This window comes from Aythya marila (genome assembly GCF_965140915.1).
Source record: "Aythya marila genome assembly, chromosome: 5".
Lineage (NCBI taxonomy): Eukaryota > Metazoa > Chordata > Aves > Anseriformes > Anatidae > Aythya > Aythya marila.
In genome coordinates this window covers 46,892,993-46,965,081 of record NC_139046.1, presented here as the reverse complement: position 1 = coordinate 46,965,081, position 72,089 = coordinate 46,892,993, and the positions used below count along the sequence as shown (strand labels likewise).

Sequence of the window (72,089 nt, the reverse complement as noted above, 5' to 3'; positions counted from 1 at the left end):
ACAGGGAGGTTCCTCCACCCAGTGTGACTGTGACTTCCCTTATAGAAATACCACGCGCACTCTGAGTAAAGCATTGAATGTGGTTTTTAGTGCTGATGATTCAGCTCAGAAGTGGCACACAAGCGGCCCGGCTCACTGGTGCTTCATCCTGCATTTGAAAGCAGCAGCCAGAGACTCTGGGAGGATCCCCTACAGTCGTTAACCAAATGGAAAGATCTCCCTTCACCCATTTCAAACTGGAGCCATTAAGCAAATCATCACCTTCTCTCTCCAAGCATGTTTCTGCACTGAGGGAGATGCAATTTGCAGCTGAATGGGAGCCTTTTGGTTACAGAGAGATGAGCACAGTTCCAGCAGTGATAGGGCTGTCTTACCTACACCTGCTGCTGCTTCTGGAAGGCAGGACTTGCTCCTTCTGCAGAGCAGTGCACACTCTGGTGCTCCTCCGTCAAAGGAATAAGTGATAAGGATGAGAGTTATTCAGTGCAAAATGTATTGGTTCATCTATATGGTGTCCTACCATATTGCAGTGTTACAACAAAGCGTGCGTCTTTAAAGACAGAAGGATCATATGTGAGAGTCAAACTCTATCAGATTAATTCACCTAAAGTCACCAGTAACCCTACAGAAATTACTTGCTGAGGTTTTAGGGCAAAATAAGTAAGGAAATAAAATTAAGAGGAAAAAGGAAAAAAAAAATAACCTTACTCTAATAATGAGAGAGGCCATTTGTTGCCCGACTTGCACAGCAGTAGAAAGGAACAAGAGTTTGTATGGGAGCACAGAGGGGCTGCGCAGGGAGACCCCTCCTCTCCTGCAGCATCCAAAAGCAGCCTAAAATGATGATGATCAGAGTATTTTTGACATGGGCAACCAAAATGTCATTTTGTTCTTGCTCTGAGAATCAGCTGGGCTCTTAACTGTAGCATCCCAAAAAATCAGCGTAAGGTTGATAATCCACATGGAAACCACAAGCAACACAAAAAAAAACATGGAAAGCAACCCCAAAAAAATAAAATACTGCTCTACACTCAGGCAAAAAAAAATGCAGATGAGCTCACAATAAAACAATTGTTATTTTCTAGCTTTTCTATAAACCAGACTTTTCAAAACAGTCAAGTTAAATTTCATAACAGCATTGGAAGGGGTTGTCCATCAGACAAGCATAGTTGGGAGAGATTTTCAAAGGCATAAAGGTTACAAGATTAACCAGCTACCCATCAGATCCTGGGGAAAGAAGGGAGTCACACACACAAATTTATGAGAGCAGATTGGGAACTGTGGAAACTCCTACCTGAGCTGTCACCTGCCTGCTGGTGCCTGATTGCCACTCACTCAGCACTGGATACAAGATACGCCATCATCTGAGAACCTATTCTGCACCAACACGCACCAAAGACTTCGGCCTTGACAGGGCTGAAGAATCCAGCTCATGTGTCTTGGCCGAGGCTAGGCTGAGTCCTGAGATTACACTTTTTTTTTTTTTTTTTCCTGAGTTGAGATGCTTCCATTTGGGTTTCCTCCGATTTTTCCATATATACACTGCAAGATCATGTCCCATAAAACTCATTTGTTGTGTTTACCGTTCAGTCGTACAACAAGGGGAAGAGAAATTGCTGTACCAATGAACTCAATACATTTTATGAATTAGTTCATTTGCTGCAATACTTATCTCAAAGGCTAGAAGACAAGAAACCAGACAGAAAATTGAGAAGAGGTGGAAGCAGAAGACCTGAACTCTGATCTTCCATTTTATCCACTGGAATAAAAAATAATTAAAAAACAAACAAACAAACAAAAAAATAAAACAAAAAAAAAAAACTTCCTAAGTACAATCCTGGTCTCAGTGACCCCTTTAAAGTGCATCCTAATCAGAAATTGTGTGTTTCCTCATCACTTAAGACTGTCCTGTCCCAAAGATAGTTCTTGAGTTTTGTCACCCTTTAAAACAGCTGCTTTTTCTTAAGTTATCCAAAAGGTGAAAGGAGGAGACAGAGGGAGCGTGGAAACAGTGCTATTTAGAACTGTCTTTTGGCTTTGGCCAAACATCATCCATGAGAGTAAGAAACGAGGAGACGTGATGGGGTGAAGGTCCTTGACTGTTTACAATTAAACACCCAAACCACAAGATATTCATTATTTTGTCTTTGACATGCAAATTTTAGGAATCTAAAATAGAGCTTTCAAAGATCTCTCTCTATGCCATTGAGTTACCGCTTACAGTTTGGACCTAAACAGAAAAATTGCCTTACCCTAAACATGTTTGCACTGACAGTTCTACCTAAAATCATGCATTAAACTCTGCAGAATGTTTCAAAGACTGTTACAAGAAACACCATTTCCATTCCATTGCATATATTGATGGAGTAGTTTTTATAAAATTTACAGGTGCTCATTCTTGTTATTTCAGCAGAACTGCCCCCAAACTGTACCTGGAACTCACAGCACCTCTCCTGTTCCTCTGGCACTTGCATGAGAATTTCCTGAATTTCTACAGAGAGATATAAGGATAGGTGAGAGGGGAACTGAATTATTTCCCATGGCTGGGAGTACCATTCTTGGTATGATTTGCCTCTTCGTTTCAATAAACAGCAACTTATTTCTGCAGTCAGAATTTGAAATACCAGAGGGGACTGAAGGGCTTGACTATTTCTAGGAACATCAGGGGTTAGGTCAACGGGAAGGATTCTGCGAAGAAGCTGGTCAGCAGCTGCCTGCCGTATCCGTCAATGTGAATCCAGCTCTTCAGCTTCTAGCACTACATTCACACACACACACAAATTAAATTAAATATGTCAAAAGAATACTGTGATACCATATGATACGCACTGTAAATTTTAACAGTAATTGCTTCCTATAACCATGTTTGCCTTAACACTGTAAATACGGAAGGGTGTAACCCTTAAACAGGTCCTTATCAGTTAGCTATATAGAAATAAGAAACAGTTGGTAAGTTTTTAAAATATATTGACTCAGCAGTTTACTAAAAGAGATGACTTGGCTGCACTGAAAGAAAAGACCAAAAAAAAAAAAAAAAAAAAAAAAGGAAAGAAAAAAAAAGAAAGAAAAGAAAAATAGTTCTCTGCGGGCTCTTTTTAAGGCCATACATACCAAATTTAAATGTGTTGTGAGGAAAATTCTAATAAATCTGCTTCCCCCCTCTTTATACTGGGATTGTGAATTATTATTTACGCAGTATCTGCTTTCCAGATTTCTGGATATCAGTCCAGTTTTTGCCAAAAATAAATAAAATGCAAAACATCACTGTTTTAAACTGGCCAAAGCATAGGGCACACTGTAATAAATCACAGCTTATCATCTGGTGTGTCTGATCTCTAAAAATTCACGTGACCATTTCCACTGAATAAAACAGGATGGTTCACTTCACTGGCTGCTCATGCAAGCTTGCAAGACCGGACCTTTGAGATTTTATACACAAGACCTAGATGAATATGTAATTTTACAAAGGAATCTGAAGCAAATGGTGATTTTTTGATCATAGACAAGTGAAACATATGGTCCTGTCTACTCCAAGGAAAAAAGAATAGGAGAAAGAGTGTTTGTCCCTCTATATTTAGGAGAGTTTCACTGATTCTAATAAATTAGCATAGTAGGAAATCAAATAGAAAAACGACATTTTATTTACAGAAATTAGTATTTCAATCATCACTTTATTTTCATTGTTGTTTCTAAACTGCGGACCACAAAGAACACCCTATCCTTAGATTATTATCAATTATCATTGGATTGTAAACTGAAGTGTTGTGCATCTTGCTTTTGGGAAACACCTCTACTGTCCCAAAACAGTTCTCTCTGGTAGCATATGCTCGACTAACTCAAAATGCCTCAAATTATCTCATTCTTCAGCATTTTCCTTTCAGTACTGCAGGGTAATTTCTAGCAAATGAGTTTGTTCTGGATTTGGCTGCAACTAATTGCTCTGCTTTGCCAATATTTCTATTGTGAAACAAAAATAATACCTGCCTGAACTGTGTGCACCTCCACTGGCTTCAGAGGAGTTGCACTGAGGATGAGTTGGGCTACACACAGACCTTTCCCCTTTAATACCCAGACACAAATTCTATCAATTACATTTTGACTTTTTGACTAATTTAGTACCTATCTTTTTTTTTTTTTTCCAGATAAAACAACCTTACTACTCATCTCTTGCTAAATTAACAGTACTTACAATATAATTCACAAACGGCATAGAGAGATGGCTGATGATGATCCATTATAATTAACCCTATTTTCCCTAATAACACAGTTTTAACTGAATTTAATGGAGCCATGTAAAATCAATAGGCTCTTGTCAGAGTTTTGCTACTCTTTAAGTGTTGGATGATGTTGGCCTGGTTTACTCTGTTCCTAACCATCTCTAAAAACCACTAATTTAACCCTTGCAAACCATTAAATTGGGCTTAATCTCAAGCCCACAAACTTGGGGTTTGTGGTTCAAAGTAATGCTTTAGAGTTATCCTAGGCACTCTAGCACGCAATCACATTTGAACCCAAAATGTGAACAGCAGACTTACTTGTAGTCCGTGGTATCTTTGTAAAGAGTTTACAAACTGCAGTGCTAACAAGGTTAAAGAAAGGAAGCTATGGGAACTTTGACAGCAAATGAGTGGAAGACAGACAACAAGGAAGAAAGCGCTATTTCTATATTAAGTGTTTCTAGATAGGCAGAAGGTATGAATATACTGCAAAAATCTGGATTTATATTAAAACTGTGATCAACCATAATGATGGGAAACATCTTACAGGACTTTTGCAATGTTGAACACAATGGGTTTAAAAAAAAAAAAAACAAAACACACAACAACATCCAACCAGCATTCTGTAAAGTAAGGTATAGATAAAGTCAGCCTTATACATCACCACAACTTAATTAGAGCCTTTGAAGCCATGCACCTTTGATCTGAGCAAAGTGATAAATGTATTATATTTTAAAAGGATTATTGCATGTTCTGTTAAGCACAATGGCAGGGTTGAACTGGCACAGTCTTGGTGTAATGAGGAAATGATCTGAATGGAACAGCCAGAAAAAGCAGAGGGGTCAGCTGTGCTCCTTTCAGACAACAGGTACCTGGCTGCAAGAGGGACTGGACACATGCTATTGGCAGAGTAAATCTCTCACCTCTGAATTTCCCAGTACTAGCGCGAGGAAGTATGGCTTGTGAATGTTTGACCAGAAAGGACTCAAAGACAATCAGTCTCATAAGGGTGCCTTTCCAACAAAAGTGAGCTGAAGCCAGAGTATTTATTAAAAATCCCTGTCATCCTCAGGAAAGCAAGAATGAGGTTCCTGTTCAGGAAATGAGTCTATCATTATAAGGCCCAAATGTGGGCCCAAGTTTCAGCCACATCTATAGAGTTGTCCTGAATTTGACCACCTGTGATTATTCTGAGTACAGCAGATTTACCAGCTCTCAGAACAACAGTCAGCTGCTTCCAGCTCTCCAACTCTCAAATAGTTTTGAATCCCTTGATCTAGCATAAGCCTTATCTAGAAATGTTTCCCTGTTTAAGAAAGAACAGGTTGGATCCAAATGTATTCTAAACTGTTCTCACAATATCTCTAATTTTTTTTTTTTCTACCTCCTACTCAGAGTAATCAACAGTTTGTGTTTCTAGTCTTAAGGGAAGGAATGTTATGACTGTGAGAGTCTGAAGACAATAAAAACACAAGGCATGCAAGTATACTTAAAAATATTACAATGTTAGGTGTAACAAGATTAAGAAAAGAAAAGAAAAAACAACCTACTTTCTGCTCTGATGCTCTAGGTCAGATTTTATGACACTTACTAGAATCTCATATACCAGTAAATGACACTCCTCCTTTATCTCTTACACCTGCCGCTATAAACTATTCTAAGCTATTAAGGCTCCATGAGCGGTTTCCTACTATCAGTAAGTCTCTCTGCCATTCAGCATGCAGAATTTATCTGCCTAAAAATTGGCAAGCAGGCTGTAAAAGATTGATAATAAAAGTACATGAATATAAAATAATTGTCCACAATAACAGGCTAGTGGCATATGTGAGCTGTTAGGTTAATAATACTATACAAACAGGCACACAAACCACAAAGCTGCTAAAGAGGAAGAAGCAAACAAAAAACAGTGATTATCAATAGCCCAGTGAAAGGTATCAACTGCGGGGAACTATGGGAATGTCAACCCAGAGTGCTAATCCCAGTATTTAAAATACTTGGGCTGAACACCAGTTAGCTAGCAAAAAGGGGTTTGGGGCTAGGGGGCAATAAAAAACACAACCAGCTTTCTATCTTAATCATATTTCTCAATGATGTCACTGCTGTCACTGTTTAGAGGCTGTCCAAAATACTCCCAAAGCTGGAGAAGATTCTCCATCCAGGAACTGTTTGGAATCTCTTTTTGGCACCACGCTTCCTCTTTGATAGGGAATGCATTCACTTTTGTGGATGCATTGTTTTCTGGGATTATACATCCCTTCATGCAGAATAAAACACTTTCTGAAAGAGCCATTGGTCTAAACCACGCAATTCTTGAAGCTGCCATGGTAGAAAACAATAGCAATTTAGCCAGCTAAGTGTAAAGCTGTCATGTTCTTATTTCTAGGAATAAGTTTATTTAGCAAACTAATGTGATCCATAAAATGTTACCACCAGAACAAAGGTCAACTGAAAAAGTAGAGTATGGGATTATTAATATACTTATTTTCATATCTACAAGTCATTGCCAATACTTTTATCTTTTTAAAGTAAAATGGACTTTGTAACCAGCATATAGTTGACAGCTTCTAACTTAACCAAACACTTCAGATGTACGCTTTTTCCTTACTGTATAGTGAGAACAAAAGCTTGAAGTACCTTTTCCATTGATGTTAATTAGTACCTAATTCTGTTCTTTATTTCCTTCCTCGGCCTAATGGAATTCAACTAGTTTCTTTGTAAAGAAAATAAGTAAAGTAAAAAAGTGTAAATATCCCCTAATAATTGCATTTAACATCAGTGTTTGTATTTCTGGAAAAAAAAATAAAAAATTTAACTGGGGCCCCAACCCTGCGGTCTGGATACAACACTGGAAATGCTACAGACTGGAACAGCCTTAAGGGACAACGAGGCAAGTCCTTCCTCCTCTTGCTAGATAAGCACTGTGAAGCACAAGGGTTCAGTACTCCTTTAGGTCTCAGTGAACTATGCACATGGAATCATTCAATAGGTACAGGAGAAAAAAGAAACAGCTCATCATGATCTCAGGATGATCAACATCTCAGGGTGTGATATAGTCAGTCCTAAGCAACTCCTCTAAGCAGCTGAACACAACTAAATATAAGCATCCAAAAAGTGCAATTCAGAAGGGGCCATATATGTAGTTTGCCTTCATTCATATGCCCATCATGGAGTGCTAAGGTTTTTTTTTTTTTTTCAGGTATATACAGTCAATATATATATTGACTATCACACTAAGATGCATAACCACCTTGCTATATGGATGCCGTGTGTGCCGTCCAGTGACAGAATGTTAGGTAACAATTATTTGACCATGCACCAGCAAAGATTACGGTCATTAAAAAAAAATAAACTGCAATAGTGCAGAAACAGCTCATAAAATTAGTTCTTTTTTCCTCTTTCATACCTCATATTTGTACATTTTTACTACATGAGTTCTGAAAATCTTGCATAGTTCAGCAATGACTAGGTTTCCACTAATGGGATTTGGACAAGTATTCCAGCCCTTTCATCAGCAATAAGGAAACTGAATGTTCTCTGTTAATCAGCTCAGCGCAGTCATTATTTAACCCGCAGACAATGTATGGCAGCAAAGTTTAAATTTTCAACCTTGAGAAGGCGGCAGGCTTTGCTGGTTGACCCTGCTGAAGGCAGGCAGAAATCAGAAAGACTCTGTAGACAAGAAATGGCAGACAAACTTAATCTTCTAATAAGAAAAAAAAAAATCAGTAAATCTGACCGACTGCTAAATCTGCAAATAAGGAAAAACACTAGACTGCATCCTAGATTATGGACATAGACTGCACAGCATTACTCAGAAGAGAGGTAACAGGAAAGGTTGTAAAACGGTGTTAAACTACATCAACAGAGCAACTGTGAGTCAGATCCATCCCTTCTTCTGGATGTGCTTCACCATCAGTAGCAAGGACAGGCATTAAGAGAAGAGTAATTTAGTTAGCCCTGCCTGCACTGCCAGGATGTTCCTGTATTTTGTACGGTTCACACGGCAGACAATACCAAACATAAAAGTGAGAAAGAAAGGGATCAGCTCACACCAGGTTGCGATGGAAGCACGCTTTGAACACATGTTCCTGATCTCTGCTTCAGTGCACAACTGCTAGTGCTTAGAGATAAATAGAGGTACATCCAGAGATATTATCGTCCAGAGACACCATTCGATACAATCAATAAAATAAATTTTGCCAGGCCAGCAAGACAGACTGGTCCAAGTATCTGTAGTAAGATATTTAAATACTAATACATTTGAACACATGATCTTAATTTCAGCCTCCAGGAGGTACTTTGCTATAAAGCTGCAACAGGCCATTGCTTTGCATGGCTGCATTTTATAATTTACAACTGAAATTACTTCAGATGAGACCTCTACAGTGTCACAAGAATAAAAAGGCTTAATAATGTGCAAAGGGTCTGATTTGCTTTTATTTTAAAAGTAGAAGTTCCCTGCTACTGTGTAAACAGCAGATGGGGCATACCATTTCAAACACAAAGAAACCAACACAGGCTGGGGGAGGAAGCATTCCTAATCAGACGTCAGTTTGTGCTTCTGCTGCAGAAGAAAGTCGCGGTGATAGTTGGGTCTGGCTCTGCTCAAAAGACACAGCAGTTTAATCAGAACTAAAATAGCTAAATGGACTGGCTTTTAATTATTTATATTTTTCATTCTTTTACTGTAAACTTTGTGCAACTGTCTGGATTTAAACACGTGAGTGATTAGCGTTAACCTATTAGAAAGAAAACTTCATATTTGAGGAACTGGGAAGTTGCTGGGAAACAAAGCTTAAATGCAAAATCACCACCGATTTGTGCTTTTGATTTCTTTCTCTCTGGTCACTCACCACCAAACCTCACTTCGAGTAACTCTCCTTTGAGCAGCACAGTAACCATTACATCCTTTACAAGACATAGAAAACCACGCTCCTCTCCACAAGCTTCCAAGTGATGGGACAACCTGGAGATGGCTGCAGTAGCCTCCAAAAAAGGCCCAGAGCAGGCCGTGAGTGCGCCAGCTGTGACCCCAAGCAGCCTGTCACCTGAGAGCACAAGTCATATTTCAGTGTGTAGCAAAACCAGTTATTCAGGCTCTCCAGCAGAACAGTCTCTGTATGAACACATTTTGTGAATATATGTCATTTCTTATCTGTAAGTGAGGTTTAGGGGCAGGAATATATGGCCAGGAATTCTCCATTCAAATGCAAGCTCGGCCAATGCTTTGTCGAGTTATTTAATCTACTTTTTACTTCCTTTTAATGCAATCATTAATACCCAGATTTTTATGATCTTGCAAGATTAGACTGGTAATGTTACATTAGGTTCAAATACACACAGCTATGAAAAACAAATGTTATTGCTGGAAGTATATTTTGAAGCGATGAGAACACCAACACAGAGCTAGATAAGCAAACACATACCTTTGCAAAAGCCACGCTGATTCTGCCATATCCCAGAAGAGTTCCATACGGCATGCCATAATGGCATAAATCATGGAGACCTAGCATAACTAAAATTCAATAGCAATTCCCTGAGCATAGGAGAGATTGTGCATTGGATTATAGACAGTTTGATCAAACGCTTTTTAGGATCCATTTCACAGGTGAGAAACCAGACAAGAAAAACTGTTTGCTGAAGGTCAGGCAATATCAGAGGCTGACCTAGATATCCAGAGATCTCCCCTAAACCACTGCTAGCATTCAGAAACTTTTCTTAGTCTACATGTATAACACTGGACATGAATTCTGGCAGTTACTTCTGTCCTTTCTCCAGCACAGGCAACTCAACCTTCCTTTCACTCGGTGCTTTTCCGGGAAGGAGGCAATTAGGAACATACTTATTACCAATGATTGGAAGTAATTACCAGGTGAGATTGCTTTCTACAAAGAACCTGATTTCTTTAGTATGCTAGAATACAGAGAGCACAAAGAGCTTGTAGTTCAGTAATTCCAATTTTCTATCTGTAATGCAAATCAATACAATACAATATAACACCCAAGTTAATCCTGCACGTTTTACTTGTCTTATTTGTTCCCCTTGAAGTGCATTCTCTCACCCTAATGCTAAAGCAGTCAAAACAATAAATGATGCAAGTCAGCTTTTAAGAGAATGGGGCACCTCTCCTTACAAATAGGGTGCCATATGGATTCCCTTCATGAATATGGGATTTCCTTTTAAAGTTACAGAGTGCTTTCAGCGTTTAATGGCTAGTGCTACTGCTGCTCAGGTTCCTTTTGTGATTTGTACCCCAGGGACACAGAGCTCTATGCGTTACCAGCTTTTCCCTTATTTTTCACCCTCCATTATCAATCTGTGTAAATAAGATGCACAGCATCCGCTAGTTAATAAACAAACTCTCACTTTGATTACACTTTCAGTTTCCAAGTGCAGAGCTGACTAACTACAAAGAGTAAATGTGTTTGGGATTTCAGTGCTGGCCTTGGAAGATTGTTCACAAATACATGATTCATATCCGATCCTGAACATTAACACTTTCCTTATGACTCATACATACAGTTAAACAATAAAACAGAGTGCTTATTGAAGTTTTGTTTAACATGCATGAAGGACCTATTATTAATATTTTTAAATGTAATTGTTTAACAATGTCAATCCTATTATTAGCTGCAAGGAGGGGATGTTTCCACTTCTATCTTGAAATAAATACATGCTTTTGATTTTACTCTAGCTTATATTAAGAATCTGTCTGCAACAGCACAGAAAATAATAATAATAATAATAAGCCATTAGGCGTGGCATGGAGCAGGGTACATACTTTACCAATGTACCCACAGTACATTATTTGAATGGATAGAAAGCAATTGCTCTATATCTCTCATTCTATAGAACACTATGTGTAAAACATACTGGTCAACACACCATTTCCTCATATTGTTTTCCTCTCCAAATTGAAGGATAAAACAGAGAATACAGCCTTCCTCACACAATAGAGTCTTTAGGTCTTCTATCTGGTCCCTACATATTAGGATGTTCACTGTAATACAATTCCCGGATAAATTATAACCAGTGACTGGCAAATCTGAAACATGTAAGAGTTCAAGTTCAGCTAAAAAAAAAAAAACCCTGAGGAATTATTTTTAAAACCTTATCCTTTGCATTCTGGTTTTCTTTTAAAGTTTGTTAAATCATAATTTAAATTTTAAAGTTAATTAATCATAATTGGAGATTATTTGCTTTTTCACTAAAAAAATAATAAATAATAATAATTAAAAAAAACAAAAACAAACACAGCTCCAGCTCTACACAAGAACCACGAAAGCACAAAGCAGAGCTTGTAAGAATCATACAGGTTTTTAGATATATGTTCAGGTAAAATATGACATTTAGATCTCCAATTCAAACCTGCAGTATAGTTGCTTATCTTGGGAAATGCAGCTCCCTTGTGTCTGTATTCTGTTACCTATGAGCAGCTTTCAAAGCATTTTTTACAAATTTGGTCCTATCTTTATTCACACTATTTCTAAATAACTGCAGACAATGCTTTTCAATTTGTTGTATAAAGCTTTTCCAAAGGATAAATACTTCCAAAATACTAGAGGACAAATTCAGGAAATACAGTGATGACACAGGAACATGTTCTGCAGATGTTCATCGTGTCATTAACCCAGCAAGTAATGAGTAAGAAACTCCTGGGCTTCATCCTAACCCCACTGAAGTTACTCACAAACTATTCACCCTATAGATGCAAGGCTGGCCTTAAATTCAGACATCGGCTCTGTCATGAGAACATTTTTTGCCTAACTAACACTGTGTCATTTCTAAGTGTTTCCTGACAATTAATGTTCCTCACCGGTTGTGGAGCTGTGGTCTTGAACACGTTGCCTTCAGCAGCTGACCTTGCAGAGGTAGAAACTGATTTGCTGGTGTTGACAAAGCCTTTCTGCCGCTGCTGCTGGTCTCACATCTGTGAGCACTGTTTCAGCATGGCTGAGCAAGGACAGAAAATAAGGGGGAGTTATTCACAAGCAGACACTAGTATCAGGCATTGCGCACACTTGGCTAATAATTCAATCACTGAAAATTATGCTTTAGTTAATAAATAAATAAATAAATAACACTTTAGCTCTCTCCCGATAGCAGGCAGAAAACACAGAATATTGGCATATCAGGATGAAGTGATGTCCCTAGTTTCCCGCTCAGGTTTTAAAAGAAATGGAGGGAAAGTTGATGGTGTCAGATTCATGTGTTTGCTGTGGGACTCGATACCAGTGGTATTCAGTTCCGAGGGCCACAACCAGGCCGCACGTGTCTGCCGCCATGCTCCTCACCTCACCTCTCAATGGCGGCCCCCAGTCTCAGACCAGAGAATGGCCTCAGGAGCATGGCTGTATGGGAGCACCTCTCTCCATCAAGCCTGCAGGTTTAGCAAACTGTGTGCCCACATGCTGGGCACCCTCTGTGGCCAGGGACACCTCACAGTCCCAGGCCATAGCAGTGGAGAACACCTAACAGCCAGCCAGGTGTGCTCACCTCCAGCCCTTGTTAATTACAGTTTTTTCCTTGGACCAACATCAAAATGGCCTCACCTGAGCCATGGGGTGTGGCAACAGACACCTCAGGCAGCATGAGCAACAGGGCTGCAACACCTTGCTTGCAGACCCCAGCCTCAGAAAGCATTGTCACATTTATCCACCTTCCTGCCCGGCCTGGGGCAGCCGCCATCTTAGGCAACACCACACGCTGCTGCGTCAGACAGGGCTCCACGCCACTGTAATGGCGGGCGTCAAGGCCTGACGTGCTCCTCGGTACTCCAGATTGCCCGTGAAACACAAACTAGCAGCAGGTTTCACCACGCAGCTCTTATCTCAGCACCAGATGACTGAAAAAATTGAAAGGAAATATGAGCAGGGGAAGCGTTTCTTCATGTTTTTGTGTGACGCTTGTTGCTAGGAAAAATATTTCCTTAGTATCTGTATGGGCTCTGCAAGTCAGCATCAGTGGAGCTCTGCTGGTTGCCAGAGAATATAAAACACAGCAAATGTCAGAAAAAAATAGGAAGAAGAAGTAAGGCTTTAAGAATGTGCCCCATAAGGAACGTCTGTCCCCTCAGTGCTGCTCTTTACATGGTCAATAAACAGACATACACATCTGCATTCTTGGCTAGAACAAATCTTGAGAGCTTCTTCCCAAGGTATTTTGTCTAAGCAATATTATTTTTGTGTCTGTTTTTTTTAGAAGCCTGAAAGCAGTTGTTGTATCACAGTAGCACATGGTGGATCAGAGCCCTGAGTGCTGAGTGAACAAGCAAGCCAAGGCCTCCAGGAGCCTGCATCTCCACCAGCAAAAGAGAAAGGGTGGGAAGAGAAAGAGGGTCGCTGAGGGGCAGAACAGCTTGTCCCCAGCTTCAGCAATGGGGCCCTGGTCTCCTACCTCATAGCTCTTGTGCCACAGGTTGCGCTTCTGGTCATAACCCATACCAGATGCCCTAGGGAGGACGGTTAAAAAATCCCCTGCTCTGGACACCCACCATGAACCCTGCCTCTCATTTCAGCTGATTAGGGTGGATATTGAGGCTTTTTGCATATCCACAAAGCTGAGACTGATGATGGCATCACTATGTTTCAACCCTTCCAGATATGAAAGGGTAACTCATTTTCTAGGCCAATCATACACTGGTCTTCCTGCTAACAGCTGTGTGTCCAATGATGATGATGAAGGGTTGGGGGATGGAGAGTTTGAAGCTGGTTATTGCTGAACTTGCTGCATATGGCCACTGCACAATCCAGTTTATCTGTTTGAACTAGATATTTAAGCCCCATTAAGTGGTTTCTAGTTCCCCCTGATCATACTCCAAATTGTTTTGTGGCTGCTCCCATCACTGACCACTGAAAGTTCTCACATGGTGTTATTTGAATTTTAAGTTTTTCACAATAAAGTGGTCTTCCCAGTCTCTTTGCATTGTTTTATAAACCATTTGTTTTTAAGTAAGAGTCTTTTTCCCAGAAAGAAAGCAAGACTTTGTCTGAATACAAACCCCATGCCCAACAGAGTGCTGACATTTGTGCATAGAGATGTGCTTTCCAGTTTATTCTATTGTGCTTTTTTTTTTTTTTTTAATAGTTCAGTGGAAAGTTTGGATGGTTCCAGGCAAGTATCCTTTAACAACACAACAACAGAAATAGCCTGAAAAAACGGAAATATATCTCAACGGTGCCAGGAGAATTATGTGTTGTTGGTTTCTTACTTTTACTTTTTTTAACATACGTGATCACAAAAAAAAAAATAAAATAAAAAGTTTGTGGATGACAGAAAGAGATTAAACTCACTGCAGTTCCAGCAGCTGTACTTTTCTCCAGTTGGATATGTGAAGGCAAGTGAATGACTTCTGTTGTTTGAGTCACCTAGCTTTTTAGAGTCTAACAATCAAAGTGAGAGGCTCCTGGTGCAGCAGGTACTGGTGTCCACTGAAGGCTGTGGCCCCATTTATTGTGGCATGGCTCCAGCTAGACTTCTGAGTCCTCAAAGATGTCCAGGGTAGTCTAGGAAACCAGGAGGATTTAAGAATCTGAGTATCTTCGTTGATCCAATTTCCCACAAGCAAACTAATTGCTAAGTTGTTACCTGACCATGCCGAGTTGGCCCCAGAACATCCCTAGATAAAGGCTTGGAGCATTAATCTATGGCGCCATCTAGCACCCACATGAGGAATATTTGGAATAGCTCTTTCTCCATTGTTATGACTCAAACTTTATCTAACGTTTTGCACAGAAAGACAAAAGATGATAACGAGGAAAAATGAATGTTATCATTCCTATTTCTTGGCCTCCTCAGAGCAAAGAAAACTGGAGCACTGCACATAACCCTCACTTGCCCTCTGTCTACGGGGGCTTAAAAAAACTCAGTCCCTCCCTGTACCTCTTGGTGGATCTTTCTTTCTTACTCCAGGAATGGCAAGGGGCTTGACCCACACATGTTCAGAAAGCTGTTTTAGGGACATAAGCTCCCCTCACCCTTTCTTCCACAAGTACCCCTTACCCTCTCTCTCTGCATCCTCTCACAGCCTGCATCGCAGCTCTGGCCCACCTGGGCCACCACTCAGTGAAAGGCGGAGGCCAGCACCAGCTGTTTCAGAGGAATGAGAAGGAAGCTGACACTCTGAAAGCAAAGACAAAAATCATTGCAACAGAGCTCTGATTTCTACTACTTATGTGGAACATATATAATCTACTTTTTTTTCTACAGATAACTACTATGGTTAAGTGAAACATTTTCCAGTGAAAACATTAAAAATGATCGGCAGACTTGAGATGTATAAGAATTCACGTTCATTTCACATAAGTAAGCAAAATATGGAAGCTGCCTATTTCTGCTGTTTGAGCCTTTGAAAATCCTTTACTCACCAAGCTCTCAGCATTTTGGGGGTTGTTAAATAGGAAGACCTCCATGTTTTATATCAAAAATGTTAAGACACTGGGATTCCAAAGCAGAGAGAATGCAGGCTGAAATCGCACAAGTCATGAAATGCTTGAAAGCAGCCAGACAACAACTGCATAATCACAGGTAATATGCAAGTGAAAGATCAAATTTAAAACTCCAACTCAAGCCTGCAGGACATTTGCCAAGCTGCAAGTTAGGCTCCAGTGATGTATGGAATATATTTGCTCTGAGTCTATGCTCTGCTGTATGCCAGAGGCTTTTAAACCATCTTTACAAATATGTTCCCATCTTCTGCCAAGTGAATATACAGCCTTTTTCCCTCACGTTGGTATCTACAGTTCTTCTTACTAACTTCATAATTTCTGAGTCTGTAACTACTCTTAAATATCTTCAAATATTTGTGTGATATATGCACCAAACTTAACTAATTTCTCATTGAAACAAAAGAAGCATTGTTTGTGTATTTACTTCGCATGTCTCCTCAACAAAGTTGCTTAAAAAGTTGCTTAAAAAGTTACTTCAGTGATCAGTGGTATGTTAGCTCCGTAGATTGGCAGCCTATTTTGCTCTACTGCATTTCTCTGCAATTACTTGTTTCTCTGCCCTCTTCTGCCCCCGCTCCGTGTCTGATGTGTCCCTTCTCCTCCCACGTATCTGCCACGTTTTGTTTCTTCAACAGTAGTGACTTCCATGAGCCTGGCCTAGCCTCTCTGCTGTAACCCTTTCAATATTATACAACATTTGTTTACATTTTCCCAGGTCTTGCAAGACATCTTTTCCTCTGCAACCACTCCCATGCAGACATGGCCTTTTCTAGCTGTGGCCATTCAGCTCTGTATCTGAAGCGCAGATGTGCACACACACTAGCCAGACATTCTCAATCCGCACCACTCCAGGCTATTCCCAGACCACAAGGCAAGTGTGTGCTGCAGTACAGCCCATTGTCCAAGGGGAAAATACAGCAGGAGGCACCAATAACCTAACGATATGGCCATGCAACCAGCTTGAATCTGTAAGAACCTCTTTACAGAGAGTAACTCTGCCAGCAGTAAGTGACCCTGATATTCTTTTGGTCTTCTTCCATGCCCTCACCTCATTGTTCCTCATCCTTTATTTTAAAAATGACTGAGTAGGGTGAAATCCAGGCCCACAGTGTCTTTAAGTATTGACATCTGATAACACAGGTCAGTCCACGTCATAGCAGAAGGAAATTTGTTTGTATGGGCTATCCTAGCTCAACTCCAGGATGCTGACTGCATGCAACATCGCAGCTCCAAGAAAAATGGACAGGTGGGTCCCTGCAACTACTTCTGCCTATCACACTTAGTGCAATCAAGTACTGAACTGGCATTTGTTAACATTTAGACTCTAGCGCTTGTCAAAAATAAGTAGAGAGGATTCCTCCTTCTCCAGGAGCCATAGTTGTACACAAGGTAAAAAGTAAAATTAAAAACAATGGCTTTTGCTAAGGAATGCAGGAAATATGTTGTATTTTCATTGCAACTGCTTGAAAGCAGATTTGCTGTAGAAATAAAACAGTTCCAAATAGACTGAACTTGCTGACTCAGTTGGTCCAGATGAAAAATTACAAGTCAGCAATTTCAAGTAACAGCAGTACCAAGCGCACTGTATCTGCAATACTGATGTAATGCGCGTTGCAACATCATATTTCCCTGAATACAGCACTTGTGAGTTTGATGAGCCACAGCTTTTAGATGAAGCTTTGGATTTGCTGCAAATTACATAAGAGAGTTTTCCTTTATGGCTTAGACTGTTAGATGTTGGACCCACCCAACTCCTTAAGGAACCGGACATTAAAAGCAAACAATTTACTCCAACTTTCTTCTGACCCTCATCCAAGGCACACATCAAATTTAAGATAAGCATAGATCTTGCCAGTTCTCCTCATGTATCCAGAATTATCACCATTACAGCATTTTCTATTCAGAACAGCTTATGCAAATCATTTCATAACGCCATATGCAAATGACTGAATCAATTTTTGCTCTTCGATAATTTTCCAAACCATTTCCTAATTTTTATGAGTAACTTACAGATAAAACATTAAGACAAAAGTGGACACAACTTCAAACCACTTCAGATTTTCATTTAATTTTCTACCTAAAAAACTCCCATAGGAAATTATTAGCTGTGGTTAAAAGTCTATTACGCAGCAGGATATATTTTAATTGGGAAAACCACTTAGAAATTATGATTTTAAGCAATTTGTTGGAGTTTGTACTCTACAGCTATGTTAGGTGGGAGAACAGCAACAAAGCAGGAGGAAGAGGCTATGAATCAGCCTGGAGATTGGTTAGGGATTCTTTGTTGCAGCTGCTATAATTCTGGATAACACAGGAAACACCTAAGTTTGTCATTTTTAAGTGGTGGAAGTTGAGAACAGAAAGTGAATTTAGGCATCATAGTTAATGTAGAATTATCTCATGAGGAGCCATCAGGCTGATGATCAATTAAATTATATTCCAAGGGACAAGGAAGAGGCCTAGACAGTAAGTGAACAAATACACACTGAGTATAAACAGAAGACAAAAAGCAAAAGCATCTCCTTTTATCTGGTTTATATGCCTCTCTTTTCCTTCTTAGCTGTTTCTAGTCATTTTATCTGTTTATTTATTTCATGGAAAGATTGTATGATAGCTGAACGTGCTCTGTTAATACTCTACAAGAATAAGACCAAAAGTAGCAATGTACTTTGAAAAAGCAGAGAGCACAGAATAATACCACCAGTGAAAGAATGCTACAAGATATCTGAGTCCACCTTTTAGAAAAGCTCTGCTAATATGAGAATAGTACCTCTTGCCTTTGTTTTCCAGGAAAATTGCCATGAACACATAACCAGCTTGATTACACTCATTGAAAGTGAACTTTAATAATTGTGCCTATTCTCCCTGTAGAATATTTCTGGATACTAGACATTAATATTTTGCTTTTCTTTGAAGATTTTAGAAACTTGCCAGGAGAGCCATGATTCGAACCAGCAGAAGTGCATACTGAGTTGTTGCAATATATCACTCACAAACAGCTGACAGACCAAGTATTATGTGCAGAGGCAGGATGTCTGTGGTCTCTGCAAAGGGAATGGAATGTTCATCAGAAGAAAAAAATAAAAAAAGATGAAAATTAGCAGCAGAATTACTCGTGGTCAAGGAGTTCTCCAGCCATGGCTGTGATTTACACACTATTCTTTATGTAGCTTGGCTAGTCACTCCCCCTCACTTTCACTGAAGAATACATCACTAAGCAAGTGGTTTTATGTGCCATTTTCTGATATAGTTATTTTGCTTTGTAAGTTCGGGAATCTCTGTGTTCCTCTTGAAATACCGAAAGCAAACTTGAAATGTCCCACAGTTCTAATTCTTTGCGTAACTGTGACCTTGTCTTCAAGCCCTGAAATACAAGGTAATTTAAGCTAGCAGTGGCTCCAAGAGAAAAATAAAGAATGAAACAAGAATACATTAATTCAAGTGACATTTAGGTCAGTACAATCTTTGCTTCACTCAGAAGAAACCAATTTGAAGTCCAAGAAAGCAATAAACTTGAATGGCAAAAGGCAGCTCCAAGCTAGCACTGTGAAAGGAAAGAGAGAAATCATTGCACTAGAGTTTTTGTTTCTTCTAATTTCAAGTAACAGATGGAGGACAGAAAAGCTTGTAAAATTATTTATTTATTTATTTTTCACACAATAGGTACCTTAATCTGGTGTTGCAGCATGGACCGTTAGCACGTTTTTTTGTCCTTAAGTGGCCCAAGTGGAATTATCTTCTGATACTGAGGGGTTACATTTAATTTACATAGATCGCAACCTCACATCTGAAGCTCATTTTCATAGGCAAAATCAGAACCTGTTAACTTGCATTCTCTTTTGTTTCTCAACAGGTTAATTTGCTTAGCTGAAGACAGCTCGCCCATCCTGATACGGTACCTGCATGAATAGAGAGAAAGCAATGAAAGAATTCCTGTGGTTTGGGTCAGTAAATAAAACAAAGACTTTCTGGTGATTGTGGTTTCTGCACTTAACAATGTGCTGTCTATCCTTGCTATTGCAGATCTTATTTATGTCTTATATAAACTAAACCCTATTTCTCATAGGTATATATACATACTTTCACTTAGCTAAATGTCTGTGAAGATGGTGGAATTCACAGAACATTTTGGCATGCAACCAAAACACGTGGTATTATGTCCATAGCAGATCTGGCCAGGTACTGTAACTAGATCGTGGATTTCAAGCTGTCACACACAATTATTTCTGGCAGCACGTTTGTACAATATGTACACCTGTAACTTTCTCCACTCTGAAAAGGGTGGAGGTATTCAGAAACGCCTTTCAGTGGAAATTGCTTCTGAGAGATCTCCTGGTGTGAGAACAGCAGAACACGGGAATGACCACGAAACTGTGTTACAAGTATTTGCATTTTGGGTTCCTGGAACTGAACCTGTGTCACTGTGAGTTCAAACCACTGCAAAGCTCACTAGTATTATTTTTACTGATTGCTTCCTAAGAAGGACTGGCAAATTTGATTTTCACTCCAGTTAATTACTCCCAGATGTTTTAGATTTTTATTCAAAATGGCAGGTAAACATGCAAACAGGTACCCCTGTTTTTTTTTCCTGCAGTATCAGTCAGTAGTCACCACACAAGATATTGCAAGCCTAATCATAAAGGGTATGTGAAATTTAAGCTTTGAACAGATTCTCTTACTATAATGAAGAAAATAGCCTCCTCACTTTTCTTTGTGCTAGAATTATAGCACAAGGAAGATAAAGCCATCATATTGAATAAAATGTCTACACATGTTAATTTTGCAAAAGTAGACATGAGGTATTTGAAGAAAGTGAGAACAAGAAAGCAAATGGATTCTTAGGAAAATTTTAAATGCGACAGCTAAAGTTATGCAAGTGCAATGGAATTTGTTTGAGAATGGATATTTGTAGCCATATGCTCCTTCATAAACGTAGAGACAAGTGGAAAACATGCAACTACGTAAAGGTATTCTGTGTTCCAATATTCATACTCTTTGTTGCATAATAGAAGCTGATAACTCCCAGAGCCTCATTTTATCAGGGACAATGAAATTAAAGTTTGGCTCAAACCAATTAAAATCCAACTTTTTTAGTCTTTGTCTTTAGATTTAGCATCCATAATACATCTTAAAGCACTTTAAAAGCAATAGACTGTTTGAAATCACTGAGCCCCTACATCTCCTAATGACCTAGGCAGGATTTGGATGCACTAAACATTTAAAAAGTGAATTTGATGAGGGTGCTCTGATGTTGATCTAATTTTGAAAGGTTACAAAATTTCTATCTGTTGATCTTTAGGTAACAGAACCAACTTAAAAAGAGGAAGTCCAGATTCCACTAAGACAAGGTTTGCATTTCAGTATTGTAGTCACCAAGTATTCTTCCAATGAATTAATAGTTAACATGCTACAGATTGTCATCCACTGGAAACTTTGCAAAGACAAATATTTCATTCTTTGGAAAAGTGATGAAAAGTGAAACTACCTTTCCTAGTACAGAAAAGAAAAAAATAATCTACATCAAAAATGTTGAAAGCAAATCAAACAAAGAATGCACTGTGCTAAGGGACATGAATCAATGTACATTCTGCAAAAAAATGCTTAGATAATAGAAGACACCCTTGGATCCCTACAATTGAGCCTTTGTTTCCAAAGCAAGAAAAATCAACTTGGATTTATATTTTTGAGTGGATTTGTTTGATCTGAGTGCAGAGGCAATGACAGTCATTGAGAATACATGAGATCTTTAATTTTAGCTGACAGATTTTAGTCCTGGGTAAGAATTCTAACTCAAAGTACAGCACCAAATCTTAAAATAGAAGTGCAAAATAATTAGAGTAATCTGCAAAATACCTATGTATATGCTTAACTCAAAGGATATGTGTAGTTTTGCTTAAATACTCGGCTAGAATACATCTTATTTCAAATGTAAATAAGTTCAATGTTAATGACACTTCTCATAAGGAGGATTAGAAAACAGAGAAGATACAGTCTTACTCAAATACAATGTTTCACAATTCATCTTCTCAGTGAAGCCTTCATGGCAATGTAGGAAGTTCTTTATTGCATTGGTCCCCAGGTGCTGCCATGTGTACTAGCACTAGCTATGCGAAGTTTTATGGCTGTAGTTCTACATTCTCCTTACTTTTTCCAAAGATGAATCTTTACGTGTCACTCCCACCTCTCTGCTACAAATAGAGCACAAACACCACAAGAAGCAGTTGCTTGTTTAAATTCTGGAAACCTGGAACAGGTTAAAATGTACACAGCAGAACTGGAGGCAACCAGATACTCCAAAATCTGAGGCCCAGATTCAGGAAAGCATTTAAACTAAGCATGGCTCTAAACATGCTAATATTAAGCATATTCAGAAGTACTGCTTTCATGAACAGCAATACAATTAGACAAGTGCTTTTCTAACTGAGGCTGAGATCTGCTAAGTGTTGACAATAGTGATGAATGTTTGCCTCTTGCTGATTTACTACACAACCCTTTTTCAGCTACTATTGTCAGAAGGAGCTCCAAAACTGGAGGAGGAAGAAAAAATAAATAAAAAAAGGGAAAGATGATTCTTTCCACAGTTATGCAAAAAAAATGTAGCTTAATCCTGTAATATCTGAATCTGCTGGTTTTAACTTTCAGTGACTTAAGCAACATCTAACTTCACTGATTTCCATGTGATCTTAAAGATGTATATTATGAAACAAGGATTATGTTATGGATCAGCAAACCTCAAAAGTTTCAAAATTACAGAATAGATTTGGGTAGGAATTCAAACTGTGTGACAACAAAGAATTTCAAACCTCTGGTTTATAAACCATGATTTTCTTTCTGTTAGCAACTCACAAGATGTACAGAGCTATCTCTCCAGCTCACATGAATCTAAAGTGGTGGAAGAAATCAGAGAGTAGATTTCCATCTCTTCTTGTGAGAGACCATATTGTTAACAAACAAGATTTTGCACTATACATGGTTTTGGGGTTTTGCTCTTTCAGTTTTTTGAGTGATAAGCAGCTGTGAGAAGAAATCTGTTGCCTATTAACGCAAGTGTGGCTGCATGCAGAATACAGAAATGAGCCACGTGCCTCCACACTCACATTTATGTGAAAAAGCAACAGCTTCTCATGGGAGAATATAGGTAACTTATGAACCAAAGCACCAACTTCCCTGCTTGTTGTGTTTGAGCTCATGCTCGCAGATGTTCTGCATCTGCCCTCCAGAGCATTCAGACCCTCAGCACAGTTAGGCAGCAGTCCTAGCCCTGCCCAGTTTCTGCTGTGTGTCTCAAAGAGCAACCACACCTATGTTAACACTATATGACTTTGTTAGGCCTAGAGTGGAAGAGTGGAAAGTTTGAACTTTTTAACTCAGAGATGGTCTCCACAGAACAAAAATGAAACACACTCAGTTGGCAAGCTGGGAAACCTTGCAGGCTAGTGCTGCTGAACTGGGCTGACCAGTTTGGGTTCCACAGGAATGATCTGGTCACGTTCAGGAACTTTGCAGAAAAAGAAGATGGCTCTAAGTCACAGTCTGCATTTAAATTTTTTGCCAGCATAGCCGCTTCAGTGAGAGGATGTGATTTTGGCAGGCATGAATAACAACAACAATAAAATTGCCATGTACCTCAGGCACTGGAATCCAATTGCTGTTCTATGACATTATCTGGTCCAAGCACTTTTCTTTGTAGGATGGTTTTGTTTCTCAGTCTTACTGGTCTGTAGTAATGCTGGCAAACTTCAGAGAGTCAACCTATTCTGAGGCAAAACAAAAAAATACAGATATAAATATATTTTGAGGTAAGTGTTCTTACATGGACTGATAAATTTTGGTCTTTCCTGGGCTGAAGAAAATAAAATTATTTACTTGTTCTACAGCTAAATTTTTCCTCTTCCCTTAGTCCCAGCCTTTTTTCTGGAAGTTCTGCAACTCACCAAAAGAAGCTGCAGAGGCGACAAGCTAACATTTGTTTACTGTGGATCTCCCTTTGAAGAGTGATTACAACAACATCATTCTGCATATCCGGAGGGTGGATTTCTTATCTCCCCGAAGGAGAAGGAGAACAATCACGTATTTGATAAGTTCAAACAAAAGCGCACACAATTATAGGAAGTGAAATGTTTGCTAAAAGAGGGCAGTTTATACAAAACACATTTTTATAACCTCGTATATATATTTGTTTCACGACAGCTTTCAAGAACAACGTTCCATAACTCTGCGGTATCTCTATTACGTGGTGGCACATGAAATATTTTCCATTTGAAAATTGACACTTAAGAGAAAACATTCTGCAGAAAAGAGTCATCACAATAACCGTGCTCAGTGGCTACTTTCACCCCACCTATCTTGCATTCCAGGGGAACGAGGTGTAGATGAATCCATATAGGCTGCATTTCCACCTGCAGGAACAGCTGTGAGAAGTGTGCAGGCAGGAGAGGCACTCACTTCCGTGACAGCTCCCACTGAGCCCTGCTGTTCTGCAGGGAGGCAGTGTCCCTCCCAGGCCCCCTGATCTGCCTTCTGCAGATCCAGAGCAGCAAAAGTGCCAAGGAGTAAAAGCTGTGGAAGCTGAATTTTCCTGACAAAAAGGGCTAGGGTTGCGTGTCTGCAGGTATGTAGAGGCACTGCTGACAAATGCACTCATGTATTTAGGACATCATATTCCAAAAGCAGAGTCCTTTACCAAAGTCATCCACCTCTAAAAAGATGTTCACAGAAGTGGTTCTGTTCAATGCATAGGTGACACTCGCAGAATCGGTTCCCACGAGCTGTATCATACTAAATAAAAACATACAGCAGCAAAATGCCAGGAGTGCACGGGGCCAGTGATATGAGTGTGTTTGGATTACAAGGGAAGAGAGGAATTTCCTCCTGATGCAAGAAGAAAGAAGCAGCCTTTTTATCCATGTCAATTTTATAGCGTGTGTATGTGTTATTTTTTTTAAATTATTTTTTATTGAATCAACTTTGGAACATCTTACTAGAAATATCACTCTGTTTCTAAAGAAATCTGTAAAAAATATCACTAGCTTGATCAAATTCTATAAGAATTTTCTCTGGGAGGTCATCATTGGTAAAATTAACAATTTCCAGGAATATATGAAACGAGCAGTGAAAGCAGGTGTAGAGCACCAGCAATGAAGAATGGGAACATTTTGCTTGAAAGCCAAACAAAGTGCTGAACAGCAATAAAGGAGACTGAGCAGATGCTCAGCACCCAAACTGTCAAATACTGGAGAAAATAAAATAAAATAAAAAAATCTCAGGCTATCTCACTATATATAAAATCTCACTATATTTCCAGAAAAGATTGCTATTTACCATCTCTAACCAGTTCAGAGAAGAAAAGAAGCTTCTACAGTTGACAATGCTAAATAATCATTCAATACATGAGTATAGATCTCATACAGTTTCCACATGCTTCTTTTGGAAAATTTGACAGAACATATGATATACTAAAAAACTTAAGTATTATAATGAGAGAAATGTTAAGTCTACCATCTAAGTGTAAGACAAATCCATGAAGTGTTCTGAATTTATTTTTAAAGGCAATTTTCCAGCCTGAAAAATCCAGATTCCAGGGGGAGTGAGAAACATTTTCAGGACCAGATTGTAATGTTTATATACAAAAGAATGCTAATAAAGTTAAACAGATATGCATAATACACAGCATCTCAGCAGAGTGTATTTATACCACTGTTATAGTGCTATAAAGACACTTTAAGCATGTAGAGATAAATCTAGTCAAAATGGCGAGTAAGTTACACAGGGCTTACTTAGACCTGTACAACTTTAGATCTGCATTAAAGGCTTGCTTGTGTTTAGAATTCAGAATAGAAAAAAAGGTTGATAACATCATTTGTTCAGTCAACACAAAAAGAATGTATACCACAAACTTTGTTCAGCCTCCACTACCGCTGCTCTTTCATTACTTTAGAGGACCTGGGCCCTTTCAGAACGAACAATAACCGCACGTCCTGCCCATACCTGATCACTAAGACCTGATACGCAGGAGATGGTGAAGTTAACCTGAGGATCCTGGCAAGATTCTCTACTGGGAAATAGCTCTATAATACCACCACCTGAAGTGTTCCCCACATCTTCTGTCATGCTATTGCTGTCCATGAAAAACTGAATTACTGTTTCATGTAAAGCTGGTCTTATGTACACAAGACTTTGGGGTCATTTATAATGAAAGATTTGTAAAGTTAGCTAAGACCCAATACACATATCATTAGTAATATTATACTGCTTTAGGAGTATAGCTCAGAGAAAGGTTTTGTAGATAAGAGCGCCCATTAAGACAACAGCCAAAGTAGTACATATTTAAAATAAGGCTTCCAATCCTGCAAAAGCCACTCTCAAAACTGTAACTACATGTAGGTTTACCATGGTGAATATGTGCTTAGAACAAAGCATGTGCAGAAGGGTTTGAAAGCATGCCGATTATGTTTCTGTAAATAGAAATAGGAATTGCCTCCTTCCTGCTTGGAATATATAAAGCATTCATTGCAATCAGTGTACACCATTCACACTATTGACAGGATTATTACCTTAGTATTACACCACATGAAAAAAAGATTTTAACGGCTTTTGTCCCTGACCCTAAAGATTTGTGTGCCCATGAAAACCATCCTTACACGTTCACTGAACCAGGGCCAAAAAAAGACTAGTTTAGAAACAAATATTTCTTTTGCTGAAAAATTTTCACTTCTTTTTGATGTAATGCACAAGTGATTTCTACGGAAATGTTAATGTTGGGGTTCAATCCTGATCCTACAGAGATGAAAGGCAAAAAAAAGTCTTTGACTTCCAGACATGTAAATCAAGGTTCTGAGCTCATTAGAAGATTCATGAAGTATGTTGCATTTTAAGGCAAGTATACTTATTTTCTTCAAAGCCATGCACAACTATCTGAAACAGAGGCACCTTTCTTTACTAATTTATGCAGTGTAACTCATAAATAGTACACAGAAATATATCTTCTTCTTATATACTTAAATTAGTTTTTGTCCCACAGTTCCAACAGTATTTTCACTTCAAGTGTTCAAAGTTAATTGTTTATGTTTGGTTTCCTGCAAATAAGATGCTGCCGCTTTTCCCAGAAAGGATAAAGAATTCTCTTTAGCTGCCTTTTGTTATGCAAGATTCTGCAATCCCCCTCTGCAGGAAAATGTAACGTTGACTTCTACAAGATATAGTTGTATGGAGTTTTGAAGAGAACACAAGCCAGTAAACTCACCCGGAAATTACATATGCTCATTTTTTCCTTTCTTAGACAAGGTTTCCAACAACAGGAGCTTTGGCATTCAGGAGACTGTTAGAATAAATTAAGGGACAGAAAGTGTCATCTGGTTAACACTCTTAAGTAAAAGCAAAAGCAGAGCCACAGACATGAAAGAGATCACAGATATCCTACTATTTATGATGTGATTGTAAAGTGTAAATTGTACTGGGATCCTAAGGCAATACATGTTAATTACCCTCAGCAGATCTCTGATGTTCTAAAAGTAATTGCTATGAACTTCTCTGTATTGCTGATAACTATACCTATTGCAGCTTGGTTTGTTTGTTTTAAATTGCAACAGGAACTCTCAACAATGTAATTCTGTAGAAATATATTTTTTGAAAAGTTTAAAACATTGGAGCATATCCAATAGACCTTTAGCTCTGTTGTCAAAAGAAGACAGCAGACTTGCTGGGGCAAAAGTCCACAGATGTATGCATTAGGTTTGACCCCATGCTACCAGCATTGCAGAAAAGTTTTTTGTCTAAGTTGCCAGAAGAGCAAGAACAGGCCAATCGTCCATCGTCAAGAGCACTTAAGCCTAGAAAATATGGATAAACAAAAATTCACATCTTGTTTTTGTGCTTAAAAGCAAGCTCTCAGCTGTGGAGTTAAGGTATATATAGTTGGCTGCATACCTATAAAAGTGGGAATAACTGCTTAAGAGAGCCTAAACCCAAGACAGGCAGAAATTTACATCGCGTGCCAACTGTGCTTATTTACGAGACTCACAGAATGAGTAAGTTACCCCAAAGCATATCCTATTCCCCATGTCCTTAGGAGTAGGTCAAAAATCCTTCCACCCCTGCAGAAGATCTAGTTTGGCAGTGGTTAGAGTCAGTTTGGCTCAGGTACAAAAGACTTACCGATTTTTTGCTAACATAATGAACACCTGAACATATGCAAAAAATGTATAAATAAACTAATCTTATCACACTTTTTCAGAAAGCACTAGAAAGACAGGGTTGATAAGCTTCACTATTATGCAAATAAAGAATGGCTCAAAGGAATGAAAACGGAGGCTTTGGAAAACAGGAGTGATTAGTTTTAAGGTAAAACTTCACCATTAACTGTTATCTACTATCTAGCAAGTCATCCTGTGACTGGTACCCACCACCTACTGAGTAGTTCTACAGCTAAGATGAAATGCCTTTCTACTACTGCTAGGTTTAGACAGAGATATTTTGTGAATTCTCCGGATACTATGTGGAAGACATCTTTTTTTTAATAACCAATAGTTACGACCTCATCCATCCTAAGTACATGGTTCAGAAGGACAGAAGTAGTAACAGAAATGGACTTCAGATACCTAAAAATAAATAAGTAAATAAATAAAAAAGACAAATAAAAGACATACCCTAGTTAGACCAAAAAAAAAAAAAAAGGCACAGGAAAACTTAGAATGTATTAAAAATTTCTCATTGAAGAACAAGAGGAACATATCAAGTTTAATTATATTACAGGCAGGAGTGCCACTGACATATTCTGGATTTAACCTGTACAGCAAGATTGTTCAAAGCACAGAACTATTTGTTGCAAAAGGAGCAGATATTAAAAGATCTTTGTCATATGCAGAGCTACATAAATTCAAATCAAACATAGAACAAATCTCCGCAATATTGCATGAAACAAGATGAGCTTGTGGCAGCTCAGACAATTCTGAGAATATTTAGGTGACCCAGTTCCAAACAAAACAATTTGTTGGAATAAAGCAAATAGATATATCCAATACCATCAGACTGATAGCCACATTTAAGATGAAGGATTCCCCAAACTTTTCTGCCCAGTCCTGCCACCCAAGCAGTTTGGCTAACCAGAAAAGGACATCACATTCTTCTTTGCAAATGCAATTAAGTTGTATGAATCTAAGGAGAGTATTGCTTTTAAACAATGAAGTCAGCCAATAAATCTTAGCTGTCTAATTCTTCTAGGACTGTAGCCTCAAGTCCATGCCTCTAAATAAATGAGGGTGTTGACCATGAACTCCTGGGAGCTTTAGAGCCAATAACAGTCCTTCTACAGAGTAATTCTGCTGATTTCCCTCACGTTGCTTTTAGCTTACCCCAGCATGAGAGGAATACCCACCCCACAGGCTATATATAACCACCGGTGTGAACAGCAATCTGCTTATGGACTTTCAAATACTTGCTGGCCCCAAGCCACAACCACAAGACACAAGAGTTTCAGAAGTAATCATAGCTCCTCCTCTCCTGTCACTGCAATTAGGAAAGAAATTGCTTCTAATGCATATAACAATTAAACAAGCTTAGCTGTATTCATTAGTTGCCCTATAATATTCAATCCTTTACTGCTTGTTACTCCTTTTTTCTCGTTACTTTTTTCTTGTTACTTCTTTACAGCTAATCATGTTCTAACTTTATGTTTTTAAATGAATGAACCCATACGAACATTTGGTCCTGTACTTTTTCTAACTGTTTGTTAATAGCTAAGCCTTTCACTATGGGACTGCAGCACCCTCAGGATTCCTAAGAAAAATATGAGTCATCCCATCATCACTCACAGGAGAGCTGTATGGCTGGGTTATTACTGCCACCTAGTTTTCAGTTTTCATTATTATTATCTAGACTTATGCACTTTCTGTGATAAAAAGATATATACCTGTAACCAGAAAACTTTCATTCTAGTCATATGTTACTTACCCAGTAATGTGTTTAAACAGTACAAAATTATGCAATAAGCACTTAATGAATGAATCTACAGGCAACTATACACAATAATTCTGTCTAGATGTAATGCCTCACTTGTAATACATATTAAAGGTTCATAATTACTGGTCCCAAACCTAAACACATTGTGAAAACCCAGCTCAGAAGTTTGCTCTGCAGGGTCAAAAACAAAAGCCCAGCTTGCAGCACCAAGTTTGCAAAATTGTAGATCTATAGCTGATCTCTTCCAGCTATATGGTGTATCTAATAGATTTTATTTTATATGGACATTTTCCATTGCGATTGACAAATAAAGCTTTCCCACTTCATACAGGTGCTTCACTAAATCTTGCAAAAAAGCACTGCAATATAAGGGGCCTCAATGAGATACCATGTATTTTTCATTTTGCAAAGTACACAGAGAACCTCTACATAGGGATAGTCTTTTTAGACCTAGGTATGAACTAGAAGCTTACCAATAAAAGGTAGCGAAATGTGGAGAACAATTAATGCAATTTTTGGCATCTAACATAAAAATCCATTCTGAGGCCTGAGAACAGACCTGATAAGATTCTCCATCCTAGCATCCTGTTTATGCTAGTTCTGTGGTTTCGGACTCTGACTATGATCATCTGTGGTAACCAGTGGAAGTTGCAGGTTAAAATCAGAACCCAGCTGAGCAACTTTCTGCAATGCGTGAAATCAAAAATATTTTTGCTACAGGCAAATTCCAGTCTCAGAAATAAAAAATAAATAGATAAAATACCCCTAACTGAAATTTCTTATAACTGTTAGTTCTGAGGCTCTGTTACACCAAGGGGGAGCAGTGTGTTCTGTAATTTATCCAGCATGGTTCTATTGAACTAGATGAGGAAAAAGTCTGTTTTTTTTTCACTTCAAATGAATTTTATTCATTCTGTTAACAAATAGCATGGCAAAAAATAGGCCATTTCATTGTGTTTGTGCGTAATAATCTTGCCCAAAAGCTGTTCAATAGATCTTATAAAAGAGCCCGAGTTCTCCTTCACGGAAGCTAAAGGTTTGTGATTTTTCATGGCAGTAGAAGCAAGTACTGATGTTGTTAGTCTTTATTTTTACCAAAAGAGCTGTAATGATTGAAAGTAAAACAAGATGTTTGTGAATTTCAAGCATGATGCAATATGAGGAATTTCACATGCTGGATGGGTTGACAAGGCACGATTCTGAAGCAGGCTTTTTAAGACAAAACTGAGACATCTATATTAACACAGGTTGAGAGGCCACAGATGTCTCCAAACACTCTCCCTTTTTTAAATTGTTATTGAAAGACGAAATTCTATTTGAACTCAGATCCCAGGCCCCTGGGCTTGAAAAACATATTGTGCACCCCCCACAGTGCTCAGGTTAAGTCCATTCAAGCTATTTCATGCAGCTACAGTATGGATCACACTCAGTTTTTCTTTTTTCCCCTAACAGGTTTGTTTCTGGTCATAAATTCTCAATCAGTGGGCAAGCCACATTGTACAATTTAGTAAATAGTGTAGTTAAAACATGTTTAAAGTCAAAGGAAAAAGGATCTGACAATGGAGCATTGTTCCCATCTGCAGAACTGAAGTGTACCTTCTTTGATTCAGTAACCTTGCTGCACTTTGGTATGAAATTGCCCCTTTTTCCATCAAACTTGCATTTAAAGTGCCTCATTAGCATGTCTCACTGGATCTGTAACGATTCTGCTAACCCAACACTCGTTTCAGTCAAGCCACCATGGTTTTTCTATCTGTTTAACATCTAAAACTCCTTGACAAAGTTCCTTTTAAAATTTACTCCTTTTGTTTCTCCGTGGTTTTTCTGCAAAGATCTTTAAACTTCGATGTACTCCAAGATGACTCCTGAACAAAAATCATGTCTGGCCCAGCTAGTAAATCTAGCCTCCATTCAATAGGATTAAATAAGTGCTTCACGGCTATTGTAGAAGCCTCTAAAAAGGATCTTGCATCTTTAAGAGTTTCCTACAATAAATTAAACACATCTCACCCATTGTAAAAGAAAAAAAAATAGAGACTTGATCCAGCACAGGGGAGCCGCTATAGACCCACAGTGATGCCATACTTCAAGTACCAAAACACCCACAGATTACAAAGCCTAAATTTACAGCAACAGGAATGGAAGCAGAATTTTAATAATTTTATATCTTCAGGAGTTTAGCCTTGGGCTTCATGTCTGTAAAAACATGGCCAACAAAATAAAAATGTACATAATAGATTAAAAATAATGGTATGGGTTATTAAAAAGGAGCATGGTAGGATTTTAGCTTGGATTTGCATTACCTCAGCCAGCTAATTCCTATTTCTTTCTTAATATGGAGGATCTCAGGCCCAGCATTCAGATTCATTACAGCATCTGAGCACTGCTTAAATACAGGCACATGATCCTACAGTAATCCTACAGACATCAGTGAGACTAGCATCCTGCTTAAAGTGTGTTTAAACTCAAATCCAACATACTCATCCAAACCTCTCAATCTCTCTGCACACTTCTGAACCAGAAAGGAGCAACCTTAAGCACTTTCAAGCATTGGGTTGATTGAAAATCAATTGGTGCAAAAAATTCTGTGCAGGAAGTTATGCTAAACTTTGTGAATTTACCTTAAGGTCCTGGAGACTGGTAAAATGCTACGAACATCTGCTTCATCTGTGTGAATCTAACTTAAATGAACAACCTTCCCATTCAATGGCCTCCGTGTGATGTACCTGAAAATCGTTCTCACTTGATGGCTGGTGAATGGTTTACCTGAAGAGAAGAGCTATTTCAAAGACACGATCAGAACACACACACACAAAATGCCAGCACAACTGGTCACCAGTTTAACAGGCATTGATGTAGTGAAGAATGTGTTCAATACATTTGGAAATATCTTTTAATTCTTATATGAAAACAAAGAGCTTCATTGTATTTATTCCAGTAATTTGTATTGCCTTTATCCTTGTTGCTGATGTTTGATATTTTCTATAGCAGTTGTGTTTAACCTCTTGGGTACCTGTACTTTACATCATCACTATGCTTCCCTTAGAAGAAAAAGCAAAAACAGCTAACCAGACTTCAAATATATTAGCTGTGTATTACCTAAGTGCCTGGCTTCTCATAACTATTATGTTACCAAATTCAAAGTTCAGATCTAAAAACAAATGCTCAGAACCCAGTGCAATTGAGGAGTGCCTGTGCTATTGCTGATGGAGGGCGGGGGGGGGGGGGGGGGAAGAAAAGGGTTAAAAAAGAAAAAGTTCTTGTTTCTTTCTTATCTTTTAACATTTGGTCTCCATTATCAAAATGGACACTTGCAATAAGAACCTTGTTTGCCCCAGTTTACGTCACATATCAAGTGATAACAACAGGCACTCAAAAGGAATCTTCACGAATCTTATCGATTGGCAGCTGCATGTCAAGAAAGGCAGCCTAGGTAGCAATTTCATTATTTTTACATCCAGTAGAAAAACTTCCTAAAACTTAGTACTCAGGTACTATTTTTTTTGTTGTTGTTGTTAGTAAAAACGCCTGGTAGAAGCCTCAATTCATTTGAAAATTTCAAACACTATCAACTCATAGAAAGCAGCACACTGTTATATTAAAAGTACATCATTTTCTGGATTGATATTGATTTAATTATTTAGTTCTCAATATTATTATGGACATGTTAATACTAAGACTGCTTGTACTACTGGTGTTATTTTTAGATATAGTAAAGGGTAGGAAATAGCAAAATAGTCATGTGTCTGCTCTCCACAATAGCACAAAACCAGCAAGCCAATCTGGCAGCTACTGCAGCAGAAGATGAGCACATGTGAGACAACAGCAGCTGGTGGAAGGCTCCTTCATCTCAACAGCATTGGTCACAATCCCTCTTTTTCCCTTACCCCACTAACAACATGTGAGATAATGCTGACTTCAGTTTTATCTGTGCTGCTGAGAAGTCATGAAAGCCCTATATACAAAAACAGCAAGCACAGCCTATTCTAGGGATGCTTGGCATATAAAAATTACATTATCCTTCCAGACAGTGCAGTGCAGAAAATTGCACCATTCATTGTAGGCATCTGAGTGTATCCCAGAAGCTGATCTAGGGATCCAGAGTTTGCTACTGCTCATATTCTGAGACTAAAAAGAGCAGCTGTATCACTGCACTTTTTCGTTCAGCCAGTCACTCCCCAGGTCAGACCTACTTATAGAAGAAAGAAATGTAACCCAACAGGTTCAAATTTTAACTTGACACCACAGGGCTAATTAAACATAGAATATATTAGCTGTATACTCTGTATCCTGAGCTTATGTGCAGCGTAAGCAATGGAAGAATACAGAGCAATTTCCTTGTTAGCAGCGATTAAAGACGACCGAAACAAAGAGAATTAATTGAGTTCAGTAGCCAAGAAAATGGAAAAGCACAGAAGGAAGTTCTGCTTGTATAAACCAGACAGAAGAGAAGATTGTTATCTTCTCTCCCCAGTCCCTTTTGCTTTAACCTACCATAGTTTACTAATATTATTATCCAGGCATTAAGGTAAACTCTTTTTGCTTTATGCTTTCCTGGTGTATGTGGCGTGATCCTGTTGTCCCTGAGGTCTGTCAATGTTCCAGCTAAGCTGAAAGCAGAAAGAGACATATTTGATTCCTTTCCCTGCCCCTCAAGCTGGACAGAGTTTGCAGAGCTGGCATTTATGGCACGAGTTTGTGACCCTGTGCTGTGCAGTCGCTCTTGTGACTCTAGTTGCCCAAGTTTTCCCCTTGTGGGGATTCTACTTCTGTACTGGCCAGGCTGCCTCCATCTGTTGTCTCTCATATTTAGGCTGGAAGGGCAGGAACCATCTTTTTGCTCTGTTTGTAAGGCAGTGAGCAGAAAGCAATCCTGTACTTGCCTAAGATGTGAAGTCCTGCTATGCTACACCGAAAATTGTAACGACAGAGCAAGGTATTGCCTTGTGCAATTAACAAAGCATTTTCTTCATGGCTAAATATCAGTTTGCCATGTTTTGCAGAGTAGGAAAAAGGGGGGAGATGAAATGTGCCTGACCAAGCTTTAACCACGTATTAGCCCAAAAGACCTACCATCTAGACTGTCTGTATAGGCAATCAGGGGAGGTAAGTGTTTCTAAGGAATGATTCCCATTATCCAACAATACACGTCTAACGTATCCATATGTTGTTATATTTTAGGTAATACTGATCCTTTGGAAATGATTCTGTCACCTTCTTACCATTCACAGTGATACAACGTTAGAATACTAGTCCAGACCTTTAAATCATGAATCTCTATCTTGTGAATCAGCTATGCAAGCTACAGAGCCTCTTTCCAACACAGTGGCCTGCTCTTCATCCTGCCGCTCTGTCTCTGTTACTGTTCTCACCCCTGTTCAACACAGACCTTGAATACTCTTCTGCAGTTAACCCTGCTCACAGGGTTAGCTGTCAAAAGTAATAATGGCTCTACCTCATTTAGCAGAAAATAAAAATTGTGCTTTCTTTAGTATGGTCAGACACCACAGTTTACCATCCTGACCTGAAGACAGAGACTGCTCCTTCTGGCAATCTCCTACAGCAATTACCAACAGAACAAAGTAATGGGAAATGGCTCACCTTTTTTTTTTTTTTTTTTTGTTTTTTGATTATATATTCCACCGGGTATGTCAAGGACAAGATTTCCTGCTCTTGCCTTTTTATAGCTTATAACTTATTAACTTATGTGGCCACAAATTCTGCAAAAGAGAAGGAAATGCAAACCTGTTTGCCAAAAGAAAACCTGCATGACTAAAAAAAAAAAAAAGAGAGAGAGAGAAAAAATAGAAAGGTACTCGATGCCTTGTAACAACAGAAGGCTAAAGACACTGGGAAATTTGCAAACCTTCCACTGCCCATTTTCTTTTGGTGCTATTAACGGTCAAATTCTGTGTGTTGCAGTAAATCTGTCAGTCCAGAGCCCAACTGCACAAATTACAGCTAGAACAAGGGAGAAAAATACTAAAACATGGGCAATTGTTTTTGGTTCCAAAAGCAAAAAAGCTGAATCAAATCATGGTTTTTCATATTCATTTCTAAGCTTGATTTCTTCCAATCTCAGCCAGAAAAGATTTCAAAGGACTTGGTATGAAATTACAGAAGCCACTCAGCAAAACTCATCTTCAGTACAGGCCTAACTTGCTCAAAGTCCCAGAATGTGAAATGTTCATTTAGTCATACACCTAAAAGGGGCTACCTTTTCTTTCTATTCCTTTCTATTGTTCCATTATCTTTTTCTTACTTCAATCACTAGCCATCCCCATCATATTCATAAGAGTCATTTATTAGCAATAATTATTGCTACAAGAAAATCTTTCTTTTGCAGCTGTGTGTGCATCTGATCTGATCAGTCAAAGAAAATAATTGCTGCAGAATGCTTCCTCTGCATGTGTTCCATACTATTTTCTGATTCCACTTGCTAAACTACTCTTAAAAATGATTGAGAAGTCCTTTGGGCAGGGAAACAGACTTTGTATCATTTCCACATAGCACTTGTAATCATGTGGGTGCTGTAGGAAAAATGCCAATTGTATTTCCCTTGTTTTAAGACAGCTTTGGAAATTATACACCAGAAAGAACAGGAAATCCCACTCCTGAAATGCAGCTGTCACTGTGGTAGACTACAGCTTCTGTAAACACAGGACACAACATTTTAGGACAGAAGTAAAAATAAATAAATAAACAAATCAGAACTGAGTTTAAAAATGCAGAAGGATTGATAGGTAAGAAGAATTCATTAATAAAACTGAAATTCACTACTGACGTACCAACTCCTGAGGAAAGAAATGAGCAATACAGGGACTAAATGCAACGTCTGAACCATAGGCAGGAAAACAGATCAGTTTTTAATAGGATACCCAAATGTGAAAACATATATAAAATATGTTTCTCTCACACTTTGAGTTTGTCACTTAATTTTAAATTCAGATAATAAACCAGAAGGTGGGACCTCTCTGTATATTCATTTTGGTCCTTATTGTGCTTGGGACACCCCCTAACTCCACACCAGATCTATACACTCAGTAAAAAAACTAAGTTAATTGGAGAAGAGAATTTTGTAGAAAGAGCATTATAAGTATAGCCAAGCATACATAAAGCTATTCAAGTGCTATTTTATGACCTGATAAAGAAAGTTATGTTTTAGCCTAAACTTAATTATATTTTAGCCCTGAACAAACAGGCTGATCAGGCAACCACATCTTTCAGTTTTGGGTCATGGATTTGACATGGCCAAACCAGATTGCTAGTGAGCAAACGTTGCTCCCAACTGACAGTTCTTCACTGAGCTACTTTAAAAAAGTTGGAAGCTTCAGTTTTCTTCCCAACAGACAGGTGTTCCCCATGACACAAAAAACCAACCCATCATTACATTTGGTTGCTAACTGGAATCCTTATGGATAGTCTAAAAGGAAGACAATGGGTGGAAATGACATGGAAACTTAATGACTCTTATGCCCACAGATGGTCGCTCTAGCTTGTAACTCCAGGAAATTGTCTAAAACTTTGTTATTCAATTAGAACCAAAAACCTAGAAAATCTCAATATGGTAGTGAAAAGTAAATTAGACACAAGTTTGCCATGTGATGAAGTGCAGAAAAAAGGACAAAGACTTTTCGATACTTACCCAGGCGGGAAGAAGCAGGAAGCAGGCATTTTATCACACGCAGTGCAGGGATTTAACAGTCTCCCACCACAGGACTGTAATGCAGTAACATTTGGAATTTTGTATTCGCTTTTCATATATTTCATCACCAATAAAATCTTGGCATGCTGGAAATTATTCAGAGAAGTGCAATAAAAAGCATAAAGAAGCTGGCTTGATATGAGAGGTTGCAGTAACTAAATTTTGACCCAGTAAATTCCTAATTATTTACAAGTTTACATTATTTTCCTACCTTTTGAAACATCCACAGTTATGACAGCATCTTCTCATATTCAGAGTAAAATCATCAAGGATAGATATGCTGAACACAGATTAATAGCATTCATGTGTCAAATGCTAACATGACAATGAGATATTTGAAATAGTAATGGTATCTCCCTCAGGAACAAGATACACCAACAATCAAGACAAACTTTTCTAAACCATGTTCATGATTAAAACAGTCCAATCTCAGTTTCAAGAAAGACTGAAGAGCCCAGAATCATGTTTAAAAGATTTTGCAGTACTGGATACTTAGCTCTCATCAGTTTAAGTGGGTTAAAAACTAGCAGTTATTTGCGTATTTGGACATCTGACATTATCAAGATATTCCTAACTCTCATTATATTCAATAAGATCTAAGCACCTAACTTCTACAAATGCTGGTAAATGCCAAATAAGCATTTAGGAAATATTTCATAATATTGTTACAGACTTGTATTGACAAGAAATAGACCTACCATTCTGAGACCACTCCTAACATTTTTTATTTGGTCAGACCAAGATACATATAAAGAGGCAGTTGATTTTACTGCTGTCATGTTAACCTCTTAAAAACAGAAAGTAGACACTTGGTGAACTAGAAAGAAACAAAAAACTTCTTAATCAGACACAGCAGAATTATTGCTATATAAAAGGGGAGAGATTAAGTTTTTGTTCATCCATTTTTCAGAAGAAAGGATCCTGCTTTTCTTCGTGAATTTGAAAGATATTCCTGCTCATTAGGCTTCAGACATATTCCTCTGAGGTGTTTCCATCTTTGTTGTTAAAGTCTGCTTCCTGAGAGAGACAGATTTAAATTTAAACTCAATATGCTGGACAACCTTTTTTATTTTCCATGGTGTCATTGTTTTTGTTCTGCACTTTAAGCTGTCTGACCTGAAATTAGCAATTTATCATACTGCCCAGTTAAGAGAAAAAAAAAAAAAAAAGTGACTGTACAATGGAAAATGTTGCTGAGGGTCACTTCTGTTGCCAAGCTGTATCTAAAATCATTTCTTGATGAAGGTCCAACCCATTTTATTTTTATCTCTTTCATAACAAAAGAGAAACAACTTGGCAGAAGTCTGCTAACAATTGGTGAAAAGACAGAATAGCTAGCTACCAGGTACCAGAATACCTGGCAAAACATATGAGTGTTCCCAGAAATAACTAACATTAGCATGTAAATAAAACCACAACTTATATGCGGCACTGTCATACGCCGAGTGCTTTTAATATCAATCTCTGATGTTGTGTCTGGTTGTGCCAGGCTCAGATGTGGACAAATGTAAATCAAAGAGTGCTATTGTTCTTCGCTGACAGTAGAGAATTTGCAATTACCTCAATTTGCAGGTCACAGTAAGGATCACAGTCAGGAGGAGAAGGAAGTTCTGAGACATGGCAACAAAGTAAACAGCAAAATTGGTTGTCTTCTCTAAAGAAGTGATACCTGAAAAGCAGCATTAAGAACATTTCCCTCGGCATTCATTAGGCCCAGACCTCTGCAGAGACTAGCATGCAAAATGGCAAATGGGTATATACGCCCAGAACTGATACATTAGATATGACTTACGCCATCATGGGATGAATGTTACCAGACACCAGTCCAGAAATGGACCAGAATTTTGCCTGCCCCAAACCAGGTTGGCTGCCCAGAGCCTTGGTTGACTTTCTGTAATGCTGCTAGCCTCATCATAACTATCAGAAGTATCCCAATCCCTGGCAACACTCTGCATCCATTTGCTCCTTATGGATATGAATCAATATAGACAAAATAGCTTCCCAAGAGAACAGGGAGAAAAAAAAAAAAAAAAAAAGGAAGAAGAAAAAGAAGAGGGAGGGTGACAATACTGTTCAGCTAAGAACTCTGAAGTTAGTGTTGCACTTGACAGCAAAGCTTGTTTCTAGTAGGTTCAAGAGGCCACAGACCAATTTATTTTATTCAGTAATTTTTCTTCCAGAGCCTAAGAAAGCAAAGTTCTTTTGATACAACAACAGCTTAAGGTGTATATTGTATGTTTTCTTATCATCACTTTGCACATTCCCTATCTATCCATATCTCCCCTCCTCAATGCTTCCTCTCAAGAAGAATTACTCTGCTTTGACTTCCCCCACATTCTCAGATTTTATACATTAGTTTCTATTTTTTCTTACTGTTACTAAGAGAAGTAGGTATTTGACTCAGTCAGTAGTAACTGTGTATTTAAGTGCCTTCACTTTCAAGAGTCAAAATATTTATCAAAGTATTCACATCAACACACAACGTACCCACAATTACTTTCACACAATACATATGCTTTCTACATGCACGACGGTGAAATTCACACATAGGATTGCATGATCTTTGTCAATATGACTTCATTAGAGTGTTTTACCATCTTTTCTGTATGAAGTGAGTTAATACATACTAATCCAGGCTTAATTGAACATTTCACTTGCTAGGCCCACATATCTTGAAGAACCACAGTTTCTAAATTCACAGCTGAAAGAGATTAAATTCCTTTCCTCCTCTGACAAATCTCTATCCACTGCCTTCCACATCATTGTAAAGAGGGGTATATCAAAAAAAAAAAAAAAAAAAAAAAAAAAGATATGCATTTCAAGACCAGTAATAGCTTGTAATAGTAAAAGATAGTAAAAGACCAACTAGCTTGGCAGGTAGAGTGACAGAAGAATAAAAGTTCTTTTTATTCTATTTCTTTATTTTAAAAGTCTTAAAGTTCTTGGAACAAGCGGTTCTCAAAGAGCTGTTCTCAAAATATGCCCTGTAATAAAACAGAACACAGTAACAAGCTGGAGAATTGAACTGGAACGTTTGGAGCATCGTGAATAGCGTATCACATATATAAGACCTTAATTTCATCCTAGCAAACTTTGTATATCACACAAAGGTATCCAGAATTTTACACATGCATACATACATGCACACACACAAATACAAAGTGAGAGGCATATAGAAGAATTTTTATGATCTGAAAATGTATTTCCAGGAAATATATGTACAAAGAACCAGGACCCAAGCAAGGGACAGCAAAGAAACAGATAAGGAAGAACAGTATGATGTGGAAAAAAAACAAGACCAGTTCAGACAAAACCCTAGGCAAGTGCACACAGTGGAGCAGAAGGAAGAATGTAGATGATGCCTAGCTCACCGCAGAGTTCAGTGCAACCATCTGGAGGAGCTCTAAGTGAGTCAGTAGTTCACAAGTAGCCCCCTTTGGTAAATTTGCTCAGGCACAGCGCCCTACTGATGCAACAGCTACCTTTGTGAGTGGTTTCTGTAGAGTATTTCTACCACATTCCAGAGAGAAAACTGATAGGCATGTGTTTGAGGTGTCTTGAAGTGAAAGCAAGAGGTTCAGTATAACACGTGGGGAAGAGTTCAAAGTCACATTTAATCCTTGTTTGTTCAGCATATTTGGTGAAATACATGATTTATGCTTTATCATTATTTTGATCATGTGCCATATTGAACAAATGCTATGATAAACAGACTGTGCCTGCTCCTATTTGCAAATCAAATTTGCATTTAACTCTACCAGTTGCCAACATGACCTCTATGTCAGTATATCTAAAGTATAGCCTAAAAACTAATGCTTTCAATGAAAACAAAACAAGAAGTTACCTGCATTTAACAGTTAATGCCCAGACATAGAAAATTGATTATAAGTTATAAGTAGCCCAGATAGGTAGATACAATTGTTTTTTTATTTAACACAAATAGATCGCGGCCAGAGATGGAAGTATTTCATTTTCACTCAATCTATTATATAAAGTACACAATAATATTTTAAGTCCTAGTCAATTAATCTATTTTTGGCCTAGACATTAGTAACTAACTTGTTTGTGACCAACTGCAATAGGAAATTTATGAAGGGCAAAGGCCAGCTTGGAAACGCAAGGTCTAATGTAGGTACCCAAGACTCTACTAGAGGTATTTTTCATCCTGAAAAACATAATTCATTATTATTCCCCTTTCCAAACTAAAAAGGAACGGAAAGAATTCAGGACCCTAAAATTATATTTAACTTTTTTAGTCCTCAAACTGCCTTCAGATTATTCTTACCCTCACTCTTCCTCTGTCACAACCATCATTTGCGTGATCACTTCACAGTCAGAGACCCACAAATCATAGGCGCACTGTGTCAGCTTCAAAATAGGGAGAAACCAAGAAGCAATTTTTCCTCTCAGTTCTCATAAAGGTCTTAATGTTATCCTGATTCAAGGAAACACTTTATTTTAAACCTGACATCCCATACATGATTAGGTGCTGTGTATACCATGTGGAAACAAAGGTTCAAGAACAATTTAATTCACAGTAACAAAATGAAGGCTGTTCAGTTACCTGTGCAAGATCAGTCTTTCCATGACACAAGTTCACACTGGTAACTTTACAGTGCATATTAACCAAATAGTTTCCCCAGACATGAATTTCAGAGCTTTCAAAGGATTGTGGGCGTGGAAAAAATATGTTCCATTTGGGAGTGTATCCTGTCTGTGCCACAGTGCATGGAATAGCAGATGCTTTTTATACGTCTACATCTAGACCAAAGCATTCACATCCAGCAAGTGTGACCATTGGCATCAATAGGGTTGTTCTAAGCTGCTCCAAAAGAAGAGGTGTCTGAATATTTTTCACAGGTATTTGAACAAACTATGATCTCATACAAAAATAGCATTAAGAAAAAGCTAAGCCACAACCATACATGTAGCTCAGAAGAAAAACCTCCCTTCAACCAAGGCAACTTGTCTAGTTTTTGGAGTTACCTGCAAGGTCAGCTTCAGTAAGCTACAAAGTACATGTACAATAGCAAGAATTTTGCAAGCCTTTTCTGGTAAGTACAGTAGTGCACTTGGAAGATTCATGTGTCAGACATTCCCTGTTTGCACTGTCTGTGCTCTCGATAGCTTTGATTCATATATTACAGGATTTGTACAGAATCCAACTGTTGGAAGCAGAGTGAAATTTATACATTAAACCTCTTCTGTATGCTAAAACTCTTCTCCAAAAAAGTTATGGCAGCCCAAAAAAATAGACTGGCAAGAATTTGCCAAGTGTATATATGACTAAACTTCAGGGCTTTGTATAAGCATGTGATGTGTCATAAGGCTCACCAATGTCAACACATCTGCAGTCAGGATAATATTCCCCTGAGCACTCTGTCCTTGTTAGATATAGTTGTAATGGCCTGATACTAAGCAAACTCCAGATTTACCAAATGTATTAAGTCTTTATCCAGAATGCTTGGCAGGGATCAGAGCATGATACATGTTAACAATTATTATTATGAGTTATCCAAGTGTTCTAGGCAAATAACAAGATTTGAGATAAAATCCTGATTCTTTTAAAGACTGGAATTGTTTCCACTGGGTTTGACAGAGATGAGATTTCACTCCTGATCTCTGTCTTAAAAAATCATCTAAATAAGCAGTAGACAGCACAATGCTGGGAGCATAAGAGATGATAGCAAAGCCAGAGACAGGACTACATGGTTATGCAAACTTAATATGAAACATCACTATGCTTTTTCAAAGCAAAGAAAATAATGACCAAATACAGAAAAAGTGAAATAAAGTGTGACTGAATTATCCTTTTTCATAAAAGGGAAAACCAAGATTCAGAAAGGTTACATCAGTGTCTTAGCTTTTATGAAAACTGGATTACTTAGCAGCTGAAAAAGGAATTTAAGAAGGAAATTTAAGAGCTGGACTTCTGAGAATGAACTGAACAAAAATTAAGAGGATAACATAAGATTTCACTCTGGACAGTGAATTTTGAAAGTGTTAACTTAAAAATTTTTGCCCAAAGTCAGTTATAGCAGAATTTTGAACTGTCAAGTTCTGACTCCCACAGTCTTAATAGCAGATTTGAAAATACTAGATACTGTCTAGATGCTATGAGTGCCATCTACCTGCCTTGTTTGTGTCCTTGCATAAGAAGGCAGAATTGAAGTTCTGCATATCACTGGTTTATTTATTTATTTTCCTAACGCAGACAAAGAGAGGAAAGAATGCAAAAAGGCTTGGTAACTATTACCAAACTCCAACACAGGTCTGAGATTGCCCATTGTGGATACACTAAGATTTATTAAAGCACAGCATGTGTTCACTTATTTCTATCCAAAATGAACTGAAAGACACTTTGCATCTGCCCTCCAAAAAAAAAAAAATTGCTTACTTGGCAAACTTTGTTTAAAAAATCTGTTTCTTGCAAGGTTTATCTCTTTGTTTTGTGTATCTTTTTGTTTGTTTGATTAGGGCTTGGGGGGCTTTTTTTGGTTTTGTATATGGGTGTGTAGCTTTCTTCCCCTCCTGTACCCCTCTTCCTCCATCCCATCTGTTGATCTCACTTTAGCACATAGTTTCCCACTTACTTTGCCAAAAATGTATAAAACTTGGGTCGTCTGCTCTGATTTCTTTGTGACTTGTAACTGTATCATTAAACCAACATTTGCTCTGTCATAAAGAAGTCCCTGTAACTTTAATTAGGCTCTTCTGCTCCATTTGCTCTTGTGCAGTTGCAAGTGTGAAGTCATGCTTCCAAATGGAAATGATAGGGAATGGTCCTTATAACAAACTGTGAGAAAGGCCAGAAATGTCAGTACTAAGTTTCTCACAGTACCTGGTATTATACTTTCTGCATACATGATGTTTTCCTAGGCAAAATATTTTCCTTATCTTGCATTTCCAGAGCACCGTTCTCTCCCCTCCATCACGCCCTATTTTTTTTTTATTATTATTATTGTTTGGACAAACATACTCCAAATACTCAAATCCTCTCAGAAACCCAGAAAAACAGGCCATTCCTCTGAAGTTCAGCTTACAAGCTATGGATATGAGCCACACAGCAGCTTATTAGTTCCCTCATTTTCAGTTAGGTTCAAGGTTTCTAATACTACTCTACTGCATATTGGGAGTTGAAAAAATAACCTGAAAAAGCAAGTTCCCATCAACTGTGTTCTCCTGCATTAGAATCCCTAATATAGGGAGGCAAATATGACATTTACTTACAAAGTAACACTACATGATTAGTATGGGAACAAATTTCCATAAAGTCCAAAAAGAAAATGGTGCTGAAATACGGAAATGTCCAGTCAACATCAATTCAAAATCATTTTTCCTTATGAAAGTGATTCTTTACCAAATATAATATGTACAGGTAGACCCAGTGGATACAACATTTTCTAACCCTCAAAGTGATTGTGATGAAACATATCCAGTAAAAAAAAAAAAAAAAAAAAAAAGAAATTGAAATGGAAAGGCCCTGGAGAGATTAGGAGACTGGTTAAAAGAGTTGAGGTGAAGAATACTTGAGTACTCCTGCTCCAGGCTTCCCTGGAGGAATTCACAGGCATCTGGAAGGACAGAACCACATCGAAGCAGCCAATTTCCTCATAGAACAAAACCTGGGATATTCTCCCATGGGCAGCAACTCCCTGTTTCTCCAGCAGTTGCACACTAGAGATCAGGCAATAATTCAGAGAATGTTCTTTGAAATCCAACCTAGTTATTTTTGTTGAATTATGTTGTCTCAGTAAACAGGTCTTCTTTGAAAAGAAGACCAGGTCTTCCTTTGAAAAGGAATGTTTACATACTAAGCAGTTTAGCATAAAAACATAACATCACTTTACCTTTTAAATGGAATGAGGACAGTGGTATTTCCTCTTCTACACTGTGATCCCTTCTCATTTCATCATCATTTCTAAATCACTTTTTATGTTTATATGTATTCAACAGGTGTCAACACCATCCTGCAATGAAGCTATAATCATTAAAAGGCATTCCCTTCCATTGGCATATATTTAAAGGATATTTTTACCTGAATGAGTTGCTTAAAGTCACAGCTGATTTGAAGAATAGAAGCCAAATCTCCAAATACTAACATTTTGTTTTGACCGTTATCTTCCAGTGTTGGCAGGTGGATTTTCCCAGTATTCCCCATAATTTCTTATATGTAGTATGAACTCAGAGCTATGATTCTTCCTCTGAGGAGCTTATACCCTGAAAGAACAAAAGACAGCATAACCAAAAGATCCATATACAAATATGCTGGCCAGGCAATGAGTGACCACTCAGCAATCCTGAGCAAGTGTGTTTCATTATAAAACCCACAGGTTTATAAGGAGACAGAACGTAACTGTGACAAAAACAGGAAACCTATAAAATCTTGCTTCTAAATCCATTGTTTCTTGAACAGAAATATCTTTTGCCTTGATTTCTTTGAGGAAAACATACCTCAAGAGTGAAGCATCTAGAGATGATTCTGGAGTAGCTACTGTTGTAAATTGCAGCCCCATTAACACAGAGGTCCAAGATATGTCAAAAGCAGACAAAGCACAATCACATGTTTTCACTCAAGCCTAGCACTGAATACATCTATGCTAGGTCTCATGGAAAGGTAAGTATGAGCTGCAGATTTACTCCTCCACTGTGTTCACAGCATTTATACATCATACAAAGGGTAAACTCTGAAGAGACTTCCTGCCTCAGAGTTACCTGGCCCTGAGGAAAGCGGGGCTCCTAAAGGCTGCACTAACTTAGACCAGTGGACAACCAGGTGGACTTGGAAGTAATCCCCAGCCGTGATCCCTCTCCCAGCTCTGGGCATGCTGAAGGCAACCCTGCTGGTGCCCATTTTAACAGCCAGGGTGTAAACCACTATGCACAAAGAAAATAAAGACAACACTGTCAAAATCTAACCATGCCAGCAGATTTCTTCTGCACCCTGAAAAGGCTCTAGTAGACATCTTTGCTACTGTAAAATTCACAGAATATAAAACAACCATGACACCTCAAAATACTGAGCAAACAGCAAGGAAATTATTTCACTTTGATCCACTATTTAGTCAAGGTCTGAGTGACCAGGTATCTCTAGCTTTCTCCCTAGAAACAGAAACTGATAGATGTTGCTTTTCCAATGACATACAGAAACTTTTTTTTTAACCAATGAAAATGTGGTATCTTGAAAACAATATGAAAAATATATATTATCAAACCACATTAGCTTCCCTCTAAAGTCCTCACACACAAACACAAAAAAGAGAAAAACACAATAGGCTAATTTCTCAACAAAAGGCTGTGCATTTTCCCATTTTAAACTGTTTATAAAAACTGAAATCCAGTCAAACTATATTGAGAAACAAGGACTTTCAATTCATCCATGCCTCTTCCTTCAAGCATGCCTTTCACCATCTAAGAAAATCCCAAACAATAACAACATACTAAAAAGCCCCAAATTTTGGCTAAGTTTCCAGCTGCTAATTTTGTCTGTCATGAGCTGCCATTGTCAGTCTGAGGGAGGGATTGTTCCCAACTTTAAAAAAAAAAAAAAAAAAAAAAAAAAAAAAAAAGGAAAGAAAAAAAAGTAAAAGATGCAAAATATACTTAAAGTAACATCTGTGTTTTCTGATTTTATTAAAGCATTTTGTCTTTGTTATACAGAAATAACAAAACACTGAGCCCTTCCCATCAGTATTCATGACGTCTGCCTTTTCATACAAAACCCTCTGAAAGAAAATTCCCCCTGGAAAAAAAAAATACTTTCCTTATAAAAAAAACAGATTGTGAGACAGATGATTGTATTGTTTAATCAAATTTCCATCTGAAAACTCTTTTCCTAGTTTTAGATTTAGCTCACCCAGCAAGGCACAGGCACTTGGAAAGACATGGAAGTATAAAGTAGCAGCTCCTCCATTTTATTATCTCCCTTGAGCTTTGCAATTGGCAAATGAAAAAGAAAGTGGGGAACAAAAGTACTGGACATAAATTAAGCCCTGCTTTTTAATGTTCAAACTGAATTTTCTTTATTTTTTCTACAGCTGTCAGATAAGCAGGGTAAAACCACTAATGCATGTTTAATATATAAAAACTCATAATGTTCAGTAGCACGACCTCCATTGGAGACATTAGTTCAGGCCAGTGAACTTGGAGCAAGCCAAGTGTGGAAATGTGGAATTGGGCCAGTGACCCCCACCAGTGCCTGTCATATCTGCTGAAAGCAAACTTGTCAAATATAGAAGGGGCAGAAGGAGGACAAGAGTATCCTTAAACCAGGGAGCAGCAACAAAGCAAAGATGCCCATCATCTATTCACAGCTGTCTGTTGTTCAGTAATGGCTCTGGCCGTCTCAGGAACAAAAAGTCTGGTTGTAGCCTCAACCTTTCAACCTTGTCCAGTCTGGGGGCCTTTCATTTCACAGACTCCCCAAAGCTGATGAGTGATCATAAAGCTATGATACGTTGCTTGCTGTTATTATCTCTTCAAATGTACTCTGTACCAAGCAGAAACAGAATAGAGTATTCCCAGGCCTGTTAGCCTGCCACGATGAAAGAGCCACTGTTCTAAAAAACCAAACACTTCATGCTCCTCATTCTCCAGGCCTTCCTGCAGACCCTCAGCAGGACTAAAATTTCTTAGTGGCTGCCACTGTTTTACTTACTCTGCTGAGGAGAAAAACAAACAAACAAAACAAAAACCAACCAAACAAACAAACGAGCAAAAAAAACCACCCACATGTTGCAAGCAGTGGTGATTGCATACCAGCTCTGTTTTTTTAGCTGATTCTGTTGTCAGCAAGGTACCAATGGTTGCTCTGCACATCTCTGGGGTCTGTTTTCATCTATGACTCCTGATAGTTACCTGCCTCACCTATCTATTCACACATCAGCAATTGTATCAGATGTGAATGACCCTTACTGGAGAACACCATAGTTGTTCTTTACTAACACAAGTGAGAATGCTGGTGCTTATCATTTCCAGATCAAAAATATCAGATTATGTTTCATGTTTTGGGAGATCTATTCACAAGAAAGGAAGTTTGATTGCAAAAAAGAAGATACAATTTTATCTTCTTCAATGTTAATTCTTGCAGATCAGACAAGAAACCTGATGTTTCTTGCTATATAAAGGCCTCTGTGAATCTGTCCCAAGTGTCTTACACCATACTGTGTAGACAGCTTAGATGTTTGTTTCTGATCACATTTTCTTATTGTAACATAAAGTTATATTGTGGTGATTTTCAGGTCTCTTGTGCCATGTTCCTAAAAAGAAGCTTCTTAGAAGTGTCATTTTCAGGATGGGTATTCTTAAGAAAAAATAAATAAATAAATTAAAGTTCTCATTTTGTTTAATGTATAAGAATTTCAGGTAAGCCTTACTGTTTTGAATGAATTGCACGCTACCAAAACACATATGTACAGAATTTGCACATGCAGACTTGAATAGGACACATATTGTCATCTGTGTAAATTCTGGTTTTAGTCCTGGAGAGGTAGGGGAGGCTAAAATTCAGGCTAATGTACCTAAGAATAGATTATCAGTGAAGATTTGTAAGTAAATGACCTGCATCCTAGTGCTTCCTCTTGAGTTAACTTTGCACACTTGAGAGTAGCCTCAGTTCAGCATCCATGCTGAACTCTCCTGCTGAGAATTCTGAGGTTAGTCTCAATTCTGCAGGAAACTGAGTTACTCTACACATGAGCAATGAAAGAACACATTTGTTTCTTCCAAACATCTAGGAAGAACTCTGGAAAAATTAAAGAATTAATACTATTTATATGACAGCCAGACTTTAAAGTTAATAGTTTGTATTAACAGTCAATAAGGTTTGTTTGTTTTTTTCCAATCTTGCTTTTACTGTGTGTCAAACACATCAGATAAAATTTAGCAACACATCATTTAAGGGGCATTACCTTTTCAATAAACTCTACAGCCAGCGAAACTATATATAACTATACACCAATTCTTATCACACCAGGACTTTACACTAAAAAAAAAAAGAGAGAGAAATAATTTCATAGGTACATAAGTGATATAATCCCTGTGTACTAGGTATTTCCCTACAATAATCAAGTCCACTGAATCACAAAGAGGAAATCAGAAATGAGTCCATTTAATGAATGCAATTTGTATTTTCAGAGAAGTTCTGGAAATGTAATTAACAAATTCTTCTTGTAAATGTAATCCCTTAAAGTAAACAGGGTGGACCATGGTCATCCTTCTGCCTTATTAATGTTTCCTACTTTAAAAAGAAGAGGTAATTACTGAATCCTGTCAAAATACTCGCAGCTTTACAAGCTGTGGGAATGACTTCAGAGCATTTGGACTGGTGAGACAAGCCTCTGCTGCCACTCTCTGAGATCTCTGATTTTGCTCTGGACACCAAAAAAATATGAAAAGATTTGTTTCCAAACATACACCTTTATTACTGTCTTACCTATTGTTTATTATGAAGCTTGTTTATTATTTACTATGCAGATTGCAGATAGCACTGAGAATGTTTAGAGGATCCTGAGATAGAAGACAATTAATGGGAGAAGGGGATTATCATTGGCAAATTGAGCTGGAGAATAGATCAAGCCAGACGAGGCCCTCAGCTGAAAGCCAGTACCTGCAACTAACTGTTAACATGCACAGTCATAAGCTGAGAGCGTAAGTATGCTGAGACTGAGCTATTTTACGGTCACATAGGGCTGAGGCTAAGATGATTCAACCAAAACACATATCTAGCTTGATTAGCAGGTATTGAGAACTGACAGGACTGGAACAGGTAAGAGAATATGGGCCAAAAGAGAAGAGAAGATGGACAACTGGAAACCAGCCCGAGATGACTATAATGTAGTTTCCACCAGAAATAAGCTTTTTGTCCTATAGCTCACTGCTGCTGACAAATATCTGTCAACCTGTTCCAACCAGGAGGGGGGTCACGTGTTACAATTTGCTGTTATGACCATAATCTCTGCAGCTCGACTAGTCTGTGCACTGCATTTGAAAGTTAAAGCCATGCTGGTGAACCTCTGGTTATCTCAGGATGCAATAGATGGGAGCTTTAATTATACATTTTGATTCCTTAAAAGTAGGAGATTACAAACTAATTTATGGAAACCTCTAAAGTCAGAGCATTAACAAGATAGCAAAATCAAGTTCTTAAAGTTCAGAAAACATGAAAAGTCAGAATTAAGCTTGGCCAAACAACCTTAATTGAACTCTCCATATGAATGGATCTGTATGAAAAACAAATCCTCTCTCTCACTGGTGAGCATGTTGTCCTGTGGCAAGCACAGTATCCCCTGATTCCAACTGCAAGTCTGAATGCCCAGTGCCTCTGCAAATAAAAGCCAAAACTCTAAGGCTGGGCACTCAGAAGGTGAGGCACTTTCCATCGGAAAAGATGTACAGAATTACTTAGGAACTCTGTGGGACAGACAGAGGACAAAACACTTCTCAGCAATCTATATGGAAAGGAACAGACAGCCCTATTTTTGCAGTGGCATTTCCTCTCATTTATTATTCACCTTCCAGCTGTTCAGGCTGCAATACTGAGTCTTCAGTGCTCAGTCCAAACTCACTCCTGAGCAGGTCTGTCATGTCAAGCGAACTAAGCAGAGGCCCTGTGTGTGATCATGCCATTAAAGACTGTATCCTACTGCATCCGCACAAGTGGAGCCAATTCACATTTAACAGGCAACCTCAAGCCTAGCATTTCTTAAAACCTGAAAGCTTGTTTTTTGCATTTTAAAGTTCTGTTAATATTGTTTTGTGCATATAGTAGCATAAATGTGTATTCCACGGCTTTGTCAGACTGTAAAATGCATCAATTTGGAGTGAGAGGGTTATTTGACCACACAAGCCCCTGTCACTCAGCTGGGGTAGTATGGAGTATTTGGCTCAATTTCACAAACCGTATGTGCATGTGCCCTCATTTCCTTTTGTATTTTTGGCTCTGCCATCCACAGGGTCAGAGTGCGTTACTGAACCTAATGAAAACCTCCCCACATCTGGGCAGTAATCTCTTCCCTTTTACTAGTTGTAAAACAGATAAGAAAAGAAGCATTCTCCATTTAAAGGTCAGAATGGGAGTAGCACACCCAGAGATGGGACTCCCTTTCCCTGATCTAAGAATTACTGATAGTGCAGTTTGAGAAGCTTTGCAACATTCTTTTAGCAGATCACATTCACACCCTTCCTTACATGCCTCCCTCCTCTCCCTGTCCATTTAGATTTGTTTTCACTTTCCTTGTCTCCTTGTTATTTTTATTTTGGGGGAAATGAGGTGGGAAGTGCTTGTTTGTTTGTGGACCATTTGGCTAGGTTGGTTGCATACCTGAGTCATTTCCCATTACACTGATATTGGACATTCCTATAAACCATAATGCCTTTTTCTATTATGCTCTTAGCTTACTGACTGCAGATTTTAGCCAGAAGCTACTTCCTTTCCATGCTACCTGATTATCCTAAGACTTACATTAGTCTTATCCTAAAACTAATAAACATTTAAAATATAGGACAAAGTTTGGTATTCTCAGGGTTTCAACAAAATCAGTGAAATCTGAAAGGTTTCTCGCTGGTGTTTTATGAGGGTTCATATTTCAAAAGGTCTGCAATAGTTGATTTAGTTTTGCCAATAGCAAGTTACATAATCCTTTTTTTTTTTTTTTTTTTTTCCTACAAAGTTACCTTTCTTCATTATTTTTAAGGTATGGTTCTTTATCTTATGCAATTGCAGTAATTCATATAGACTTTTTTAATACTTAAAATGTATTTGTAGGTCCATTTCATTGCAAATTACATTATTATTTATATGTATCAACAACAAAAAGTCAAAATAGATTAATAATAATACTAACATTTATCCGCAGTGCAAATGGCTTTATGTGGTCAGCGTTCCTCTACATACTGTGACCAAGTCTTTGTTCTGTCTCGTAATACATCAGCCTGCTTGTAAAAGAATGGTCCTCTATGGTGTTTGGTTACAAAACAACAAAAACACAACAAAACAAAACAAAACAACAACAACAAAAAAAAAAAACACACTACCCTTTAAGTGGAATTTTATAAATTAACTGACAATTTTGGATGTACAATTACTGTTTGGATGAAAACTACCTACCATAGCCTGTTAAGTGTGTCTGAAAACGCTTCAGATTTCTTATATGTCACCAGTTCCAAATCTGTCTAAAGACACATTTTTTCCTGAGTGCCATCTCTTCAGTTTGTCTCTCTGCTTCTCCCCTGTACCACAAACATGTATCTCATTAGACTACATAACATCCATGTTTAATTATCCTTAGCAGACTAAAAATTGCCAAATTCCGTATGGCTGATCTGTTCAACCTGCCAAGTTTGTCATGATTTATTCAGGAAAAAAATGGCAATTTACAAAAACAAATTCTTTGTTTCCCCACAGAAAGACCAGTTCCTATTCTCTGAGCCAACAAAACTAGAACTAAACAATATGTACAACAGAAGCAGATGTAGCTATTATGGTGTGGCCTGGTGCTTTGAGAAAAGGGACAGCATGAGTAAAATTAATGAATTAATACATTTATTTCAATGTGTTTAACCTTTTCTACTTAACATCACTCATGTTGTTATTTCAAGTGTAAAAAAATTTCAACTTCTTCACCCCAGTTTGCTGGTCTGCAATCCCACCACCAGAACACTGCATTGTTATGCATATAAGAAGAAAAAGCCTGAGAACACACACTTCTAAGTATAGTCAGTGGGAGCCTTCAGCTCATAAGCAACAATCTCTGTTGTTGTAAAATTCAGCATTAAACCAATGGATCTATTTTGTATCAATACACTTTAATTGGTTTTCTGGATGACATCTCCACAGAATAATGTCAGGATCAGTAGTGAGTACCAGGGCTGTATTAGCAGAGTAAACATTAAGTTATTATGTCCTTTTCAGGGAAAACAAAAGTTACTCTAGCTTGAAGCCATATGGCCTAGTAGCATGTTGACATATCTCAGCAATAAGGGGTTATGTTACAGAAGGGACCGTGCTGAAGAGATCAGAAGGGCTGGATTGGCTACTTGACCAGTGTCACATCACTGAACTCAGTGCAAAGAGCTTGAACAAAATGACATGAACTCATCTGCGACCACTGTCTAGGAGCGGGGACCTTTAACAATGGCAGCACCTGCCAGATCGCCATCCTCCTCCCCAATAAAGTCACCAACAGCCCCCTCACTGTTCTGTCATGTGCCTGGCACAAGGCCCCTATTGTTATGAGCCACTCTCACTCCAATAATTTCTCCTCTAAATGACACTGCACCACCACAGGTCATTTCAAGGGGGCTGAAAAGAAAGATTTTGCATCTGTTTTGAGTTGTAGGCACCAAGGGGGAGGGGGTTCAAAACCCCTTGATAGCTGGCAAATGGTAATAGCAAAATGTCCCTATTGTTTGTGCCTGAACAAACAACCATACTACATGAGAGTTTTTATTGTCCTCAAGGCAATCTGCCACGAATGCTCTCCTTTGCCCATACTCTACAAAGAGAGGGAAAAAAAAAATCGCCACAATAGTCACAGTTAGGAAACCTTAGTGAGAGTTTAATGACCAGCTACCAACTAATGGACGGTGAGTAACATATGGCAGAGCTTGGCCTCTTCACATATTGATTAAAAATAATTTAAAATTTAAAGCCAAGTTTGTTTGACAAGATTCCAGCTTCTCAGCAGCCACTTAACAATCTGAATAAACCTGAAGAGGAAAAGCTTAAATTCTAACCTAAGGCAAAGCAGAACAAACTCATTGTCACATTACATAATTGAATCTCTTACATTCACCCAAGATTAACAGCCAACACTTCACGATTTTTCCCTCTACCTAGAATATTTCCTGATGTAAACAGCCAAGAAACTCTTTGTAATATTTGGTAACTTTTTTAGAGTGCCTTTATTAGACCTTTATTACACACACACGACCATTAATGGCCATAATCAAGGCCTGTTAGCCATATTTTAACCACATAATATTATTCAACACAACAGAATGATTCTATTCTTATGTCCTCAAACCACCACTTGAGTTAAATGGTCATATTTTTATAAACGTCTTTGTGTCCTTTTCTAGCGTGATGAATGTTAGAAGCTGGAGCACTTGAGATAATTGTTCCTACTGAATGGATTTAAAGTCTAAATGGATTACTTTTTATTCGCTTTCAAAACCAGCTACACGTACTCTAGAAAATAGATCAGATAACAGCATACAAATTGCAGTACCTGTGTCTACAAAGAATCAGATGTGCAGCCAAGAAGATTCCAAGTCAATGAAAGGACCATAAATAAGCACTGGTACTGATTTTTAAATGTTGATTATTTGGAAAAGAAAAGGGGAAACATTCCTCACAACCCAGCTACAAACGCAGTAAGGGTCTGGATAAAGACCCTGGATATTTGTCAACTCACATAAATTGGTGGCTAAAGCATTAAGTTGCTATCAGGCAAGCTGTAATCTGCGCCTGATTTCTGCACTGAGCTGCTCCATAACCTTGGCTGAGTCACTTCATCTCTGGCTTCTCTCTTACTCTTTTGGCAGTGGCTGCTGCAAAGTGTACCAACCTTTGATGAGGCTCTACCTATTAATTCAACAACAACAAAAAAAAACTTTCCTAAAAGGGGAGTAACTGAGCTGAGGCTTTCACTAGTTTTCAGCCCCATTATAAACATTTGCCTTACATGACAAAAGCAAATGGCAGGCTTTTAGAAGTTAAAAATTTGTCCTTTTATAACGTAACACTCCAAGTAACCTAGAGAATACCACCACCAACCTAAAGTAGCACTGAGCCATTGAATCTGCATCATTTCCACAGGCTACTACGGGTCAGTTGGGCTGGCACAAATTGCAGTGTGCAGGGAAGACAAATACTAACATGAGCACAGCCCACCTAGCTCATGCAAATTGTTGTCAAAAGAAACAGCAACACCCTGAGCAACACACTGAGGAGACACTGCAGGTAATGGAGGGGAGGTGTTAAAAGGCATGGCACTGATGATATGATAGCATGTATAAAAGGATAATTGCAAAAATGATGGGGAAAGAAATCTCGTGTCCCTTCCTGAGTAGTAGTAGTAGCATGGAAGGAGTAGACAGCACAAGGATGGGGTTGCAGTTTGGATGGGCTCTTAAGTAACAGATCAGTTGATTACATGTTTTAGGAAATACAGGGTCCTGCTTCAAAATGTTTCTTGGGGACTCACAATGTTTACGTGTGAAATTACAGAGCCAGTCCTGTGTTCGGCTGAAACACCCTAAAGAAGAGGTAGAGGACATGCCCTTGCTTTGCTCTTAAAAGATCTTTATTTATATTGCAAAGCAATTCACAGAAACAGATAGAGTTGATCTTGTGAGTACAAAGTTTAGTGTGATGGGTCTTCAAGTGTTATTCCAATAATACAAAAAATAACCAAAGTAACATTCAAAGTGACTTCGTATTTTAACAGATTTCACTTGATTACATCTGCCCGCTTCTCTTACTGGAAGTACTAAAATACTCACAAAGGACAATCATTTCTAGAGTTCTTCTATTACTCCAGCACATTAGTACATGACAGAACTTCAAAAGGGGTTAAGGCATGCACTGATGGAGACAGAAACAGAGCTCCCAAACTGCCACAGGAGTTAAGCGCCTTACGAGTTTAATTGCTTAAAACAAACAAACAAACAAAAAACACAAACACACAAAAACACCACAAACAGAGTAAAAAAACACTGGATATCAAACGCCATCTTTAATCACCTATGCATGTGTCAAAATCTGTCTAGTGACCATGCCTTATTAACTGCAGAGTGCTGTTCAGACACAACAAAGAATGATTGTTGCGTTGTACTGATTGGAAACTGGAATGCAGCAAGAGATTTTTCTGAGGTCACACAGGAAAATCTGTGTCAACACCAGGATTAGAACTGAGATCATCTGGCTTCCATCTCCACAAAATCATCCTTCCTCTCCAAAAAAAATAATTTTCTATTAATAAAAGCCACTACAGGAAGGGGTGGCCTTCTGTTTTTAACTCCAGAAATATAAGAATGATCAGCTCTGGTCCTCCCTGCATTTGGGCATCCTAGATACTTCTTGAGCACAGCCAATGCACACCGAATTCAGGAAAGAAATTAACAGCTTCATTCTCATTTCATCCATTCCCCTTCATACCCCTATCAACAAGCAACATAAATTAGGATTTGATTCAAACTAATCCATTTGGCACACCTACTTTTTTGTTTTAGGTACCTGTGGAATCTGACCACATCCCAGTCTTTAGTGTATTTTATAATCTACAGGGCAGGAAGTGCTGCTTTCTGGGGAACAAAAGTATAGGTTAATAACTTGCTCAAAATCAGACATGAAGGTAGAGTTTTGAAAATTGTCTCCTAAATCAAGGCAGTGCCTTCCTCTTGGATCAGCCTTCCTCTCAAAAGATTGAAGGAGATAACTGCGACTCCATAGGGATGCTGGGATCATATACATTAACTCATAACAGTCAAGCTTAAAACACCAGATGTATAAACTTGAATTAAAATTAAATGGGAATTTGAATAGTTCAATTGAAGGGGACCTTCAAAGATCATCTAGTCCAACTATCTGACCTTCAGTGCTCACCCAAAGTTAAAGCATATTACTGGGGGCATCATCTGATTGCCTCTTGAACACTGACAGGCTTATATTTGATACAAAATGTATTAAAGATTCTTTCTTTGATTTTAATGTTTATGATAACATAAGTGTGCCACATTGGCACGAACGCAGGAACAACTTCAACAGAACAGCAGCTGCCAGGTGAACTTTCCAGCAGATCATGAATATGGACTAAACAGACAGTGAAATTGTTTTCTTGACACTGTTATAAGAAACGGTTTATAAGTCTGGGATTTTTAAAGCAGAATAGAACTGAGATGCATGAAGAATGTACATAAATTCCTTCCACAGAAGAACATCAAGTGTGCCACCATTTCCTTCCATCCCATTGAATATTGCCCATAAACATCACTAGAGTTTATATATGTATGCAAATTCTCTCTTAACTATTTGTCATTACAGCAAATTAAAATCTCCTGTCTGCAAAGAAAAATAGTACAACCTGGGAGTGCACTTGGAAGCCATTATGGACTATCCTCATGCTCCGGTAGGGCACATTACAGCTGAAATAGCTATGCGTTAGGGCAAGTGCAGAGAAACACAACGCTGAAGAAGGGCAAGGGAAGGCAAGGGAGAAGGGCTGCAGCCTTTGCACCTCCTGAGGACCTCGGGTCTTTCTACCCAAGATCAGGGCACTGGAAATATTTCACCATGCCAAATATTCTCCATAACGAAAGAGAAGGTAGATTAAGAAATCCCTAATGAACTTGTCCAATCCTGCAGCTTATTGATCACTGTGAATATCTGCCTGAAAAGGAAAGGAGGACACCCAGCACTTCCCAGGGGAAGTCAAGGAAACACAGGCAGTTGTATAACATTTACAAAAACTGCTTCTGCCACAGATATTTTAGGGCCATGGAGGACTTCCTCCACCCTTCCTTGCCCCCCCCCTTTTCCCAGCAGGTCAAGTAGAAGTCTGCTGCCCTGAGCCCTGCTATCTTTCTTAGCAATCTGATTAACATATGGACACACTCTGGCTTGCTAAAAACAGGAAATCAATTTGAAAGGCAAGACAAATATTATTTGCTTTCTTCCCATCTGCTGTGATACGTGAACACGCCTGCTTTCAGCAGTGATACAGGATTATTGATTTAGGATATTTATAGTGTATATGCTGTTATCAGGCCTGCTATCAAAGGGCTGTAGGAAAGGCTGTTTGACCCTACAGGCTATTTGAATATGTAGTCACTTAAAAAAAAAAAAAAAAAAAAAAGGAAAAAAAAAGAGTCAGACTTTCTTATTCAAGTTGACAGCAATACTATTTCATGTCATGCCTAAAGATACCATTTCCTGCTTTGCCATCTACTTCTGTTTGATTGCAAGTCAAATTAAATGTAATTGTTAAAGGTCTCTCCTGTCTGTATGGTGACCCCAATGCATTTCCAGGCTACTGATTTGACCTTCCAGGCCTGCAAAAAGCTGGTTTTCACAGCACCGTTGCCTGTTTAGCCATAATCAGTCTGAGTCACTTTGCTAGAGGGGACACAAAAAGCCAGAGGACCCTTTACCATAAGCACAGGCTGTCTTTTAAAATAAATGAGTTTTAAAAAGACCACATATAAATAATCAAACCCAATAATTCTGAAGTGGCCAAAGATAACCATCTAAAAAGAGCACAGCGTGCTCCCAACAGAAGCCTGGACTGCAATGTGAAATAGTGGATTGGAGTGCTGCTGAGAGTATGTAAGCACTATCTTTCATAGCAATAATGCATTCAATCTATACACTGTTCTCCGTATTACTCAAGCCTTACTGAGAGGAGAAGAAAAAAAATAAACAACAAAAAAACACCACACTTGTCAGGACGGCTTATTTTGTCACATCACCCAAGTTAATGAGCGGGAGATGGTCCATGCACACAGATCACAGCGGGAGCATCTTGGCAACTGATGTGCAGTCTCCCACAGCCATAAGCTACAACGTGCACCAACCTGCACAGAGCTTGCATCCACCCAAATAAGAAGCAAAGATAGAACACGCAGGATATGCCCCATAAAGACAGATCGGCTTTGGGACATGCCATACTACTTCTATTACAAGATGATCTACTTAGTAGATGAAGGACTAGTAGGCTGAGTCCAGCTGCATGACATTCAGCAAGGGCAAGTGCCAGGTTCTGGCAAAGTTATGGGGTCACAACAACCCCATGCAGTGGTATAGGCTCAGGGAAGAGTGGCTGGAAAATTGCCTGGCAGAAAAGAACCTGGGTGTGTTGGTCGACAGCTGGCTGAATGTGAGCCAGCAGCATGCCCAGGTGGCCAGGAAGGCCAAGAGCTGCTCCAGAGTGTGCAGAGAAGAGCAATAAAGCTGGTGAAGGGACTAGGAAGCAGGACTTAAGAAGTGAGGGAATTGGGGTTGTTTAGTGTCCAGAAGAGGAGGTTGAGAGGAGACCTCATTGCTCTCTACAACAACCTGAAGGGAGGTCGCAGCAAGGAGGGTGTTGGTCTCTTTTCTCAGGTGACAAGTGACACAATGAGGAAACAGTCTTGAGTTGTGGCAGGGAGGTTTAGATTTGATATTAGGAAAAATGTCCTCAAGCACTGAACAGGCTGCCCAGGGAAGTGGTGGAGTCCCTGCTCCTAGAAGTATTTAAGAGACATGTGATGTGGCACTAAGGGACATGGTTCAGTGACAGGAAACTGAGATTTAGGAAGCACAGCTGTGCCTAGAAAGAGTCTGAAGAAGCTACAAGGTAAAGACAAAGACTTGATTTACTTTCAGTTCATGCATAACATCACTTCAGTAAACTCCTGGTGCAAATAACTGGCTAGCAAACACCTGGCTACAGTTTTGGAGAAGCTGAAGAGGATGGAAATAAACCAGAAGCAAGGTATGAAATCATCTGAGGTTACACGGTGTTATAACATCACTCAAGTGCAAACAGGGACTGTAGAAATTCACTTACTGAGCAGCACCCTGACAGGACAATCACAACTCTGAGCTCTGTGCTCTCCTAGATGGACAAGTTGTGTGCTGGGAGTTAATCATTGCTGAGACTTGTCACTGGCCTTCTGCCCACAAATGAAGTTTGACTTCTTCCAACTTTCTGTGTCAGTTTCTTACGTCTCTCACCTACCAAGGCATTTTGCGATCCCACTCATACAGAGGAGGATGTGAAGATTGTAGTCTTTTCTAATAAACTTTAGCTGCACCAAAAGTTGCAGAATTAATTTTCAGGGTCAGGCAATCCTCAAGTCTCAAAGGCTCTAACACAGTGTCATGGGAACCCACTTCTCACCAGAATAGCATATAGTAGGAAATGCTGACATCTGGAAGCACACATCTGGTAACCATGTTTCTAAACTAGCTAAGAGTCCTTATCAGCCTCTCACACCAAACGATTACCAACTTACTTGTGGCATGTTCTTTCTTTACAAGGTGTGTCTGTATCTCTCATGCTTATGCCATTCAGCAGCATCAACTATACAGGAATCACTTACTTATCTGTAGTACAGTGAATTTTTAAGATATTCTTGGTGCTGGTGAAAAGTCAAGCAGTTTGCAGTGAGTTGCTTCTCAGTTGTTTAGAAATATATGGCTGTGGAGAGTATTCAGTCCAAACTAATAAGAGAATAGGAAGAAACATAAAATCTTCTGAATCAGGCCTTAAGCCAATCTCTTTCTACAGGGAGTAGGAAGAAGCCATCATGTATATTCAAATCTACCTGATTCAAGATTTCTTGCATGTTTCTCTAGAGCACTCTGGATTTGCTGCTGTCAAACATATAGGAATTCCTTTATGGGCATGTCTTGTTACTTTTAAGCATGACAAAACTGTCCTTCACATGTGGCAGAATAAATTCACGATTAAATTATTAAATAATAATTAAGGATGTGTCTAAACTGTTATGGCATCTATCAAAACAATGTGGCATTCAAAAAAATGCATTTCTGCAGCCTTTTTACCAAAATAAATTCATTTGGTCTTCAAAGACACCTGATTTTATTTTATTTTCTTAATTTGCTGTAACTTGTTCTCTGTTCAACTCTTTTTTCATGACCTTTGCCTCTTAGCAAACCTCTCCTAGACCCACAGTTCTCTATCACTGTAACTCAGACTAACACCACAAAAGGGCTTGGATGTCATTCTTCGGGCTCTTGACTGCTTTCCAAAGCTGTCTTTCTATTCATTGCTGCTTTATCTTGACAACACTTTGCAACTGGAACTATACCTTTGTACTTTCTGATAAACATGTAGCATAATGTTTGTTGGCAAATAGCTGACACAGAAATTAGGTCTCCACCATCTTGTGGGCAGCAACAAAGCATACTGTTATTGCTTCAAATGCTGTATATCAGAATGGGCCAAATCCTAATGATTTTTTCCAAGATTATTCAGGGCTCTGATTTAATCAAGCTTTCTCTTAAGCCAAGAACAAAGTAGAACCCAAGATGTCCCCACATTTGGCTCAAGAAAAAAAATATTTTTTCTAGATGGACAAGAATTTAGCAGATAGGAAAGGAGTCATGTTTGCAGTATCCTGTGCATCTGTGTAAAGCTCACCTACAATTATGACAACTGTGATGCCGACTGGTGATTTACAGAGCCCTGAACTGACTAAATGTTTGGCTTTCACTCTGCAATCTCAGGTAATTCTCCTCACACATTACCTTCAAGTATCCGTGCCTTGACATTTCAAGAAATACCAAAGATACTTTCCCTAACTCAATGTGTGTTCCCTGTACAGACAGAGGGCATTTCACAGGAGTCAGTGGAACAGAAACATAAACAAACCCCGGTGCCCTGGTTAGGCCTCTGAGCAGGAATGCCAAACACCTCCCCCTGCTCTCTGTCACTGATACCTCCATCCCCATGGGTCACTGCTGGTGGCCACAGCTTTTAATCACATGCTGGGCCTCCAATGATTTATCACCTCTTAATAGTTTTTGTGTTGAAGATTCCCAGTTGGCAGCTCAGCTCCCCTTCCCCCCACCACATAGCACCGCCCAAGAGCATCAGAACCAGAGCAGGAAAACATACTGTCCGTGTGGAACCTGGATTAATGCTGTTTAAGAAAATTACCTGTTACTGACAGGCATTTTTAGCAAATAATTAGCGACACCATAAAAGACTAAGAATTATACAAAGGTTAAATACTTAAAAGTTAAATACTTAAAATCTAGTATAATGTTTCAAACAGACTGCATGGTTATCTCTTGTTTCCTGCATAGTGTTTTTAAAAATACAGACAGTCTTGCTTTTGATAAATTCTTGCTATGAGATTCAGTTTAGATTCAGCCCCAAAATGCTTCAGTGCAACTTCCTAACAACTGTAGCGAACAGAAGCACTGTGTACAGGAAAATTCCAGCACTTATAAAGTGCCAGCATGCAATGTGACATTTCTGATCTCGGTACATAACCAAAATTTGCCACATAGGGAAACACCAATGCAGCATTTTTCATCCACAGGTCTCAAAAGTATCCAGCATTTACCTCCATTTTAAAGCTGATCTGAATTTCCAGTTCGCGGAGTGGAACCCTGCCAGGGTTAAAGCCAAGCTTCCTCAAATCCTGGCAAAAAGGCTCTGTGACAGGCCAAGACATCTCGCAGGAGAGAGCACCTTTTCCACTTGGTCAAAAGCATCATAAAGTAACAGTTACAATTCCACTTTGAACAAAGAATAAACAACTTCAGTCCATACCAAGCCCTTGCTCCTGTGTCCCAGATTCTGGCAGGAAGGGATTCTTCCCATTCAGGAGGCAATAATCTCTGCAGGTGGCAGTGCTGGCAGTGTTGAAGATAGAGTTGGTCCATCTCTTTCTCTGTTGGAGTTTGTCTGACGGATGCAAACAATTCATCCATCTCATTTTTTCTGGGAAACAACAAAGTAGACACATCTCAGTTGTGGGTTCTGAACACAGTTAACCTACACATCGTGCACTGGAGCCACGTTATTTCACCCTCTAGTTAGGAGGCTTAACTATTTATTATGATTGAAAAAAAAAAAGGCTCTTTATACAAGTGGATCATATTTTGCTCCTGCTTCTTCCCCACACATCTCTAATGCTATACCATGGTCAAGATGCTATAATCTGGTCAAGATAATGCTATATCTGGTCAAGATACACTGCTAGCATTAGAAGAGTTAGGTTGAAAAGCTAAAGAAAGTAACAAACTTCTGTGACAAGCTTACACTCAGAAAGGCCACCCAAAAAAACTGCAAATAAAGCCCAAAGGACAAAGAATTCAAACTTTCTACTCAAGTATCTTGGAGGGAAGTTACCTGACCGTGCAGTTTGGTGTTCAATAGCTTCATCATCTGAGATGAAGAACACTAAAAATAAACAACTGTTTGGTGTTATTAGACAGCCACATATTTTTCTGTACACATCGCCTCTTCTCCTTCTCTCTTCTGTTTTCCTGATCTTCCTTTCTGCAATTAACGTATAAAATAGTTAAAATTTTCTTGATACTTTTCTGTGATGTTTTCTTCATGAACTGAAAATCGTCTGGGAAATAAAGGAAGCCTGGACTCCAGTTTCTGTGGGCAATCTTAGAAAGCTGACAGTTGTCAACAAAAGTAAACGTAATATCTCAGGCTCCACAACTCCTCCATACTTTTAGAGAAGTAACTACAGCTTGTGGGTTAACCTTTGCCAGCAGCCAGATGCCAACCCAGCTGCTTGCTCATGCTTCCCCCTCCTCAGTACAGCAGGGGGGAGAAAGATGAAAAACCTCATGGGTCGAGATACAGACAGGAGATTGCTTACCATCATGGGCAAAACACACTCAATTTGGGAAAAATAATTTAATTGACAACCAAAATAGATTTGGACACCGAGAAACAAAATATAAATTAAAGCAACAGCTTCCCCACCTTTCCCAGGCCCAGCTTTCCCTCTTCATTCTCAATGCCTCTACCTTCCTGGTCCTGAGAAACACAGGGAGACTGGGGGACAGGCTACATACAGCATGGTTGTTCCTCTGTGCCACCCCTTACTCCTCACAATTTTCCCCTGCTCCAGAGCAGGCTTCCCATGGGCTATGGCTCCTTCAGGAAACATCCACCTGCTCCAGCGTGGTGCCCTCCATGGGCTGCAAGATGGATATGTGCTCTGGTGCAGTCCCCCCACTGCCTGTAAGTGAGAGTAAGTAAAATTTTTATCTGTAAAGCAATAACTCAGCATATACGTAAAGATGTTTAAATGCAAACACCATTTAATTCATGAAACTACCTGCAACGCTGCAGTACAAAGGACTGTGCATATACACAACCCATGACTTCGTAAGGAAAAAAGGCAACCCAGAGGACTACAAGCCAGACTGTCTTCTTGCATCCAGTAGTGCAGAACACAGGTGGATCAATTTACAAAGGCAGAAAAAATAATAACCAAATCCAATTGATCAACCTAATTGTTACCACATGGTACATAAATAGCATTTCTGCATTATGTCATACAACTATTGTTGCCCTATGTGGTAACAGGTCCTTAACAAATAGGTGTATGAGAGAACGAGGGTAGGCCAGAACCCTCATAAAGCAAACTGCTTCTTTCTTACAGCTTTACCACTCGCCATAGACTGTGATGGAAGTGCTAAAAGCTAAGGCTAACACACAGGAGGTTTGTTTATTGCATTGTATGGACTAAAGAAGAATTTCCTGCATATGACACTGAAGGCAGAGTGCACAAAAATTCCTCTAAAGTCTGCAGAGAGCATTAAACAGACCCTCTTCTGTATTAGCCTTTTTCTTGCATATCTGTGTTTTGAATTTTAACACAGCTGTGAAAGGGGGAAAAGAAAGCAACACCAATAATCTTGCCAATTGGGCATTCAAATGTCAGACACAAAGAAAAGTTGGGTAAAGCTATGATTTTGCTGTGGGCAATTATTGTGTCCAACGGTCAATGACATCACTGCCAGTGCTGTCTCCATCACGATTTTCCAGAACAGGATTACCGTGATGACAGATTCCATTCCAAAACTCCCAGGCAGCTCTTTACATAGATGTTAGCAGAACAAAAGCATTACATGAGATTTCCTCTCTTCATCAAGCAGCATTTGATGTTCTTTAATCCTTACCTTGGGAAAAGTATTCGAGAACCATACGGGCTTGCTGAAATCACACCGGATGTCTTGTCTCATGGCTAAAACTGTGTTAAGGAACCTGTATTGGGTGGAAAGGGCAGAGAAAGTAGGTTGTATCTTTTGTTTCCAAGAAGAGGGCAAGAATACCCCTCCATCCCCGCAAAGTTATGCAGTTATCACAGTCATGTGCAACTGCTACACTCTCCATAGAATACTATTTTGTTGACTTAACAGGTCATAATATGAAAAAGAAAAAAAAAAAAGAAAAAGAAAAAAAGAACACAGAAAAAGCATTAACTATGCTGTAATAGAAAATCATTCAGTAGCCAGAAAGAAGTGATGAAATACTAAAAATGTAAAAATGTCTTCTACTTTTGTCTTGAAAAACTCAGTCCTTATCTTGTACAAAATTTTGACCGTTGTTGTTTGACTACAGAGGTGTTGGAATTCACAGCACTGGACACCTGGAAGATTTCATTAAGAATTAATAACCAGTGTTTTCATACGTTTTAAACACATTTGACCAAATAGTCAAGAATTCACATGTTCAAATAATTTAGTCCTCTTTTCTGAGGGGGACGTCATCTATTGACTTTTAACTTTGGCTATAAGTTATTCAATTAATATTACTACTTTGTATGAAAACTTAGTCTTATTTGTATCTATTGCCAATCACATAATCCTAAACATCAGTAGCCTTAATTGTCTGCATTTTGTGTTTCACCCTCCATCTTAGTAGAAATATTTTCTTCTCCTTCGTGGGATGATATTCAATGAGCAAGGATCCATCAAAGAAGCAGTTTAAATCACATTTTCAAAATCCGATGCATTCATCCCATTTTCATGCTCTGTATATTAGAGGAATGATCAGAAACTAGAAGTAAATAAAATAATAGCATAAATTCTTTTAGCATTACTATTTTTTTCAAAATTACCTTTAAAATGCTATAGCTCTAACTTTTTCTCAGCCTTTCATATTCATACACTCTCCGTTGGTATGTACTTAATGGATAAATCAAAGCATGTTTAACAGGTGGTATTGTAAAGAACCTTCTGCACTTGAGACAACTGCTCCATTATCTAAATACATCTTTAGGTTTGGGGCCACGATCGAAAGTTTACATTTCTTACATTACCCAGTGCCTCATTTCTTGCACCAGCCTCTGTTTTATTAACAACAGTGAAGACAAGCTGTATGTTTCAGATATGAACTCACACAAAAGCATCTCCTAATTCAGAGCTAGCAATTGATTCAGGCCCATCTCTGCTATCAGATACAGAATTCTTCGTTTGTCCCCTGTTGTATTCTGATACTTCTGCAGTGTGATGAAACAAATTTAGATTAAGCTACTGGGACGCTGCCCACCCCAAGTGACTCAGGCAACTTCTGCATTGTTACAATGACATTCCAAGTCCCCAGGTTTTATCTGAGCAACACAATCATAATTCTTTGAAAACTGCAAGAAATGAGTGGTGATTCAAAAAGGGGTGTGTTTTTTTTGGTTGTTTGTTTTAACTTTTAAATGCAAGCAAAGTGTTGCAATAATAATAATTTTTTTTAAAGTATTTCATTGCCCAGCATTAACAAGCATGTCACTGCAAGTAAAAATGGTTTCCCATCTTGGATAGCTTGAGAAACAGATGAATACCATGGCTGTCTTTTTCTTCTTGATGTCCCTGTATAATTGATCTCAAGCTAGGAACTTTGCATTCCAGCAAAAGCCTGGATTAAAAACTTAGACCAACAACAGTCAGCCATTAATCTTGAGGCCATCTATCCTATCTACAACTATTTGCATCAGTGATTAGCTATGTAGTAACTCTTAAGTCTCAGGCAAAGAGATCACCTTTCAAAGAGAATAAACACTCAGAGGATATCCCCATTCATTCCTCCTATTCTATTGCTAATTCCAGTGTATTACTCCCTCAGTATGTACAGTGAAATGCCATGCTTATTGCTTTGGTCATATTTATATACCACATTACCAAACAGCAGAAAAGAACTCACTGTTTCCTTTTTCTGGATGCGATTTCCTACAAAGATTTAAATGTGGATTTTCCAAAAAATATTTCAGTACAGAATGCTATGGCTAAAAACACCTGCAGTATACATCAATAATTACTTGATTTTCATTTATACCAATTTTCCTAATACCATTCCTGAAGTGCAGCATGGCAGCACTGGTAGGAGGCTCTGCTCTTTGTGCTGCCCATTTCTTTCAGCCTGTTAGGCTGCACTCAGGCACAGACCAAGCGGCTGGAGAAGGACTGCCCCATTAAAGCAGCCCTGTCAGCAGAGCTGCTGGCTGTGATTGCCTGAGCTAGGATTGCAAACTCTGCCTGGATTTCTGTTCCCCTGGTTGTCCTAGTGGAAGAAAGAATACTGCACTTTCCTGTGCTGAAACAGCCTCCTTCGAGCCAACCTGTCACGAGCACATCATCCAGCACAAATAAATAATGTTTATATTTAGAATATCAACAAGGAGCATACGTGGCTTGCCGTACTTCCTAAACAGTTAAATTACTCAAGATAATCTTCTTAAGTGCTTAGGTAAAATTTTTCAATTGTTCGCACTCCTCTGGGGTTTTCTCACCACAATTTTTATTCCTAAGGAGCAACAATAGACTAAAGGAACTGCTATTACTTTGGGACTGACCATTAACACTGTCAGTTTATTTGTTTGCTTTATTTTTCAGATAAGTTACAGGATCTAGAATATTATTTCTTTTTTCACGTGCATTACACCGAAGATCCTCATGACCACAGTTTTCAAGGGGTTGTACAACATTGGTCTTAATTAGCTTGTTATTTTTCATTTAGGACACCCTGTTGGAATACTCAAGTGTTAAACTGATGAAGTCAATAATAAAGTTATATTATGCCTTATTTCTAAGAGTCAATTCACTTTTAGGGTGCATTTTTCTAAACTACCTGGGAGAGTCAGAACTATTGAGGTCAACGAGACCTACACTTCTATGTCATTTTGAAAAATAGCTTTTCTATTCACCAAATTTCACTGCCCTGACTCCTCTTACTGTAGCATTTGAAGCTATCAGTATAGTTATTCATAAATACATGTCCTGTAACAGCACATGACAATTATTCTTTACATATGAGGACAGAGATACAGGAAGAGTTTGAGTCAGATCCATGGAAAACAGAGCCCCTTTTTATCTCATTTTGAAGGAAATGCCCAAATACTCCCACGGATCTAAGCCTAGACTATTCCTCTAAAAGCACCCAGGAAGACACCAGCCATGCAGGAAGCAGGACCTGGCTCCCAAACACCACCTTGACCTTTCAGATGCTTATTTCTTCCCTCAGAATAGAAACGACACCAAACCGCAGCCCTGCTGTGTGACACACCACCACTATCTTCACCCTGCAACCCAGCAAACTGAGGCATAGACCAGTAATAAAATAAATGCCTGAAGTTTGTCGCTACACATTCAGACCTGTGTTGGTTGTTTCTAAGGCATTACGTTCAAAACACTTTCCACTGAAGCTAACAAATTAATTCACGAGTTGCTTTGTAACTTCTTGTAAATTGAAATCAATTTGATGAAGCCCATAAGAAATACAGTTTTCAAAGTCAAGGAAGATAATCTGGTGTCTAAGCATGAGTCCGAGTCAAATCTTACAGACTCCTCTTTAAACTCCTAGTCTATGCAATCATATTCCTAGCCAAAAATAGCAATATTGGAGTAAAAAGGTATGTTATCTGATTTTTCTTTCCTAATATATTTTAAATATATAATTATTTTAAAAGCATACATATTCTGGCTAACTTTACTTTAAAAGTGTTTTGTATGCACAATTAAGATATTAAGCACTGGTCTATCTGTGTTGTTAGGAATTTAAGTGTGCCCAATACTGACATATCATTGGCATTTAACAGTTCTGCCTTTAAAATCATCATAATTTGACTTCAGAGTACTGCGAAAAGCTAAAAAAAGATTTTAAGAGCTGGAAAATGACTTCTCTTTCCAGACTGTTCAGAGTACTGTACATTCATTGTACTTTTGAAGGCAATGTGACTTGTGAAACTGGCAATGTTCCCAACCATAGCGTCTTAGAGATGTTTATAGCACATGATATTTTAATTGCCTGATGACAAAATTATTTGGAAAGATATCAGTTTCACAATGCATTTGCTTCATATTTCAAACAAAAACTATGAGGTTTGAATAGCACTAAGGTCTGGATATAAGCCCAACAAAACAACACAAACATCAGGGAAAGGTGTCCCTAATCCATCAGCCTTAATGTGCCCATGAACATACATGCATAACTAAGGTGTTGCTGGGGATTCAAATCGGCCCATAACTATCCAGGTGCTACAGACATGCATCATGGATGAAATCCACAGTTCCTCCTTAGGGCTTGATTTTTATTTTATTTTTATGCCGTGTCTTCTTAGGAGTCCTTTTCTGAAGCAAGCAGTGGCTGCCTTGGGTCAGATTTTTTTATTTTTATTTTTTCCAGTGAACAAAAGCCTAGCATCTTCCAAGGTACGCTTGTTTAAAATAGGGAGCTATTGAACAATGACAATACTCAAGAAATGCATATTCATTTTGTGCTCAAATTCCCACAATATGGTCAGATCTACAGATTCAGACCACAGAATTTCATCTAATAGACAAACTGACCTTCTGCACATCTATGGAGTAATAATTAATCAGAGACTCTCCCTAAAACCACAGAACATGGATAATACCTGAAGGGCTGTCTACTGCCTTCTGAGTGGAATTTGCCACTTTGTTTTGGTGTGTAAAATCATAAAATGGCTTTGGATATACCTACTCAAGGGGCTGACTGACTATGTTGCATTCACAATCTTGGAGTCTTCTGCCTTACAGAAACATTAATGGACATGAGCACGTATAGAAACTCCTGCCATTTTGGAATTCACGCCTCACTTCTATAAGCACGTATGTATAAATATTCCCATCTGTTCAGCCTCCATTAGCAGATCTGCTGTTAATATCCCACCTTTTAAATGGGTAGTCAGGAAAGCTGATTAGCTTGGTGAGTACAAAAGAAGAGAAGATTTTAATGATTATGCTTTGTTGCAACTTTTTAATTGGGAAATTTCTTTCATTTCTTAAGTTGTTTTTGGTGTTGTTTTTTTAGTTTTGTTTTATTTCTTATTATTTTTCAATCATCTTACCAGGGCATGTAGGTAACCTTAACAAGACTAATCAAAGTTATAAATGAGGAAAAAAGCCTCTTCAATACAGTCCAGTTTTAGGCTCCTGAAACTGTTTACATGGTATCTCAGTATCTTTTGCATGCAAAGGGTAATTTCATGAGCAGTTTTTTTTCTTTTTACAAAGCCCACATAAACATACTCAAGACATTTGATCAAAGTCCTACTAACTGGGCTTGATGATTTGCAAATTCAGGTCCTGCTGAAGTATGTGAAAGCAAATCATCTGGCTATGAACATGATTTCCACCAGCTGAAGATCTAATCTGTAACAAGTCTTTCATAATGATTTGTATTTACGAAAAACATGGGCCCCACTCCCAAACTGAGAGTTTACTGGAGCGCAGTTGTGGAAAAGGAGTTACATAGGTGCTCCTTACCACATTAAAGATTAAGTGTAGTAAATGGTGACTGACCCTTATCTGTACCCACTCTAGTAGGTGTCACTATAATTTATTCCCTAATGGGATTTCCTTTCTCTGTCTCCCTAGGTCTGTGGCCTCATTTATCAGCTCAGTAGCACCTGTAACAAAACATGCACGTATATTCTACAACACACGTCACATCCTTACAAGGACTGAGGGTAGCCAGACACCCTGAAATATGGAATGTGCATTAGAAAGCGTGGTCCATAAAATTTCAGACTCTGAAAGCTTTTTGCAGCCTGACAGATTTTCCCATATAGCTTTCCACATTCCTAGTGTAACCCAATACAGGCAGTGTAGGCTGAATGATAAACAGAGACGCCTTCAGGAAGCTTTGGGAAAACGGAGCCACAAAATATTACACATTGCTCTAACTATTCCATAGGTGACTGCTAAGGCTGCAAAGCCCATTTCTTCACCTCAGAAGACAAGCAGAAAAAGCGAGAATGGAACAGAACAAATAATTAAAAATGTTAATGAACTTTCACTACCCTTGAACACTATCTCTCATAGCAGCACCTCAGCAGATATATGATTTTAAAATTGTTTCTGCATTAGGTGCACCAGTAAATTCTACTGTAAAACTGGGTTAGTAATATCTGCTAACCATGAGAAGCATGAAAGCATATTTCTGCTACTTGACTCAGTTATATTCCTTCTATGTACCAGCTGTGTGCTTGCCAGCTCTAGCTTATACATATATTCATCACGGCCTGCAGCCACAAGCAATGTGCATGCAATACACACGAGCACTCAGAAAATGAACACCTCAGTGCAGCCAGCATCGAGCCAGGCTCTTAGCAGCACGCAAACCGCACAAGAAGAGCCCAGAGCCAGGCCGGGGCAGGAGCATGCTGCCAGGGCTCCCCGCACCATGCGACAGGCGATCCTCCAGGTCAAACCCTGGTGTAAAGTGGAGCATCTTCAGAGCTGCTCTGCTTTGCTTCAGCTGTCAGTGACTTAGAGCTGTTGCAGTTTTCAGGCATTGTTGGGATGTTTGGACCATGCTCCCTTGCTTATAGCTTTGCATCCTATGCAGCATAGGAACTGCTATGGCAACAGCAAAGGATTGTCATGGACTGCCTTTCACTGTATAGATCCCATAGACCAGTGCATACTCACAAGAGCATAGCCAAGAACCAGGGCCAGGATGACTAATAATGACCTTCTGAGCAGCCACAGCACACTAAGAGCACACAAGGTAGAAAAGATTTTCAAATAAAATAATGCATAATATACCACAGCCACTATATTGTGTCTGCATTAGTGCTGGGAAAACAAGCTTCAGCTGGGAACGTTTTCAATAGCTGTTGTGATCAAAAGAGGGAGAACAGGCATGACTCTTACGTGCCACGCCTGTGATTCCAAAATGTATGTTAAAAAAATGTGCAATCATATTTCTGACCTTGGATTTGGGCAAAACACAGAAACACTGAGCCAGATCATATGTTCATCAG

General features: G+C 38.7%; 2 long non-coding RNA genes across 2 annotated transcripts; both read right to left on the bottom strand.

Moving 5' to 3' along the window:
- Nucleotides 1–19,228: 19,228 nt before the first annotated feature.
- On the bottom strand, nucleotides 19,229–45,236 carry LOC309878409. Its single transcript, XR_014317539.1, has 3 exons — nucleotides 45,176–45,236; nucleotides 23,291–23,421; nucleotides 19,229–19,563 (listed from the first exon to the last, which is right to left on the bottom strand). It is a non-coding gene; the product is annotated as an uncharacterized lncRNA (long non-coding RNA).
- Nucleotides 45,237–45,491: 255 nt separating this feature from the next.
- On the bottom strand, nucleotides 45,492–63,331 carry LOC309878807. Its single transcript, XR_014317622.1, has 3 exons — nucleotides 63,194–63,331; nucleotides 62,612–62,782; nucleotides 45,492–45,545 (listed from the first exon to the last, which is right to left on the bottom strand). It is a non-coding gene; the product is annotated as an uncharacterized lncRNA (long non-coding RNA).
- Nucleotides 63,332–72,089: the final 8,758 nt, after the last annotated feature.